General features: G+C 38.5%; 2 protein-coding genes across 2 annotated transcripts; one reads left to right on the top strand and one right to left on the bottom strand.

Annotated features, from left to right (window-relative positions):
* Positions 1-6,062: 6,062 nt before the first annotated feature.
* Positions 6,063-54,352, bottom strand: LOC140235466 (jouberin-like; the record flags this gene model as incomplete). Its single annotated transcript, XM_072315493.1, has 29 exons — positions 6,063-6,520; positions 7,166-7,254; positions 10,046-10,179; positions 11,282-11,516; positions 12,282-12,392; positions 13,484-13,633; positions 17,425-17,445; positions 19,716-19,906; positions 20,700-20,840; positions 23,541-23,674; positions 24,615-24,759; positions 26,280-26,282; positions 28,328-28,445; positions 29,514-29,682; positions 30,933-31,048; positions 31,170-31,224; positions 42,176-42,304; positions 43,099-43,169; positions 43,633-43,758; positions 44,435-44,533; positions 45,801-45,896; positions 46,597-46,699; positions 47,267-47,362; positions 48,054-48,213; positions 50,001-50,209; positions 50,911-51,224; positions 51,886-51,946; positions 53,045-53,126; positions 54,274-54,352. Coding segments are annotated over 29 exons (3,837 nt in total), but the record flags the coding sequence as incomplete, so codon positions are not given.
* Positions 54,353-66,071: 11,719 nt separating this feature from the next.
* LOC140235468 (uncharacterized) lies at positions 66,072-70,279 on the top strand. The gene is made up of 6 exons (XM_072315494.1): positions 66,072-66,311; positions 67,025-67,201; positions 67,637-67,816; positions 68,363-68,538; positions 69,129-69,213; positions 69,956-70,279. Exons 1-6 carry the CDS (start codon positions 66,072-66,074, stop codon positions 70,277-70,279), a joined length of 1,182 nt encoding a protein of 393 aa, XP_072171595.1.
* The last annotated feature ends 1,810 nt before the right edge of the window (positions 70,280-72,089 follow it).

A 72,089-nucleotide genomic window follows, 5' to 3' on the forward strand; every position in this document is an offset into this window, starting at 1 on the left:
TAGCATTTTGTAGCAAAATGTACAAAACAGGTCAAAAAATCAAGGTCAAAGGTCAAAGAAGTCAAAGGTCAAAATTCTGTGTAGAAGTTTTGAAGCCCTCAACTAGTGCCATCACATAAAGCAAATGGAATCAAAATGGGGTTAGAAATGGCGAAGGGGTAACATTTTGTAGCAAAATGTACTATACAGGTCAAAAAATCAAGGTCGAAGGTCAAAGAAGTCAAAGGTCAAAATTCTGTGTAGTAGTTTTGAAGCCCTCAACTAGTGCCATCACATAAAGCAAACGGAATCGAAATCGGGTTAGAAATGGCGAAGGAGTAGCATTTTGTAGCAAAATGTACAATATAGGTCAAAGGTCAAGGTCAAAGGTCACAACTGAAATTCTGTGTAGAAGTTTCAAAGCTCCCATGTAGTGCTATCATATAAAGCAAACAGAATCAAAATTGGCTCATAAATGACAGAGAAGTAGCAAATTGAAGATTTTGAACACACGGACGCACACATGGACAGACAGACACACGGACACACGGACACACACACGTATGGAGCCCGTTTCATAGTCCCCTACTCGAACTCGTTCGGCGGGGACAAAAATGGAGAAGAGAATAGCATAGAAAAAGAGAGAGATAGATGAAACGAAAAGATAGTGAAAGATAAGATATGAAGAGTTTGTTTGCAAAAACCGATAAGTCCATTTTTGAAGATTTTGAAGTACGGTCTCTGTCATAAAGTACAAAATAATACCTTTTAAATGATATATTGGTCACTACATATAAAGGTACATTGTTGAAGTTATGGTCAAAAGAAGCAAAAATTTTCTTATTATTCTCCTTATTTTTCTTGACCTTTGATCGCAAATATCTCCATTTGGCAAATATGGACTTATCGGTTTTTGCAAACAAACTCTTCATATGGAGAGAAGAGAGGGAATGAGAGATATTGACATGTTATAAGTAAGGAGAGAGGACAAAATGTGAACATGGCGGAAAACTTCCATTTAACGTCATGTCTGAGGGACAAAATCTTAGAGCAGGTCAATCAGCCCCGCCCTTAGTGGACAGGAAGATGTTGTAAATACACTCTTCTCATTCTTGACACATGGAGTGGCTATGGTGTCTTTAAATAGCCTTTGAGATATGTGTAATTAGCATAACAAATATATTTTTGTATAAATGCCTTCATGAAAAACCCTGCTCCATGCTTGTAACAGAAATTGCCGTCAGAGCCAGTGTGATCCATTTCCCTTTGAAATCCTGTAGATGAGTTTACTCTTGACACATACCAAAAACAGAATTTTATACATCACATGCAAGTTTAATACATAGAGAAGTGTTTGAAGTGTGTGTGTGTGCATGCGCACAATTGTGATTAACATTTTCCTCTTGTAACATAGATCTTTTATTTCATTTGGTTACCATACCTTTCTTTTTTTTTTCTTTTTAATAAAGCACTGCCTTTCTATTGGTACCCAACACTTTTTATGTAATGTGTGTTGTACACTATAAAAGTTGTACTTGTGTTTACATCATAGTGATGAATTTGATTGAAGCATATTTTTTGTACAATGCATTCAGGTTTTTGAAAGTGTTTAACCAAATTAAATGATATATGTAATAGGAACAAAATTTTCCCAGCAATACACAGATTCCATCATAACTCACTTGCACATGTCATGTTCATGTTCATTTTCATCTTTATTTTACATTTCTACAAATGTCATATAAATTAACTTTGTACAGTTATATATGTACAGATGGCAGGTAATGCATGTAGCAGAATATAAAATGAATACATCAAATTATGCAATGAAATAATTGCTCTTAAATGTCTGAAATAGAAAATGTAATTGAACACTAAATAGAATACCAAGGCTATAGTCTCAGTACAGTTGTATTCATGCACACAAGATTTCTTGACATGTAATCAAAGAAATCATATTCTTATAAAACCACTCTTCAGTGGGAGTTACACAGAAGACATGACATGAACTCACAAATAGGTTTTTATTAGCAGACTATGTGACCACATCTCAAACTAAAATTCCCAACCTGTGACTTTGTGTTGGACACTACTGTACACTAACCCAGGAATATGCAATCTCAAAAATCTCCAGTCCAAGAGAACTTGTACCTAGTTAAAAGATAAACATTTTCTCCTCATTTTTTTTTTCTTCATCTTTGTCAATCCCATATTTTAGAATGGGAAATACTAACTCCCAACTTATGTCATTTAATATGTTCTTGCATCTTTTATTTCATCAGCATAGATTTCAAAGCATTTACTCGCTGTTTGAGTCATTAACATCCCTCCTTTTGGGTAAATACATGCAGTGAATGCACAATACTATGACAATGATACTGTCCTAAAGAGAACGAAAGTGGACATGGCATATGAAATGCAGTTTACATTTATAATGAAATGACAACTGAAATGAAATGAAGTTCATTAATGACTACTTAAAATGCTTTATATTCCTCACAACAGGGAAGCAGAATACATTGAATTCTTAACAACAAATAGCGGTGTCTGCAATGTATGATTACATTTGGTCAGTGTATCGTGTGACTGTAATGGTTAAAACAAAGCAGTTCAACAGGAATGGAGGGAGATATAAACTCTATATAGTCTCCTGGCCTGCTCAGTGACTTACGAGATAAATATATTTGAATTCAGTTTTGTTTTATGTGAAAGGTAAGGAAGCATTAAACGTTTTATAAAGCAAACTAAGTTGGGACCAATGGTTTTCAGTCTCTTCCAAAGTACTTGGCATATAGGATAAAGTGCCCTGCCTACGGAGCTCAACCACTGCAACCAGGGTACTCAAACCAGGAACATCATTTTGTTTACTTGTTTTGTTGCTTTGTTGCATACAAGACAGAATATTAAGTACTGTTTACAAATATTATCAATATTTAATATTAAATATTAAGTACTGTATTTTTTTTAAACATTGGACAAAGTTATGGTAAGTATTTAATGACACATACAAAGTAAAAGTGAATTATGGGCACAAAATGTCAAAAGAGTAACATAATCAAGGACCCGAGTACTAGATATTGATAAGATCTGGGTAAAAAGTGAACATAAAAAAAAAACCAGGAAAATTTGAAACCATGTTTTCATGGATCCATTTATTACTCTTGAAAATGCCCTTTCCCACACACTGATACTGCTTAGAGTATGGTAATAATGGTCTTGTCGAGCAAATGGTGTTCTGCATTCTTCAAAAATATTGCAGTGGATTCATTTTATGGTATTTCACAATATGGCTGAAACTGCAATATAACAACACACCAAAACATTGCCTCCCACTACATAGATGCAGAATCTCTTGTCCCAATGGAGGTCGCCAACTTCATTTCCTGATTAACAAACAAACAAACAAACATACTTGTGTCTTATTCTGTCACTGTGGCTTGCAATCACAAATTTAACCACTCGCAAACTTGTCTAACAAGTTCCGATGTGAAAAATATTAGGTTCTCAAAATATACCAGAATACACCTGTTAAAATAAGAAACCTTTGCTCTCACTGCGTCTTTCTGATCACTGCTCAGTTACACTATGTGTGAAGAATATAAAAAAAAAGGTGGAAAAGTCCACCATGCAAAAACATAACTCCATGGAAAACATTGTGGAATAGTTGCTCAAGAATCATACACATACTCCCAGTGGGATTTTGTTGAGCCAAACATAAAGTGTATACTGGTTAATGCTGGGTGTGATAAGAAAATATAGTGAAACATTATACTAGATAAGTTATGACACACATTGTGCGCCAACGGGTTAAAATGCGGTTACATAAAACACATGTATGCCAAATCTCTGTTAGATAAAAACACATATTCATTCAACAAAAAAAAAAAAGATTAAGGGCTCTCCTGGGTAGGAAGAGCATTTCCTAGGTACCAGCACAATCTACCTGCCCCTTGTGCACTTTCTCTGATATTTTCAACAGCTGTTGTAGCTTTAACATGGATTACATGCTACATAATGCTACCCAGCCTCATAAAACATTGTTGATGTAACCCAGTAGACTTGAAAATGGGCATTTTTTGGTCAGCTCATCTGATTTCAGGTTATGGTTGTTTCGTGACAGAGCTTAACCACACCAGCGACCCCAACCTGTACAGCGCCCCGCGCCGGGGTTAGACAGAGCTATGCTTTGTCCATAAAAGTTTAAAGTATGGAAGCATAAAGAAAGGCAAAATCAGTGGGGTTTTTTTTCCTCTTTTTTTTTTTTAATAGCTGTTGTAGACTTTTTTGTTTGTCTTACATTGTTTTCTCACCTATTATTTCCATTTGATACTTCGACATGATCATCAATAGAAAATGATTAATGAACAAGCCCAGTTTTGGCTTAATACGTGTATGACAATCCTTTCACAATTAATGCCACGGAGTTTTAAATCCCGATCTTTGTCCCAAAAAGAAATAAAGAAAAGTGCGCTCGAAAAGTCCCTTCATGCTAAAGCCCCTTTTTCTGAAAAATCAGCATCAACCCATAATTCATTTTGATGGGTCCGATGTCACATTAAAGCTAAGAGTCTCCTACTACAGAAACAGACATACCTAAAATATCTGGCCTTGCACCTGTTTGTCAATTTCATAATACAATTTCATGCAAGTACTGCCGATACAACATGTTGCAGAGCTCTAAAGTGTTTTCACCCACTAAAACATTCACAAGAAATTTGTATGAGAACATTGACCAATCTTGAGTTAATACTGAGTGCTCTGAATGAATACATGCAAGTTTTCATGAATTGAAGTAGAAGGCAGCACCACTCATCAACGATGGATTCAAAATCGCCTTAAAATTAATGACAGGACACTCTACAAAACAGAGAAATTAGGTTTTCGATGTGAGCCAGAGAAATAACAGCAGAATTGTTTCTGACTAGCTCTCCATTATATGAACAGACGTCTTTTACAAATGTGAATTTTGGTGATATATCACCCCCCAACATATGAATGGACCATGATGTTGTAAAAACAAAAACAATTAGATACCAGGATACTATGTTGTGTAACACGACTCTGATAGTAACACACAAATGGTCACAACAATTTGACATGATTAATTGTTCAGTCTTGCTCATACCCTTCGGTGGTATTTTTTTTTTCTTTAATCAATCTACTCCTTTTACTCAATCGCACACACACACACATGCACACACTCATACATACAAACACCCACTTCTTTGGGGTCAAATTTCCTGAAACTTTTTTTTTTCCCCATGTGGTCACGCTATAGTGATAAATTACTCCCATTATTAATTTCTGATATTTTAATGCAAGATTGGTTCACTGCATTCTAAAGTTATAACTCTATTTCCATATCAATATATAAAAAAAAGAAGGTGTATCACATGCTGCGTTTTCATGGCTAGGGTGCATCCATTTTGCCCTTGCCTTCGGGATCTGTTTTCACTCCAAATCACTTTTGGGCAAGAAGAGAACAAAGTATTTGGTATATACAGATACAGTAATGTTGGTTCCTTCACCCCTGGCAAGACAAAGCAACCTACAAGCTGCAAAACATGTTTTCTGTTCTCCGTCACACTCGAGATGACTGAATTTGTGTGGTTCTTGTTTCTTTCACGTAGAGCATGTCTTTATCTTTATTCTTTATTTTAAGAACATTATTTTCAATCATGATCAGCTCTCTTAGATGTGTGGTGGCCAAGCCAGTCACGCGCACCTTCTCCAGTCAAGACGGAACACTTATTACTATCTGTCATTTTAAGGGACTCCTTTCACAAAGTGATATCCTAAATGGTCCCCATCTGCTGGTGCATGGACAGCAGGGAGCATTGTGAATTACTATCTGGCTAATCTGCCTAATAGATGGTGTCTCGTTTGGTTCAGGCTTATACTCCAGAGTAGGGCTTGAACCAATCGTCGGTTGAGAATGATAAGGGCATTAAGTTGCCTCTAAACCCATAGTGTTCAGGACAACTTAACGCCCTCCTCATTCTCAACAGACGTCATGATCACACCCTTTAAAAGCGTTTGACACTTAGTGATTAGTCTGTGTCCAATGGTAAGAGGTCAGACATCATACCAATGCCTTTAAGAAAAAAAAACAAAAACAAGAGTGAACTTTGCAAAGATTCCTTAAGCATTTGACTCATTCTCGTAATCATCATCCTCAAGATGTTTGGTCTTGGTTTTCCTCTTCCCACCCTTCTTGCCGGACTGACCGAGCTCGCTGGACAGGAGCAGCCTTTCCTGCGACCGCCTCCTCACGCGAGCACTCCGCGGCGTCTCGCCGTAATCCGTCGAGTCGTCCATGTTAGAGCCGTCCTCTGCAGTGAGCTTCTTCTTCCTGGGGGGTTTCTTTGTGGTGGCGCTCTGGGGGCTGTCCTTCTGTGCACCGCTGGAGAGACTAGGGGTGGTTCTTGACCTGGCATGACCTTTGGGTGGTTTACGGCGGGGCGAATCTGCATCGGTGGTGATGTCCCCGCTCTCCAAGTTGGCGGCCAGCGTGACAGTCTTCTTCTTCCTCCTTCGTGGTCTGCATTGCAAGAGAAAAGATGAGATGAATCATGGGCAATGCAGAGACGGATATTGTGCTGGTGGGTATGAAAGTATCTTTCCCATAAATTCCTGACTAAAAGTAAAGGAAATGAAAAGCAGCAGTTCAATGACATCTTACCCTCAAAAATAATTGGTAATATCATTGTTGGTGTACACAGAACAATCTGAGCCAAGGCACAGTTACAAAAACGGGTAAAAAAGCAGGTTTCTTATCTTTTTAGATATGAAGTGATCAAGCATGTTAAGACTTTTCAACATTCATTCCGTTTATCATATGAAATGTGCATTATTCCTTTTAAGTAGCTATTGTTTTGCAAACTGCCTGAATGAGAAAGGATAAACACAGCATAGCACTAGAGACATTGCATCCGAGAGATCTGGACATAAAGTGCATACTACAGCAACAACTTTAAACAAAACCTGCGTTTTGTATGCATGCATTTTATGTATGTACTGATGTAATGTGTATGTATGCAAACAAAACAAATTTCCAGAAATGGACAATCAAATTGAATTGAATTGAATCGAGAAAGAGCAGAACAAAAAAAAAAAAATTAGCATGTTACTATGCTACAACTCATACGAACAGGGAAGGGAGATAATATATTTGATGGTGACTCACGTGGTCGTTGTTGATGTCAGCTCCTGTTCACTCTCCTCTGCTCCTGATATAAACTTTAGCTCTCCAGATTTAGTCATCACTGCTGAGTACTGTTGATTTTAGACACAAAAGAAAATCATCTACCTCAAAATCTCTGATGTCAAAATGCAATTTCATTCTGCCTGATAAAAATGAATGCCTACAATATAATTGTTCCCACACACTAAAAGTCAGCTTTTGCTTTACCAGTGAACATTTTGAGAAGTCATAAACAAGTGGAATATCATTGGACATAAAGGTTTCAAAGAAAAACTCAGAAGATTGTGGTCTAGAATTTAATATGTAAGTATCATAATTCAAAAGCTGACAAAATATACATTGTCATACTATGATGTTAAACATCCATATTTATCACATGATGACTTCTCAAAAATCTCAAAACTTAATTACAAAAAGTTGCTCAGAAAAAAAATGTTGAAACAAAACATATGTGACCAGCCACGACAAAAGGATTCGAAAGTCACTGACGGCTGAGCCAAGAAAATCGAATTTGAAAGTCAGATCATCAAAATCAGTCAAAACCATCGAATTTCTGGTTTGGGCATAATTTTGAAGTATAATGTTTCGTCTGTCATCTGCCGAAATTTTGGAGCTAAATGATCAAAGTAAAGGCAAGAAATTAGCGTTTTTCTTGGCCATGATTTCCCGTCTTTCAACAGAACAAAAACGTGTCCGAAGATTTGGATTTTACGATGCAGAAAGACTCTGCCCCTAGCAACAAGGGAGTGATCTAATTGGTGAGTGAGTGGCATCCTGGTTACTGATTGGTCATGCGTGGACCGCTGGGGCTAAGCTTGAATGAACATCGCGGAGATAGCTAGGAGCATACCTTCTATTGTCAATAGGCGAAAACTGTGTCACCTCCTCTTGATCACGATTGCATTAAAAGGAAAACTTTCAAGGCAGTTTTCTAGAAACACTAATTTCCTAGACCACTCGACATGCTCTCATAAAATCATCGATATCTCCACAACCGAATACTTTTATAAGTTGTGTTATATACGAAATTAAAGTGGAAGAGTAAGGAAATAACTTCATGTCCTTTTTAGAAAATCAACCTCCCCCCGACATTTGGATTGTTTTGTTGTAGCGGGTCACATTTTATTTCAAATTACAATGCAAAGCCAAGGCCTTTACATATTAATATCGTATTAGGCAACCTTCCTCTATCAAATTACTTGATTGCAAAGTTGTTGATGTATGTGAGCTGTAGGATGACAACAAAACGATCAACCCAAAATTTACACTTCAAAGAATGAATTACGCTAGATTTTAGATAAAAAACTAGAAATGTCGCTTTGGCGACTGGTATGCCTCCGCCATAATGCATGATTTTCCCAATAGGTCTAGATAGTACATGTGGACAATGTGTGATTACATTTTCACAAAATTGGCAAAATATTGAAATGACAAGTTTGTCACAAATGTGTTGAATGTTCACATTCCTTGACCTAGGTTTAATTGGATGAATAGGAGAGCATGTATCTAGGGATTTAAGGACTTTAACTCGACTTTGACCCATTCATACATTTAGGCATTGAGTAATTTTCAAGGTACAGGTGTGGAGAAAAAGTGCAATTTCTGAATTGAATAGTAAATTGTTACCATTTTCATCTGGCCCTTGACCATAAAATTCATAAGATAATCACTTTCAGGTAGAACATGCATAATATGTACTAAGTTTCAAGATAACTTGAGCCACTTCCGAGATATGGAGGAAAAAGTTACTTCAGCACTTTCACTTGATCTTTGACCTTTTGACCTTTGAGGCAAAAAAAGAAAAGAAAAAAAAAAAAAACTTTCCAGAGAATTTCTATTAGGTTACACATGTATGCATACACCAAGTGTAAAAAAATAACCCTGCAGGCATTGCATGATAGGAGGGAAATAGTAAAATTTTGAAGTGTTGCACTTGACCTTTGACCCCTGACCTTTGACCCATGAACCCTACATTCTCTAGATAATCACTTCCAGTCAGTATATGTATATACTATGTTCCATGAAGATACCTTGAACAATTTTCCAAGGTATGGAGAAAAAAAAAAGAAGTTTTAATATTTTTACTTGACCTTTCGACCTTTGACCTTTGACCTCATGACCCAAACTTTCACCAGAGAATCTTAATTGGGTAATACATGTATACACTAAGTTTCAAGAAAATATCTTCAGGCATTCAATAGATACGGTGGAAATAGTGAAATTTTATGTATTTGACCCTGACCTTTTGACCTTTGACCTTTGACCTCATGACCCAAACTTTCACCAGAGAATCTTAATTGGGTAATACATGTATACACTAAGTTTCAAGAAAATATCTTCAGGCATTCAATAGATATGGTGGAAATAGTGAAATTTTATGTATTTGACCTTGACCTTTTGACCTTTGACCTTGAGCATGTGCACCCAAAAGTTGATAGGCACAACTTCACCCCCTAATACACATACATGCCAAGTTTCATTAGGATACCTCAACAGGTTTTGATAGTTACCTTGTCCACAAAATTCATTACGGAAGGACGGACGGACGGACGGAAGGACGGACGGACAACCCGAAAACATAATGCCTCCGGCACCACTTCGTGGCGGAGGCATAATGAAAATGAAACCACAAATTTAATTAATTTGCCTTGAATGAACAAAGATAAGCACTGCGAGGGAGAAAGATCAGGGGGGTGTTTCATCAACGTTTGTCAGCGCTGACAATTTCAGCAAAATCCTTGGTTTTTATTGGCTGAGATGCTCTGGTCACTGACTGTTACTATGGTGATTCAAGTTGTCAGCACTGACAAACGTTGATGAAACACCCCCCAGAAGAGAGTCATTTAAGCAGGATAGACTCACTGATTGCTTTGTCTTCTTTTTGGGCGTTGTCCCTCCTCCAGCCTTGCCCTTTCTCCTTGGTGTCCCTGTATCCGTTTCATCAGCCCCACTCTGGTAGTACTGGGATGCCATCATCAGCTGGTCCTCCTCCTCACCTTGACAGATGAAAACACATGCACACAAACAAACAAACAAAAACAAACAGACAGTTATATCAAACATCTTGGATTTGCTGTGACACAAGGCAACTAATAGCCACTATAGTGGAGCCAGCAGCATCAAATGTATCAGGCAAGCAGGGGTGAAAAAATAGTCAATTATTAGTTTAGCATTATTTGCTGAAGGTTAACTAGTTTATTGATAACCAATCTAAACTTATGAATCAAAATCAAATGAAATATATATTTCATCATCTTATTCACACCTTGTATCTTTTTTTTTTCCCCACAGGGTGTTGATTCTGTAATTCAAATTTTGTGACACATTATAATCAATACAAACTTTTATAATTTGGAATCCCACCTCTAAGGTTGGTAGCAAAGCTGTACATGAAAAATGAGATTGCCATGAATTTGTTTTTGCTTTGACTGCTTAACCATGCTAATACCAATGTGTTTTGGATTACCTGGATGAACAGACTCAACAAAATTGAAATGTCCTACTGTAGACACTGGACATTCATTATTACTTACATGGATATCAGTACACAGGTACATGATACTTAATTTTACAATGGTACACATCATCTCAGAATTTGAAAGTCCAAATTTGACCTATAAGCAAGGTCTGTGTCTTACAGATGTGTGTGTGTGTGTGTGTAAAATACTGTATTAGCTGTAATTTTCATGTACAGATATTTTCATGAATGAGGAGGTTAAGGACATTTTCGCGAGATGCTGTTTTTGTGATTATGACACCTTGGCTATCATAAGTGCACTAATGCCTGTCAATCTGAGATATTTTTGCATGTGGTTATTCAAAAATTCGCGAAAATTAAACCCTTGCAAAAAAACAACAACAACAACAACAAACAGCTTATACGGTAATGGCATACATATATACTCTGTTTTCAAAAATAAAAATCAGAGCTTAGTTTTATTGTTTCTTTTCCTTCATGTTTTCTTAAAACTAAAACAAAAATAATGCAGGAACTTTCAAAAAACTACATGAAGAATTCTCATCAGATTTACATCACTAGTTCAACACAGGGTTCAATTCAGTGATCTTTCTTGAACAAAAATGTTCAGTTTTCTCTACCTTCATAGCTGACATAATTGGCAGGGAAGTAGCCCTGCTGTCCATTGGCAAGTTGCCCCATCCACCAGTTCTCGTTGTCCCTGTGGAGCACAGTGATGGTGTCTCCCTGTGCGAGGTTGAGCTCGTCGGAGCGTTGCGCTGTGTAGGCGTAGAGCGCCACCACCTTGTTGAACTCTTTGTTCTTATCGGCCACGACAGGGGGCTTGAAAGTGAAGATCGCTTTCCCATCAGATTCCTTGGTTAATAAGAAAGGATATTTATGAGAACATTCAAAATGTACATACACATCTATGTACTTGACATGGAAGACTTCTAAATTCAAAGTATGTATGATGGCACTTACTTTGAACTTTATTAGAAATTGCCTAATAAGGTTTTCCCCAATGCCATGAATTTTGTTGTGAAAGGGTAATATTATATCTTATAATAAGGTGTTATCTAGCTAGTAACCATGCCTTAATGCATTACAACTCTATGGCCTATATATATGCATTGATACACCCAATGACTATCTAGGAATAGGATGACTATCTAGGTGTACATAAGAATAGAATGGTTTTGTAGGTATAAGGCAGACTGTTGTTTGAGGTTTATAGGATTAGGAGTAGGTCAAGTTAATAAGTAGGGTCATGCTTGTCCTGAAATCCCTCAAATCATCGCTCGCCTATCACATAAATTGTGGGACATGTGGGTATTGGTTTTCCCACACTTTTTTTTTTTTTAATCCATCCTGTGTGGTACTTTCCTGTGGTAATGTTGTTTGGAACACTGCCCTGTGGTACTGCCTTGTGGTAATGCCCTGTGGTACTGTCCTGAGGTAACGTCTTGTGGTAATGTCCAAAAATACCACAGGACAGTTCCTGTGGTACTGTCCTGTGGTACTGTCCTGTGGTAATTACATCAGGATTACCACAGGACTTTTTTGTACGGGTAAAAGAAGAAGGAAAAAAAAAGGTGGCATTAGCATCAAAAGGAGAAGTAAAAGGAAAAGCTAACTTACAGCCTGGAGATTGATGGTAGGCATCGGTCCCTTCTTGTAAGGAGTGCTGGTCCATCCTGGGCCTGAACCTGGGCCCCGCCCAGTGAAGCCGAGGGTGCCTGGTGTTTGGTGCTGGGGGGGGGGGGGGGGGAAGGAGTGTTGGATACACACAAATAACACCACAATGATTGCAATAAAAACAACAACAACACACCATGCATTACTCCTCTCATTATTGCGCTTTTTTCCCCCCTTGTTTAGGTTCACATTCACATGGAGAATGTTTAATCCAGAGATTACTCCCACCAGTACTGCCCTCTTCTTTTTTTTTTTTTTTTTTTTGGTTGTGCAAAAGCAGAGGATCGATGTAATACAGAGAATGTAAATGATAAAACAAGGTAGCTCATGGTAAAATGGTAATTATTGCAACAATGCATGTTGACTTAAGAACTGTTCAACTGCACAAGACAAATATGTATCCTTTCTCACATACAAGCAATACAAAACAAAAAACAAACGAATGTGTTTGTGACATCATCGTGTCCAGGTGACATAGTTATTGCTTTTGTGTGAAGACGCACTGATTTTGCTGGAACACATTTCCCATAGACACCTCTCTACAATATACACAGTACTCAGGACTAGTCTTCAAAGGGATAGGGTGTCAACAATACCCGCGGTCACACTGACATAAGATCGCAAATTTTCAGATCGCAATCTTTAAGATCTTGAAGTTTTGCCAGTGTGAATGAAGACTTCTCGCAAAACATCTCACAAAACTTCCCACTCAAAATAGGGATATTTCCAAAACCCCAGCAAAGTCTTCTTGATCTGTGGGCAGTGTATACACTAGCAACTGAAATGTCAAAGTTCATCATATGACCAGTCCACCATCTAATTGCAGGCGGTGCCTCCAAAGCGCATAATCATTTTGACAGACGTGTATGCGTTGTTACGTCACAATCACTAACTGTCAGATGGCACACTCTTCTATCTTGCAACAGTGCACCCAAAGTTTGAGAACTTAAAGATCGAGAAGTTTGGCTGCCAGGGTGGACAGAAATGCAAAATTTGTGATATTTTGCCAGTGTGACTGCAGCTATAGTCAACGATGACAGTGTGAAAAGTTTGAAAGCCTCTGAAAACACAAGATAGATAGGGATTCAACGGTACAGGCAGAAAAATGATTTGTGGAGAAGCAGATGATATATGTGACTACTTACCTGGGTATGCCATCCAGTATTTGTATAGTCAAAGGTTGAGCCCCAGGTATCATACATACTAGATGCACTGGGGTTAAAGGTCATACCAGGGGCAAAGGTGGAGTGCATGGAAGGTGTTTGATTGAGGTCTCGCGGCGTCTTCTGAATGGTCTATCAATGAGGGGTGGAGAGACAGGGGTGAAGACAATGGAACACACAGAGAACAAAGGTAACACAGAACCCAATGCACCAGACTGAAAGACAGTAACCTCTTTATAGTTACACAGACAAAATGACTTCAACACACTGGTATAAAGATAGCAGTGCATTGCTGTGCTAAGTTTCAAGCTCTTGAAGGCTTTGCCCCCGGGCCAAAACAATCAGATATTTCAAACCAGCATGGACAGTAAGGGCACAACATGCACTTCACTCAAAACTGAAGTAGCAAGCTGAGATAAACATTTTCAGATGATCTGCACACACATAAACCAGACACCAACTAAGCCATGTTCTAATGGACACATGAAAAGACCAATCAGTTGCTTAAAATGATTCACTACAATTTTCATTTGCCTAATGATTAAATCAAGTTTACTTATCAGTGAACTCCAATTAGGAATTACAGGATGAGCAAGGGTTCCCCTATGGTCTTTTAAACAGATTGATTTGTTAAAACAGATTCACACTGGAAACTTGAACTATAATAATAATAATAAAAACAAAGAACAGAGAGAGAAAAAAATATGGAATCGGTATCATAACATGGCTGAAAACCACGGTCTTGTATCTGCTTGATTGTGTTGTGCGATTACAGAGAAGTAACAACAAAAACTAAAATACAAAGGGGAATGTTTAGTCATCAATTGTCAAAAAAAGAAACTGAAAAAAAAAAGGTAACTTGATTAAATGATTAGTTAAACAAGGCCCTGTTTATTTATTTCACACTTTTTGGTTTTGCTTAAATCAAAGTGAGCAAAAAAAGAAAGAAAAAAACAACATGTTAATCTCTTTGTTGTTAAGATTTTAATTTTGCAAATGTTAAGCTTGTTAATATAAAGATGGCACAGGAAGGAAATTCTGCTAAATCTTCAGTTTAATTAAATGTTTATAAATATGCATATACTAGACTTGTTATTGAGATTGATCAATTGATTTTAATCTCATTCAAGAAACATTTCTTTCATGCATTATTTTGCCTGCGTACTGTAGGCCTGATCTTCTACACACATTTGCATTTAGTACCAAAAGTTATAACAGAGTAATATATCTGTCTGGGTGGAGCACTTTGGATAGCTGAACAAACAAGTGACATCTTTCAAAGAGGAAAAAAGATGTGTAATGACAAAATAGGCATAAGAATGAATATTATGCTATTCAGCAGCCTCACTTCATAGAATGACGCAAATCAATTTGAATTTATGTTAAGGCAAAATCCACTCCCTGTACAAAATGACTTGAATTGGTTGACAAAATCAAGCAGACAAAAGAGTGAAATTTTACCAAAAAAAAAAAAAAAAGAATGGAAAAGAGATGGGAAAGTTACAGAATTGCAGAGTTTTATTAATCTCATGAAACACTGGTGTTTTGATGACAGTCATTTATCAAAACTTCTTAAACAGTATATGGAGAGTATCAAAAAGAGCAAGAGGATTATTCGAGGAATTATGTCTATGACAATATGGGCAGGAGATGAAATGAAATATTGTCAGATCAGATGGAAAACAAGGAAAAGTAGAAATTACGCGGTGCGTAACATATGTCCCCGCCGGAAGTAGCATTTTGTAACAAAATGTGCAATATAGGTAAAAAATCAAGGTCAAAGGTCAAAGAAGTCAAAGGTCAAAATTCTGTGTAGAAGTTTTGAAGCCCTCACCTAGTGCCATCACATAAAGCAAATGGAATCGAAATTGGGTTAGAAATGGCGAAGGAGTAGCATTTTGTAGCCAATGTACAATATAGGTCAAAAATCAAGGTCAAAGGTCAAAGAAGACAAAGGTCAAAATTCTGTGTAGAAGTTTTGAAGCCCTCACCTAGTGCTATCACATAAAGCAAACGGAATCGAAATCGGGTTAGAAATGGCGAAGGAGTAGCATTCTGTAGCAAAATGCACAATATAGGTCAAAAATCAAGGTCAAAGGTCAAAGAAGTTAAAGGTCAAAATTCTGTGTAGAAGTTTTGAAGCCCTCAACTAGTGCCATCATATAAAGCAAACGGAATTGAAATCGGGTTAAAAATGGCGAAGGAGTAGCATTTCGTAGCAAAATGTACAATATAGGTCAAAAATCAAGGTCAAAGGTCAAAGAAGTCAAAGGTCAAAATTCTGTGTAGAAGTTTTAAAGCCCTCACCTAGTGCCATCACATAAAGCAAACGGAATCGAAATCGGGTTAGAAATGGCGAAGGAGTAGCATTTTGTAGCAAAATGTACAATATAGGTCAAAAAATCAAGGTCAAAGGTCAAAGAAGTCAAAGGTCAAAATTCTGTGTAGAAGTTTTGAAGCCCTCACCTAGTGCCATCACATAAAGCAAACGGAATCGAAATCGGGTTAGAAATGGCAAAGGAGTAGCATTTTGTAGCAAAATGTACAATATAGGTCAAAGGTCAAGGTCAAAGGTCACGACTGAAATTCTGTGTAGAAGTTTCAAAGCTCCCATGTAGTGCTATCATATAAAGCAAACAGAATCAAAATTGGCTCATAAATGACAGAGAAGTAGCAAATTGAAGATTTTGATCACACACGGACGCACACACGGACACACGGACGGACGGACGGACGGACGGACACACGGACACACACACGTACGGAGCCCGTTTCATAGTCCCCTGCTCGAACTCGTTCGGCGGGGACAATAAAATGATTGACACACTACACACATGAAACAAGTATGTGGTAACAAAAATGCACATAGACTCTCTTCCTTCAGATTTCTGCACTGTGCTAGATTCTGCACATGAACTGATCTGTTATACATATTTTGATAGCTTGAAGACTGCAGTGCAGTCACAATTGCTCTGCCATTAAAAAAACAAACAAACAAACCTAATCAAGCAAACAATCAAGTAAGAACTCGCACCTCCGTTTCTGTTCTAACTGTTTTTCACCTTGTCAAACCTCTTTTGCAGTTCAGATAAGAGGAAATCCCCAACATCTTTTACTTTTTTGTGTGTGGGGTGGGGGTGGGTTGCTGTTGTGTTGTTGTTCGGCTTGTCAGTGCAATCGAAATGTCTGCTTACATTCCTTGCATTCCTAACTTCAGAATCACTTATCTGATAACATACATCTGAAAATTATTATATTCTCCCCATCTCTCAGAATTCTTTTTTCCATTCAAAGGAAAATAATTTACCTTTCTTGATTGGTGACATGTACATGGCATAACTTTTACCCAAATGACCATTACACCTGGTTTATTACTCAAAGTGGACCACAAGTCTGGTTGTTATTAATGCTTCATTTACACCATGTTCCCGGCAACCACGGCAGCCATGTTTCAGGCCACTGTGGACAAAATGGGATGGACGTGAAACAACGCGATGAGATGAGATAGGCAAATGTGTCAGGCTGTGATTGCCATGGATGCTGTGTCAGATTTTCATACTGTCAAAAAGTTTGCTACGGCAGTCCTGGTGCTAATGAGGAATCTTGTATGCCATAATAAAATGGGGTGAACACAATGAAACATGATGGCATATAATAGGCCGTAATGAAGCGTGAAAGCTGTCTGTAGCGGGATGCGACAGAAAATATGGATAGTCTAGACTGACCAGATGCTGTAAGAACAGCATCTGGTAGCTATATGTTCACCGGGGCGAGGACTGGAATGAACAAGACTAGAATGCGAAGGGAGGAAAACAGGAGAATGTCTCATCTACCCAGGCGCACTACATTTCGGGCAAATGGGGCTGCTGTGGCTGCTGGGAACATGGCGTACATGCAGCTTAAAGGATTAGTATGTATTGTACCTGTAGCATTTCCTTCATAGCCTGGATGGGGTGAAGGGGAGGGTGGATGTAGGAGAAGCACGGCAGGATGGGATGTCAGGAGTCAGCACGGCACACCAGCAAGTGAGTTGGAGTTTGCATACCGCACACAGCAGAAGGGAAGCAGGAAGAAAATGTGTGCAAAGCCAACATTCCAAACATCTTTTCCATTACATGCAATGCTATGGAGCACATTGCTTGAGTAATGACTATTGGGGAAATACCAGCAACTCATTAACACTTGGGGACAGTCAAACCTGCTATAGTGACCACCTTGGTATAAAGAGCATTTGCCTCTAGGGACAACTAGTCTATGATGCTGAACTTTTCTTTGTGTCTGAGGCAAAGTCTTTGTGGTCAGGTTTGACTGTTGTTGACACTGCGACACACAAACAAGGCAAAAATGTTTGTTGACAGAAAACAATCAGGAAAGAAAGACAAAAAGAAAAAAAAAAGAGGAAAAAGACTTTGTATGAAAGATGCTCTCAACCTGATGAGTGTTAACAGACCAGGCACAGGTGTGAATCAATCAAACTTTAATTCAAGAGAATCAAAAGCATTTGAAAGAATCTGTGAAGTTTACAAAAGAGCAGAACTAAATTGAACAATTCTGAAAAAAGAGAGAAGAAACCCATTGAATGCAGGAAAATACCTTGTAGCACTTTAAAAGGAGTGGTACAAATAGGAAAACTATAAAAACTCCAAACTTTCATGCATGGCTGATGCATATTCCACGGCAGTCCACATCCGTCCATATTTGATAGCACAAGTTGCAAATTCTAAATTTCTAATAAAAAAATGTCAAGGGATATGCAATGTAAAAGGGACATTGCAAAAACATTTCTTCCTCCCATATAGTATTCAGTATTCACTGAGTCAGATACTACCCATATATATTAGCATATTCTGCTCTCAGAGAACAAGGTATTGGTTTTCTGTAGGTCAAGTGACAGTTGTTTTTTTGTTTTGTTTTGTTTTTTGGGGTCATGACACTAAGACAGGGTTGCCAACCTCTGCAGACCAAAAGATGTCTTTATATTGAATAAACAACATAGTTTGATGGCAAAAATAATATTTTGGTTAAAAAAAACAAACACACACACAACCCCCCCCCCCCCCAAAAAAAAAAAAAAAAAAAAAAAAAAAAAAACATACCAGGTGTGTCACATCAATATCAGAAACAACACAGTACTTAAGAATTGAAAAAACACAACAATACATTTTTGCCTTTTCACAGAGAAAAAAAAATCCCATACTAAATATTGTTAAAATATGCCAGTTTGTAACTCTACAGATAAGATTGATTTTCCTAAATCACCATCAGTGGCTAATATGATCAGATGTCCGTGAATAATGCACATGTATGGTGTTGCTGTGGAAAAACAAAACTTTCCAGAAGACAACTCCACTAAAAATAGAGAATAAGAACATTATTGGGAGAAAAACTGAGTGCTTTATCTGAAAACAAGCCATCAAAAAAAGAAAAAGAAAAAGGGTGAAGTCAAGAAAAAAAAAAAAGAATTTTCCCAGAAACAGCAGACAAAACTTACATCCTGGGACACCTGTGCACATTGAGCAATGAGAGCAAGCAGGCAATAATACTGTAGACAAGATTTCACTTCAGGCATGGTTTATAATGACCATCTACAGACACAGAAGCATGGCTAGCTAGTACAGAAAATAACAGCATGTTTTCATCATTTTTTGACACTTTGCTAAATATTACATTCAGCAAATGCCATGCCCTAGATGTCTTACTTACCCATATGGCTACAACTACTGCTTCTGTTTCTACAAGCACTATTGATGCTGGTATGACAAAATTAACATCAACACCTAACACAAGTACTACATCTTCTATTTCTGTTTCTACAATATTACTACCAAGTATTTTGTCTCTACCACTACTATCACCACTATTACAACTACTACTCTTGTTTTACTGCCAGTTTATGCAACTGCTTTATCCACACAACTACAGCCATCATTACCTCTACTGCAACAAGATGAATTACTGCTACAACACCTGTTTCTTCTGTAAATATGACTGCATTTGCATTATGAATGCCGCACAGGTTGGAGAGAATTGAGATTCAGTTCAGACAGTAGCTATTTGTTTGATAGCCACAATCAGCCAGAACAGCAGCACATCTGATTGTCATGGCAACGAGCCAATCAATTCTCCAGTCATACCTCAGCCACCAAACCATGTCTCTAGTTCTCCCTGGGGGGCTGCCCCGGCCCACCCTGCCCCTCACATAGTGTGCACATACCAGGACGGTGGAGAGTTTCCTCTTGACCCTGGCAAGCCGTTCCTGCTTCTTCTGGTCCAGTTCCTGGTCCAGGTCCTGCTTGGCCTTCAGCGTGCCCACCAGTCTCTCTTCATCCTCAGCTGCCGCTATAGCGCCCTCGCCTGCCTCCACGCTTAACTTGGTGGGAATCAGTCCCATAGAGAGCTGAGCGACTGAGGGGTTTGACGAGGAGAGACGTATAAATACTCTATTCCAATACTTTTGCTACACATTTTGTATCAATGTCACACTATTCAAAAATCTCCATGTTCACTGTTTTACAAATTCCTGTCCATGTATTGAACTAAATATGCTTCACATCTCATACAAATTCTTCATCAATGGTGTTTCAATCACCCTCATATGATTAAGTAATCTTCATGTATGCACTGTATGATTCTCGTCATTAACTGACATACAGGTCATTTGTGTTCTTGAAACTCTTGATTTCAACAACCTACACAAATTTCATACCATTCAGCAATTGTTATGCCTATTGGATCATACTTCTGTACCCTTGCTGCTTTTCATTAGCATACACATATACCAGCATTCATTTCACGAAGGTTTGAACTCCTTCTAAATAGGAAAAATAACAATCATTGGTTCAAGTCCTACTGGAGTATGTATGCCCATCAATTTTTATTATCTTTACTACTAAAATACTGAATACTTGGTCCTTATTGACGCTGAGGGGCAATTTGTCAATCAGTTGCAATAAAAGAAATGAGATGATGTGAAAAACGGCGACACGACATTTGCTTCTGCACCAGTTGCTCCGGTCTTATTTTCTCCAAGGACGATAGGGTTGTGATGGGGTTTTAGGTTTAGTTTGATGATTAGCATTAGGGTTAGGGTTATAATTGTGGGTAGAATCTATGTTTGGCATAGCATGCAGATATTTCAAGGGAGCAATTGTCCCAGGAGTAAATGTCATGGAATCACGAAAAAAAAATGTGGACCTACCCTTTGCATCATACACATAGACCTGGACTGGATGGCTCTCTCCCCGGGAGCATAGCGCCACCATGTGTTCATGGGGGTGATAGTCCACGTCACACACAGGCTGCCTGTAGCCAAGCTCTGTGTAGGCTGCAACTTGTTCACCTGAATCATGAATGACAAAATAGTATCTTGGTTCTCACAATCTGTAATTAACTAATAAAACATATATCAAAACTTGTTGTAATTCTGTGTATTAATTGAGAACACTGTTAAGTGTAAAGTCTCTATAGAATTTAAAATCAACTCCGGAACCTTAGCTGAAAAAATAAAAAGTTGCATTTATGGGAAAGTAGGCATATTATGTATAGTGAAGAAAACAAAAACATTACAGTGCTTGTACTTGACAGCGATGACTAAATTGGGATGATAAGTTGTTTTCAGTTTCCTGTTGAGTACTGTATAAGCTGTTATTTTTGTAGGGTTTAATTTTCCCTAATTTTGCTAATCACTGTTAGACCATGAATTTAACAACACATGAAAATATATTGACCTGACAGGCATTAGTTCAATTATTATGACAGCCTCAGTATAAAAAATCACAAAAACAACATCTCATGAAAATGTCTGTTACCTCCTCATTCGCAAAAGTATTTGTATGCGAAAATAACAGCTTATAAAGTAGTCTACACACTACAAGATCTTGCTTGCTGTGATGAATTCAAAATGGTATGACTTTGCAGTTTCAACAATAGATGGCATATAACTATCATTATATAACAACTGTTGTTATTTTTTTTTTTTTTCAGCAACAACGAGTAAAGATGTGACTCCATGCTTCACGCCCTGGCTTTTACATATGCAACTGCAGAAAATTTGACAAAGCATGTGACCAAAATTGCTATGAGATGCCATTAATGGGGGGCCTTGCATGTGTTATTTTTGATTTTCAGTTCAAGTTGATGTAAAAGTTTAATTTTTGGTACCATTGTAAAGGTAATTGTCTATAGATCAATTTTGGTTCGAGTGTCAAGCACACAAGTAAGAAATACTCAAAATGGCCGCCAAAATCCAAGATGGCCGCCAACTTCTAGACTTTTGTCAAAAAATTGGATAAAACTCTCCATTTGAAGTGATTTAAGTGCTGAACCTGATATTTTCAAGGGTAATGAGATTATTGGACACATTTAGAAATAAAAACAATTAATGCCTTTTGCTTGATTTGCATAAATTTACATAAATTCCATTTTTTAAGCTTTTTTCCTTAAAAAATTACAATTATTTAGAGACAAAATGTATATAAAAAATGAAATAATCACAAGGAAATGATAATAAGGAAAGAATTACAGCGAAATCTTCCAGAAATGTCCTAAAATACATTTTCAGCACATCCGATGAATAGGGGGTCAATAGCTCCATGTTTTACAGAGGCATTATACTCCAAAGAAAGGTCTTGGAACTGCTAGCGCACCCATTTAAAGTGATTTAAGTGCTGAACCTGGTATTTTCAAGGGTAATGAGATTATTGGACACATTTAGAAATAAAAACAATTAATGCCTTTTGCTTAATTTGCATAAATTTACATAAATTCCATTTTTTAAGCTTTTTTCCTTAAAAAATACAATTATTTAGAGACAAAATGTATATAAAAAATGAAATAATCACTTTCAAAGCAATGTATCAATACATTGCTTCGAAAGTGATTGCTATACAGAATCAGAGCGTATGTGAGTTTTGTCCTGGCAGCTCATATTACAGGATATAACAGCAGTTGTTGAATTCATGTTCATGGAATACAGCAGTGAACACAGAAATGTACACATGCACATTACATGATCTGGAGTTGATATTTTCACATGTTGCTAGATTTGCGAATAGTACCCAGATCGCAGAATTCCCACAAATAACCCAGGAAAACAGGTACGGTATGAAGTCTCATTAATAAAGATTGTCTTTGATGCGTTTGAGGTGACAAAAAATGATGTCAAGTATCAAAACTAAATGCAATCGTAGAATTTGCTTTGTGTTTGCTCTGTGTTGTGGGCTGCTCAGGTACAGCCCTGTCGTGATTTATACAGCGACTGGGCTGTGTATAGTTAGTGAACAGTGTATTTACATAATATGCACAGCCCTGTACAGTGTATTTACATAACATGTGTATGCACAGGCCTGTCACATCATTATCACAGCAAGTCATGACTGGTACTCTTAGTGGTCTCAGTCTGGTGGCCCCTGGTTGGGCCCCCTGCCTTGGGCCAGCACTTAGGCTCCTGGCCTCGGCCCGGCCTTGGGCCCTGTGAGCCCCTGGGCCCCTGGGCCACCGGGCCCCCGAGCCTGGGCCCACTTGGGCTCTGGGCCCCTGGTTCTGGGCTAAGATAGTAGATAACAAGATACGAAGGCGCGCGATAAAAATGGACACATTATGGCTACCCTACATGACGATACAAAAGAGAGCTAAGTACAAACTCAGTACACCTAGGAACATCATTCATTTCCAAAGGTAGTGGTATCTTTATTATCTTAAAAAGATTTAAAAATCATAGTCGTAGCTTTTTTTCGATTAAGGGGATTATTTTGAAGAACGAGATTTTAGAGTAATAAGGATTATTTCGTGGAGGTAAAAATTTGGCAACAACATGATTTCACAATCAAAACGCTTGATAAACAACAACAACATCTTGAAAGACAGCGCGTCTCAGGCAAAAGACACACATCACCTGAAACGCGCTGTCCCTGAAGCCGCTGCTGCTGTTTATCAAGCGTCAAGGCAGCGCGTCTCAGGTGATTGGCTCTCTGAGAGGCATGTAGGAATGTGTGTGATGAATAGGGATAGGACTAGAAGAGTGTAGAGGGAATCATGGTACCTGTGTCGGTGTTCCACACATATCCCCGCCTATCCTCACTACCAGAGAAGAGGAATGACCCACAGGGAGAGAGGGCACTCCGGATCTGCTCCCGAAAGTTCAGCACGCCCACGTAGTGCTGCATCACACAGTATCTGGGTGAATAATGATAAGTCACATGCAAATTAATCAGCGAAAAGAATACACAGGCCCATGCACAGTACATCCCTAGTGGCTGAAACTAATTTTCTCGACTGATTAATGCGAAATCACTGGATATAGATAGTGTATAGATAGTGTATACTTTTAATGATATTTCACAGCTGCAAGACAGGTACAAAGTAGCAGGAAACTAAGTAGTCGAGGTAAAAGAATCTCAAGTCATGTAGTAGAATGAATGGTTGAGGTAATGGTATTAACCCATTGAGGACGGACTGATTTTGCTATCAATTCCCATGGACACCTGCCCGAGTATTATCGGGACTCGTTTTCAATGGGTTAATTGTCCACATGTGTTATTGATCACACCAAAGGATGGGATGTAATGACAGTACGTCCCTGAGATCCACACACATCTGGTCTGTGTGCTGAAGTAAGGCAAGAGATGCACACAGCAGAGTGGAAATGAAGAAAAAATTAGTTGGTTTGTCTAAATTCATTTTGTTTATAACAAGTTAACCAATGCCTTTCAAATACTTAAGTTAATAACAGACTGAAATCCATATATCAATGAAAAAATTATGAAAACCATCTCTCCACACATACACATAAAATTAAATGCATTCATTGAGACAAAGGAGTAGATTTCTAGTTTATTTGCTCTCTGTATGAATACACAGCCTTATAATCAGATTTTAGCAATAAAAGCCTTCAGTTCATTATGGTCAGAGGGTCCAATTATTCCCTCTTAAAGATGAAATCTCAATGATCAACACAATACTCAGGTTCCTCATTAATTTTGTATCTGTAAAAGATTTCCCTGCTATATTACACATACATTACACCTGCTACATATCTTGTTGTACATGTGTTTATTTGTGGCAGGGTTTATACCAGCACCTTCCTAGATTGCAACAGAGAAAAGAAGGGACTTACAATCTGAGATCCATCATTCGGATGTTGTTGTCCCTGCAGTGGACCAGGAGGCGTCTCCCACTGGGGTGGATCTGGAGACTGTTGATGGGGATCCCCTGAAACTCCTTGTCTGTCGCATCCCGATGGATCATCCAGTTACCTCCACCTGGAGAAGGTGAAAGATATACCAGTACGCCTCTTGCTCTTTGCTGCACTTATTACGTATCTATGTACAATACACCCTGCAAGCATAGTACACTTCATCATACACCAAGCCACACTCCTGTAGGCCTACATATACAGAACGGCATGATCATCCCATTTCACTACTCCTCTCTACTAAACACGCACTTGGCTATGCGACACTACACTACACTACACTAAACTAAACTACACTACACTGCACTACATGTAACCCCACCAAAATTTGGGTTACTAAGATTTCTCCAGAATGTCGTCAGACTAGATTCCTACTTCCTTGGAAAACCCATGGTCACTGTTATCACCACCCCCTCCATTCATCCCTCCTCTGGCTGACGTCCGTACCCAACCTGTTTTCCAACAACCCCTCGACCAGTGTACTAGTAACCCCCAAGATTAGTCTTAAGATTCCCCCTCCAGCCTTTGACCCCAGTAGCCAATGTCCAATTGTAAGCTTGTGTGTATTGAGACTGGTCAAGCCCTGTGAAGCGCCCCTGCTGGTGTTAAACTATGTAGGTGTAATAAAACTCAAGGGTGGAGCAAGCTAGCAAGTCTAGGGATATTGTTTTAAGCACCCCTCCCTTTTGTTGGTGTGCAGGCATATCAAGAGAAACGAAAGGACCATGTCTCAGAAGAGGAAGGTCATTCTTGCTAGGACAAAGTAGTAGTTGCTTTGGGATTTAGAGACAGTGTCCTACCATGGGCAAAGCCTACACAGAGTGGACTGGTTCTAACTGTAGACCAACATTTTCTGTGACAATGACGTAGAGTGCACGTCTAGCCCAAATTCTGTTCTCTCTCATTCCTTTCCCTCCCCATTTCTCTGCCCCCCCCCCCCTAATTTCCAATGAACTGTTTAGGCTAGTTTCGCGTGTGCCTTAAAGCAGAGTAACTCCGTACATTACTAGATTTACTTTGCTCGTGTCACATTTTATATTACAGATACTGTTGTGCTATATATTATCAATGGCTGTAAGGGTATGACTGTTTGCAAGATTATTATTTGACATGTCATATGTTCTGAACATAGTGTGATCCACGCACTTCAGCATAAGAAATATGTATGTGCAGTGGTTATGTTTAATACATAATTTATGCAAACGAGGTATAATTATGTCTCTATACCCTAATTGAGTGCTTTTTATGACTTATGCTATATGATTTGTCTACTATGTTAAGTAGATCAGTGTTTGCATAAGTATAAACAATGTGTTATATAGCTATGCTGGTTAGGCAGCAGCTCTTGTGACCAAGGTCACAGGAGTGCAACTTTAAAGCCCTGTAGCCAGAAGGCTTGAGAGTGACTGGAAAGCCTGTCGTTACTGCCCTTGGTCAATGTTAAGACTTTGTCTGGCCAAGTGGATGGTCAGTACGTCAGTCATGTTCCTGGAAGTCAAGGGGAATGAGTGACCTCTAGCCAATGAGGCAGACTTTGAATGATGTCATAGGAACATGAACCAATGATATTTCTGCTGGTCAGTTAACTTCCTGGAAGTTTCTGATTTTCTAGAGAAAGTTTGTAATATTAACACTTTACATAAAGTTAGAAAAGTGTAAAAGCCCATAGCTTTGGAGCAAATAGGCATATCTGCTTCCTGCCAGCGCTTTGAGGCCTGCATCCATTTTGCTTATTACATCGACTGTGTGATCCAGAAAGTTTTCTCACACATATATTATCTGCCGAGAGGTTACCACAAAATACTGGTAAACCCTTACAAGCATCAGCTGTATTGTTATTTATGTGCCTGTGATACAACTGGTTGTGGCACGTACATCCATTGACTGCCGTGTGGAGCAGCTTGTAGTGAAAACGAGTGTTGGCTCTTTTGACTAGGTAAGTCATTGTATTTTTCATAATGTGTATTGCATTGGAGAGTGTTTGTTAATTAAGAACTCTAAACAATAGATTTGGAGATTGCGTATTGAGAGACTCTGATATCATGTATATAAATTCCGAAGGTAGTATATGTTGTGCTAAATGTACTGATGATCGATGATTGATGCTTGTATATTATTTGAAGATCATTGCAATGTACTTCAAGGTATTTGCGCTTTGAATGTTTTATGAATGGACATGATTATGCATACACTAAAGTTCATTAACAGGCAGACAAAATTGGGAAGCTGACTTGGAATTAGAAGTCAGATGTTTGCATACATGCATATTGAAATGCCTTGTAGACCTCACACTCAGAGAAAGTGAGGCTATGCTCGTAAACATTGAGGTCTACAATGAGTACCCCCCCCCCCTCGTCTGGATTGACAGATTTATGTCAACTGACCGTTCACTGTGAGTGATAGAGGTCACTGCACTATTGAAATGTGGAATGTGAAACTCTAGAGGGGAGGACTAGCCACTAGATGTGAAGAACCTTGCAAAGAACTAAATGTGAGGAATAGCTGTGCGCTTGTGAATATATGAATGGAGATATTCATGCTCTTTTTAATGTATACATGTTAACTGTACATGCATGCGTGGTGAAGTGTACAACTGCTCAGTGTAATTATTGTGTGCGTGGAGCGCTATTTCCACTCAAATTGTGAGATTTGAATAGGAGTCACAGATATTTGGAGACCCCAAATCAAGCAATTATACTGCCAAGTCGATCAGATAGATCAAAGCTTTATTTGTGGCAGCAGTGTTGCATATAATTCAGAACGTTGAAATGTTAAACTGAAGTTTGAGAAGCTACATTGACCGTATAAGCACTTGTTATATGTCAAAGTGAATTGACAAACATTTGAATGTATGCGACTGGAATTTATATCTATATTGTCTACTGCGCTCCTATAGGTTTATGAGGCAAGTATGTATAGATAATGTACCAGATCAGATTTTGGAGTGGACTTCCATACTCCTGAAGAAATATTATTGAATCAGATAGACACAATATTAGGAAAGTCCTGTGTCTTATAAACTCTTTTGACTAGATACATTTTGGATGAGAGCTTTGGCCAGCCTTTGCTTGGTTCAGCGTGACTGACGGCTACTGAGCATTGCATCAGCTACCGTGTACGACTGGTTTGCGACTACTCTGGGCTCGTCGACAGGATAGCCGGCGAGAAAGAGAGAGACAGCAACGAGTCAGATCATTGTCATACACTGGCAAATATTTAATCATGCTAATGTAACAAAGGTTACAATTGAGTCTGTGAACAAATTGAATTGAATGATGTACTTTGTTGAACGACAAACAAGCTAATAAAGTTTGTCATTGGATTATTTTGTCAAAACTTAATCCCAGGTGTGATATTCTTTATTTATGAACTCGGGAGTGTAACATTCGGGTTACATACATTACACAACACTTCACTACAATATATTAGACTACACTATGTTACACCACACCACACTACACGACACTACTCTACACTACACTACATGACACTACACCACATAATACTACTCTATGCTACACTAATATTTACTACACCTCACTGCACTAATACCATACAACAATTAATGGAACCTGCAACACTGTCAAACCAAAGTGCTTCCATTACACCGAGTATTGTACAGCTAGTGAACTCACCAGTGCTCTTCCAGACCAGGATGACACCTTCACTGTCCCCAGAGTACATCTTGGTTCCATCAAGGGAAAAGCACATGCAGTTGACATATCCCTTGTGGCCCTCCAGCTCATACAGCAGCTATCAATGATGAAGAAACAACAAAAAAACTACATAAAAACAAAAACAAAAGAACAGGACATTGTGATAAAATGTGTGACATAGTTTAAAGGGGCATTTTTAGAAAAATAAGAGAAACTGCCATCACTAAATCATGTAGTCAGATATTTACAGGATAAGATATTTCATACATTTAATATGATTTCTCTTGCAGCTTAGCATTCATTTTTTGCACTCATCAAATACTATGTACAATTCTGGTGCTTTTGAATGTTTCTACAGATAAATGGTACCATATAAATGCTGTTTCATCATCATCATTATCATCAATATGTAAAGTTGGAGCTCTATCAAATCATGAACCTAGTAGGCCCATGATCAAATGTACATGATTAGGCAAAATATACAGGAATTTTTAAGATACATCATAAAGATTTCCTAACCAAGTTACCTTTTTGAAAGTTAGTGTTATTGTGTTCCTTTAATTTACAGTGCAATGCAATGAACAGCTATGTTGACAGACACATGTCTGCAAGGTATAGATACTCTGAGCTTGCGGAATGCTTTAGTAAGAGACACACATAAAAGACCACAAAGCCGATGTTAAGTATGTGGTCACTATAAACTGCACCTAAGGAGAAATTACCTTGACCAATCATGGTTCTAAATACTGTAAAAGTGGATATTTTCGCGTGACTAATTTTTCGCGCTTGGCCAGGTAAGAAGAGTTTCGCGTGTTTTTAATTTCGCGAAATCAAGACATCAGCTACCGGAACATATGGCACGCAAAAATATTTGCATGCTTTTATTTTCCACTAGCTTCTAGTTGCGCGAAATCCGCGAAGATTTCAACACCGCGAAAATTTCCACTTTTACAGTAACTGATTCCATGGTGGTATATTTTCATATGTTTTGCAGTAGTAACATGCCAGCAAAATTATCACAAACTTGCATGTGTGTGTGAGTAGAAAGTATTGAAAATTATGAGCAAGCAAGCAATATGAGGGCAATTGAGGCAAGTAAGTCTTTTCCACACAAAGATTGTCATCAGATGATTCCTGAATCCATTCAAAAGTATGACTGATGTACCTCTCCTGTTTGTGAGTTACTATCCCTGCTCCACACCCTGACAAACTTATCATAACCTCCAGTGATGATGTACTTCTCCTCCGTTGGGTAGAAGCAGGCAGCATAGACGAAAGATGGGTGGGGGAAGACCTTCACAGCAGCAGAGTTTGGCATGTCAATGTGCCAAATCCTAGAGTATAAAGTATTTAAAAAAGTAAGCATTGTCTTCATAGGTGCTGAAGTTGTTCCATCTACAGAACTGCTGGTAATTCTGTTTTTTACTTCAACATCATCATCATCATTATCATCATCATCATCATCATCATCATCATCACCATCATCACCATCATCACCATCATCATCAATGTGGTTATCATCATTTTCATTAGAAAGCAGCTATGACCATTATCTCAACTCTCTCATCAGCTACCACCACCAGCGTTATGCCCCTATCACTATACATATCTTTTGACTTGACATATGTCAGGACTACAACTCCTTGCATCTTATTTCTATCTGTCATTCACAGCTTTCCATCTCCATGAACACTCTTACTTTATCATCATCATCATCATCACCGTCATTATCATCACCATCATCATCACCATCAACACCATTATCATCACCATCAACATCATCATCACTATTATCATCACCCCCATCATCATCATCATCATCAATATCATCATCATCATCATCATCAATACCATTATCATCACCACCAACATCATCATCATCAATACAATTATCATCATCATCACCATCAACATCACCATCATCATGTACAATGTATGGAAGTGTCCATAATGAAGTATCCTTCTGTCTCTGCACTCTTCTTCCCCCACTCTGCATGATGTGATCTTTGCTTTAATACACAACACTTTTACCTGTGCTATGAAGGACATCTACAACACCAGACAATGATGATTTCCAATCAAACCAAAACAAACCCCCAACAAAAGAAACAAACACACACAAAATAAACAAACATATTATGGTTCAGAATGGGTAAATTTCTATGAACAAATGGGAATTCAGATTTTATTATACAGGTGACTCCCATTTTAATGAAGTCATTGGGACCTGCAAACTTCTTTCGTTATATTGACATTCTTTTATAGTCAAATAATAAAGTATGCAATGATATAAAGAGTCAGTCCTGAATTTTTACTTTGTTGTCATGAAAGTATCATTAAAGCTGCGTTCACAATAACGGGAATGTGTTGTATTTTCATTTTAGAACTATACCTACCTATATTTGATCAGGAAGAAAATATCAAATAGGATAACACTGTACTAGTCAGCAGCTCAGCTTATATCATTGTCTACAGTAAGTACATGATGAAGTATGCTAAGGACCGCTCTTCCTCATAGATCTGAATGAATGTAAGATAGAAGCTGGGGATACAAAAGGGCCAAATTTACTACTTTCTGACTCACTTTGCTGTACCATCTGACGAAGCGGTCAGGATGGAACTCCCCGTTGGATTCCATGAGATGTCGTACATCAGCCCGTAGTGACCAGGAAACTGACCCTTCAGACGTCCAGAGGGTATCTAAGAACCATAACAGTCATTTACATTCATCAGACGAATGTATTGTTTTTATTTCACATGTATCATGAGTTTATGAGGATAGAACAAACAATAACAGACAAAAGAAAACAAAGAAACCTACCTCATACACAAGTACAGGGTACCCATCCTTGTCCTTACAGCCACACGCTAAGTGTCTGAAACAAACAAACAGAATGTAAAAATTCAATGGCAAAACACAAAAAGACAATCTCAGAGAAGTCATATTACTTTGATAGATTACCATCATATATAATTGAGCTGTGTCAACATGTACACTTGACTCCCGTTATAACAAAGTCCTCGGGACTGGCAGTTTTTGTTATATCGAAATTTCGTTATAACCAAACAAATAAACAATAAAAATACACAGAGCTGAAAATGTTGCCGTCTTAATTTTTACTTCGTTGTAACCGGAATTTTGTTATAACCGTGTTCGTTATAACGGGAGTGCACTGTACTTGGCAAAAATTAGGACACTTAATATCATGCCATTGTAGCCCCTGTTTGGTGCAACATTAAGTAATATAGATAAACTTATTTTGCAATTAAGATAATGTTTTGTATTGTATGTTAAAATAGTCTAAACTATAGCAGGATGATGATTAGGATGTTATAACAAAGTGAAAGTGGGCAAGCAGCTCACATTCCTAAGCACTATAGTCACTACTGGTCAGTAATGGACCGCTCTAAACACACACCTGTGTGCTGACAGGTTCTGAAGTCCAGTCAGTGTGGTTGCCATGGTAATGCACATGATATATACCAGCTTCTGGTAGGAGCTTGCGTCACTGCCCTCTTCTTTCTCTCTCTCTCTCCTCTCTCTTGCTTTATCCACTCCCACTCTTGGTTCCCAATCTCCCTCTCTCTCTGTCTCCCCTCACTCTCTTTACCTACCACTTCCTCTCCCTTCCCCTCTCTATTGCCTTTTCTCGAGAAAGTAGCGTTAGTCATTTCATGAGAAATGGACTCTTCCATCTCAACAGATGGAGGTGGATAAAAGTTATTCAAGTATTGAAATTATGATATTTGAGAGTAATTAGTTTAAGAAAATGTGTTTCATGTGTCATGTGTATAAGTGCTAATAACAATGTGGTAAAACAGCACACTATGTAGTACAAATATGCTTTACCTGAAGACTCCACAACCACCCCCCCCCCCTCAGATTACAGTATCCACCCTCTAATATAGCAAGATGGTACCGTCCACCTCATCTTGCATCATTTTGGCTCAAACTTCCTCCTCTTTTGCTCCCGCTCTTCAAAGAGCGAGGATGTGTTGAGCATCCCAGCTTTTGACAGTCTTCCAAACTTTTGGTATTTCAGGTAAGCTATTTGCACTCAATTCTAATTGTTGTTATTGTGAAATTGTGATTGCTTTGAAGTAATATCAGTAAGGATGAATAATTGCTGTAGTTCAAGTAGTTGAAAGAAGTCAATTGATAACATGTGTTTGTTTGTTTGTTTTTTCTTTAACATTTTATTGATTCCGAGAGTTAAGCTCATTTGCTTTTATGATAAATATTGACACTTTGGTAAATCGTACATTAGGTTATTTGTTCATCTGTTCAGTGTTGCTATGCCGCACATGATGCTTTGTTTGACGCTTCAATTGCATGACTTTGAAATGAAAGTCACATTTATTTTGGATTTAAATGAAGTGGTATTGTCAGGAAAAACAGATAGACTGCAGCTATCTGTGGCTGCCACATCACATATAGGCTCACAATGCATTTATGTAAAGCCTAACTGAACAGATCGTGCACTTGCCATATAATTACTTTGCGTGTATTTATGTATCGAATGTTATTCATGTTTTAACATTACGTTTTAAGATTAATTGATTCATGTTTGATCCATGAAGTTTTGCTTCATTCAATAGACGTTTTTGGAGTTAGATAGAAGAAATTATTTGATTATCCTCTTTTGCTCCCGCTCTTCAAAGAGCGAGGATGTGTTGAGCATCCCAGCTTTTGACAGTCTTCCAAACTTGTGGTATTTCAGGTCAACTCGACTACAGTGACCTGAAACAATGGCTTAAGTAAAATGTCTGCACTGAAAACTTGCTCAATCTTTGCAATGGCTCGTATTTGGTTAAATTGTTAGGAACAAGCTTATAATGACTTAAGAAATAAAACCGTTGAGAAACAGGACAATTAAATCCAGACATAGGGTCTGATTGGAATGCCCTTGGCATGACTAAATCATATTGTAAATAATGTATATGTGTTCTTTATATAACCATTAAAGGAAGCTATATATTTCCTTCAAAGACAGTTGTCTTAATAGTTATCGATCAGCAGTCATGGTAGTGAACTTATTTAATCACTCTTTGCTGGTGAGCATAGTATGCATGATGGTGAGTGTAAATGAAAGCGTTTCACCATGCTGTATGTGTGAATGTGTATAGTTGTGACTGAGTGATGTTGATGTGACTTGTTGCACACTGTACATATGTTTGAAACCTTCCCGTAGACCGAAAGGTGGGGATATATTTTGAGTGTTAGTGTATGTTAACATAATAGTACATATACACATAACAATAAGCCCAACAAAAATTCTTCCGCTGCGTATTAATATCTGTGTTTTATGAAAGGTCCTCCCCCACCCGAAAAGTCTCGGCGCTACAATTGGTAGCAGGTCCGAGGTTGATTAATAAGTTAAATGAAATGTATAACAAGTGTTGCTGATTCATTGTTGTGAGTCAACTTCTGCCAATTTTTTTATGAGTGTTGTCATTGTTTTGGACAGGGAATGTTATAGTTTTCAGTTTGAGCTGTGAATTAGGGCTACTTTTCACAGTTTCCCTAGTTTTACGATCGCTGGTGTTGACGTCATAACACTTGTCGGCCTTGGCTACTGTTAGCTGGCATTGCCCTGTGTGAACTTTGGACTCACTTTCTTTTTATAAGGAACCACCTCTTTTTGAATGAGAGGGCGATTTTGACTAGGCATTTTGGTTACTCTCTTGCTTTGTCTATGCTCAGGTATTTTTCGTAGGGAATTAATACCCAGGCTTTGTTTTGACTTTTGTGCCTCTGTCATACACAGTTTAATCCTGCGAGATTGAACTGAACTGATTGTATTGGGTTTGCCAATGTCAGGCTAGTTTTGTTATTGATTTTGTATTGTTTTGAGGTATCTTCTCGAGTGCATAGATATTTCATTGCAATGATTGAAGTTGATCAATGATAAAGAAACCCTGGGTGTGAGTATCGCACTCCCTGAGGACAAAGTATCGATAGACAAACCGTCGAAAGAGAGTGGCCAGACAACAGACCAATTTTATAGAAGGGCGATAAGAATAAGAAGTTCAGGATCAAAAGGGTAAGGTCCCTGTCCTGAGTGAGGGTAACAAGGTTTTCGTCAAAAATGTGCACTTTGCGTGGAAAGCACGACTTTGCAAATCAGTGTGGCGGCGACGCGTATGTAGAGTTATCTAAGGGCGATGACTCCTGAGAATATATCGTCTCCGAAAGGAAAGGAGTACTGATGCTCCTAGAGTCCTCCACCAGCATTTGTTACAATGTACTGCTATGACGGTCCCCTGGCATCTGAGCTCAAGGCAACCCCGCCTCTCCCCCAAAATCCTACCACTAGACAGAGTTTAAAATTATTTCAATGCCGATTTTACACTTGCTCTTGTCTTACAAGTGAGAACATTCATGGAGAATCTGTGATGATTCTGAATTTTTTTGTTTTGCTTTGTAGACGCATAAGTCTATGAAGGGTTTAATTGAATTTTATCCCTATATGATGGATGTGTGGTGTGTGTTTTTAGATGTTGGCTGAAGCATGGACCATTAGAGTGAATGGAATGAGTGTGAGCTACCAGCATACAAGTATTAATATTCAGGGTTATGACATAAAAGGAGTAGATGAAATTAAGAGAGAGAAATGTTTTTAGATATTTTTATGATAGCTTGAATTAAATTTGTAAAAGTAATAATTTGGGTGTAAGGTATAGGCTTAAAGAACATTAAGTTATTAATGTTTTTGTTTGAATCAATACGAAGTCAAGTATTGCAATATAGAAAGAGCAGTTATAGTCTGGGTGCCAGAGGCTGAACCTTGTTTTACCGTCCACCCAATGTTTTTTGATGGTTTTAACCTATTTTGGGGGTGCTGAATCTGAATCTGGATGATGCAACTCTTGCATCCTTGAGGGTTTTGAGATATTCAAGATGGCCGCCAATATGGCCGCCCAAACTGGAAATTCCCATGTATTTCCTTCTAAATGGTGAGAAATTTAAAACAAATGATGGTTTCACCCTATTTCGAGGGTGCTGAATCCGAATCTGGATGATGCAACTCTTGCATCCTTGAGGATTTTGAGATATTCAAGATGGCCCCCAAAATGGCCGCCAAAACCGAAAATTCCCACGTATTTCCTTCTAATGGTGTGAAATTGAAAATAATTGATGATTCTATCCTATTTCGAGGGTGCTGAATCCGAACATGGATGATGCAACTCTTGCATCCATGAAGTTTTTGAGATATTCAAGATGGCCGCCAAAATGGCCGCCAATTAAAACCAGAAATTCCCATGTATTTCCTTCTAAATGGTGAGAAATTGAAAACAATTGATGGTTCGACCCTAATTCCAGGGTGCTGAATCCGAATCTGGATGATGCAACTTCCTGCATTGTTGAAGATTTTGAGATATTAAAGATGGCCGTTAAAATGGTCGCCCAAAACGGAAGTTCCCATGTATTTCCTTCTAAACGTTGACAATTTGAAAGCAATTGGTGATTTTTATCTTATTTTGAGTGTACTGAATCCGAAGCTGCAGCATACAACTTTTGCATCCTTAACGGTTTAGAGATGGTAAAGATGGTCGCCAAAAATGACCGCCAAAAACGGAAATTCGTAGGTAGACCCCCTATTTCCTTCTAAATGGTGTAAAATATAGAACAGTTAATGGTTTTACCCTATTTTGAGTTTGAAGCTCCAGGATACAGCTCTTGCTTCCTTGAGGGTTTCGAGATAGTAAAGGTGGCCTCCAGAATGGCTCCCAAATGGCCGTCAAAAACGAAATTTTCCATGTAAGCCCTATATTACCTTCTAAATGGTGTAAAATTGAAAACAATTGGCGGTTTTGCTCTACTTTGAGGATGTTGAATCCGAACCTGGTTGATGCAAATTTCGTGTTCTTTTTTAGGGTTTTGAGATGACCAAGATGACCACCAAAATAACTGTCAAAAATTGGAAAATTTTAGACCCTATTCAGCACCATGACCCTCGAAACTTGGTTGTTTAAATTTGTCCATTCTTTATGGTTTTTAGACGTCCAAGATGACAGCCAAAATAAGTGGCAGAAATTCCAATGTTAATATATTTTTTCTTAATGGTGAAAATTCTAAAATAAATTGATGGTTTTACCCTATTTCGAGGGTGCTGAAGGTCTTTGAAGGTTTTGAGACATCTATAAATGTCCTGTATAAGCGGAAACTCCTTAACATTTTCTTACACTTAAATGGTGAAATAGTGTGCTCTAACGCGAAGCGGGGGATTAAACCCAGGATGAAAAGCAATAATTCGTATTCTTACATTCAACTCAGTTGAGCGGATTTGTCAAATCAGCCAAAAGTTTTTGGCATCCAAAATGACTGTCACAATGATATTGTAATATACTGAGATATTCCGATATGTCTCAAACGGAACTTTAACACGTACTGGAAAAAAAAAGTGATGTTCACATCATACTGACACGTACAAACACAAAGATACTACTGAAAATTCCTTTATGCATAATTGTTATAAAATAATGCTTGTGGTCGCCAACATGGCTTTACAGAAGTGAAGTTAATCCTTTTCGGCTATCAATAGAGTAAAATTGAATTATAGCATGCTGGTATTTGGTGTTGAAACTTGTCTTGTATTCTGACGAGTCTCGCCTTGTATTTTTATGAAACTTGTCTCATATTCTGATTACGTCATTGGAAATGGTTGCATCCATGACCACTATAGTAGATATCAATAAGGGTAATTTCAAAAGCACTCTGCGCGATTATGATATTCGTAAGTACTGGATTATCAACTATTACCTTACATGTTGTCGTTTGGTTTTTTATTCAGTTTTTTTTTTTTAACAGCGCGTTACGTGTGATTTGTCCATCCCCTCTGGTGTGTTTGTAATATTATATATATATTTATATATATTCATATATATATATATATACATATATATATATATATATATACAGTGATATACAGTATATATAAATATATATATATATATCATTTCAATTCAGTTGAATTGAATTGAAAAATTGAAATATATATATATATATATATATATATATAATGTTACATCATATTGCCCAAAAAGAAATGAAGCATAACTATAAAAATGCCCAACTCGTGTCTCCAACAATGTCATCAAGACCACCAATATAAACCAATTAACCAATTTGAGTGTTCATGGATGAAGAGATTTGAACTGCTTATGAATTAAGACAGGTAATGTTGGGTAATTTCAGTAAACTTCTCTACATCATTATCACAATACGATTTAGATGAACCGCTGGCACACTTGTATCGTACCAGCTCAAAGATATCCGGTAGAGCTGGTTTCACTGTATTATACAGCAAGTTCAAACTGTGCCATTGATGAAAACCTGAAATCTTTCAGTCAAAAATAAGATAGGGTAAAACCACCAATTGTTATCGATTTCTCACCATCTATAAGAAGGAAATACATAAGAATTTCCGTTTTGGCGGCCATTTTGGCAGCCCGGCATCTTGAACATCTCAAGGTGAATCATCCAGATTCGGATTCGGCATCCTCGAAATAGGGTAAAACCATCAATTGTTTTCTATTTCTCATCATTTAAAAGCTAAATCATAAGAATTTCCGGTTTTAATTGGCGGCCATTTTGGCTGCCATTTTGGCGGCCATCTTGAATATCTCAATACTCTCAAGGATTCAAGGGTTGCATCATCCAGATTCGGATTCAGCACCCTTGAAATAGGGTAGAATCATCAATTTTTTCAATTTTTCACCATTTAGAAGGAAATACATGGGAATTTCTGGTTGTGGCGGCCATTTTGGCGGCCATCTTGAATATCTCACAACCCTCAAGGATGCAGGAGTTGCATCATCCTGATTCGGATTCAGCACCACCGAGCTAGGATAAAACCATTAATTGTTGTCAATTTCTCACCATTTAGAAGGAAATATATAGGAATTTCCGGTTTTGGCAGCCATTTTGGCGGCCATCTTGAATATCTCAAAATCTTCAAGGATGCAACAGTTGCATCATCCAGATTCGGATTCGGCACTCTCGAAATAGGGTAAAACCATCAATTGTTTTCAATTTCTCACCATCAAGAAGGAAATACATGGGAATTTCCGGTTTGGGCGGCCATTTTGGCGGCCATCTTGAATATCTTAAAACCCTCAAGGATGCAAGAGTTGCATCATCCAGATTCGGATTCAGCACCCCCGAAATAGGGTAGAACCATCAAAAAACATTGGGTGGACGGTAAAACAAGGTTAGGCCCAAAAAGTGGCTTTGGCACCCAGACTATTAGAAGTGCATGATCCATATGAAGCCAAATTAGGGTGACAAGCAGATCAACCATGGCACACCGACTGACAGGAAGGCAGATTCACCGGCCAACCACTAAGCAGCCCGGAAGGTTTTTCTGTAGGTGCAGGGCCTTTTTCGCTACGCTGGACCAGATGAGGACAGCGTTTGGGCGTTGGTTGCTAGGGTGGACGCTTGGGTGATGATGTTTGGTCAGTCTGGATTGAGATTTCTACTCACCAGCCAACCACAGAGCAGACCACAAAGGTATCGCTGTTGTTGCAGGGCCTTTTTCGCACGCTGGACCAGAGGAGGACAGTGTTTTGAGCGAGGGTCGCTAGGGTGGACGCTTGGGTGATGTATGATCAGTCTCAATTGGGATCTCCAGTCCCATACTCCCTTATCCGACGTAGCAGTAATTGTTATAAATCCTGATGATGAAGCCCATTTATCACCAGAACACTACTGCTATGTGTGTGCCAACGGAAATGTGTTGCTACTGTTTCATTATGAAGGACTGAGTGAACGTCCAAGATGAACTAGTAACGCTTTCAACGAACTGCCTGTGAGATGTGTTATCCGGAGAAACATCTGCCCTACGCTGTACGATGTACGGAGAATTATGGTTATTTATAGGATGATAGTCATCCTTTGGTATATCCATCCAAATAAAGAAGAAGAAAAGAACATTTTATTTTTGGATTGGAAGTAAAATTGTTATGAAGTGTTTGCTTAGATTTCTTGCTTTCATATCATTGTCACATCAATAATGACAATCATGAAATGTTTTTGAAGGATATGAGCACAGCATATTTTGAGCTAGTGTTTTGTTTGCTGGTTTTTTTTGTTTGTTTTTTTTTAAGGAGGGAAGAGTATGTAGCCCCTGTTTGGTGCAACATTAAGTAATATAGATAAACTTATTTTGCAATTAAGATAATGTTTTGTATTGTATGTTAAAATAGTCTAAACTATAGCACGATGATGATTAGGATGTTATAACAAAGTGAAAGTGGGCAAGCAGCTCACATTCCTAAGCACTATAGTCACTACTGGTCAGTAATGGACCGCTCTAAACACACACCTGTGTGCTGACAGGTTCTGAAGTCCAGTCAGTGTGGTTGCCATGGTAATGCACATGATATATACCAGCTTCTGGTAGGAGCTTGCGTCACTGCCCTTTTCTTTCTCTCTCTCCTTTCTCTTGCTTTATCCACTCCCACTCTTGGTTCCCAAATCCTCTCTCTCTGTCTCTCCTTACTCTCTTTACCTACCACTTCCTCTCCCTTCCCCTCTCTATTGCCTTTTCTCGAGAAAGTAGCGTTAGTCATTTCATGAGAAATGGACTCTTCCATCTCAACAGATGGAGGTGGATAAAAGTTATTCAAGTATTGAAATTATGATATTTGAGAGTAATTAGTTTAAGAAAATGTGTTTCATGTGTCATGTGTATAAGTGCTAATAACAATGTGGTAAAACAGCACACTATGTAGTACAAATATGCTTTACCTGAAGACTCCACAACCACCCCCCCCCCCTCAGATTACAGTATCCACCCTCTAATATAGCAAGATGGTACCGTCCACCTCATCTTGCATCATTTTGGCTCAAACTTCCTCCTCTTTTGCTCCCGCTCTTCAAAGAGCGAGGATGTGTTGAGCATCCCAGCTTTTGACAGTCTATTTATTGATTCCGAGAGTTAAGCTCATTTGCTTTTATGATAAATATTGACACTTTGGTAAATCGTACATTAGGTTATTTGTTCATCTGTTCAGTGTTGCTATGCCGCACATGATGCTTTGTTTGACGCTTCAATTGCATGACTTTGAAATGAAAGTCACATTTATTTTGGATTTAAATGAAGTGGTATTGTCAGGAAAAAAAGGTAGACTGCAGCTATCTGTGGCTGCCACATCACATATAGGCTCACAATGCATTTATGTAAAGCCTAACTGAACAGATCGTGCACTTGCCATATAATTACTTTGCGTGTATTTATGTATCGAATGTTATTCATGTTTTAACATTACGTTTTAAGATTAATTGATTCATGTTTGATCCATGAAGTTTTGCTTCATTTAATAGACGTTTTTGGAGTTAGATAGAAGAAATTATTTGATTATCCTCTTTTGCTCCCGCTCTTCAAAGAGCGAGGATGTGTTGAGCATCCCAGCTTTTGACAGTCTTCCAAACTTTTGGTATTTCAGGTCAACTCGACTACAGTGACCTGAAACAATGGCTTAAGTAAAATGTCTGCACTGAAAACTTGCTCAATCTTTGCAATGGCTCGTATTTGGTTAAATTGTTAGGAACAAGCTTATAATGACTTAAGAAATAAAACCGTTGAGAAACAGGACAATTAAATCCAGACATAGGGTCTGATTGGAATGCCCTTGGCATGACTAAATCATATTGTAAATAATGTATATGTGTTCTTTATATAACCATTAAAGGAAGCTATATATTTCCTTCAAAGACAGTTGTCTTAATAGTTATCGATCAGCAGTCATGGTAGTGAACTTATTTAATCACTCTTTGCTGGTGAGCATAGTATGCATGATGGTGAGTGTTGATGAAAGTGTTTCACCATGCTGTATGTGTGAATGAATTGGTGTGAATGTGTATAGTTGTGACTGAGTGATGTTGATGTGACTTGTTGCACACTGTACATATGTTTGAAACCTTCCCGTAGACCGAAAGGTGGGGATATATTTTGAGTGTTAGTGTATGTTACCATAATAGTACATATACACATAACAATAAGCCCAACAAAAATTCTTCCGCTGCGTATTAATATCTGTGTTTTATGAAAGGTCCTCCCCCACCCGAAAAGTTTCGGCGCTACACCATGATTCAAGGTGACATAGTGGGAGTATTTCATAAATTCCTATAGTTTCCAAAATTCTATTCCACCATAAAATTTTTAACATGAGCAGCAATAATGTTTGAATTAAATTGAATTGAATTGAAGTATACTTTGGCCAAGCCTGATCAAAGATGCTAATAAGAAACACATTGAGTGAGTTCACCCTCAAAATAGCAGACCAGCTGATTTAATAGATACTGACATATGATGAATTTTGTTATCTATAATGACAATGATTAAATTGCATTGATACTGTATACTAGTATGAAGTATAAAACTCAGTCAAAAACATACACACCCTTTGAATGCTCATGAGAGTGCCTCCCTTTGGAGCCAGGGAATTTAGGTAAGGATTGTACAAGGAAATTTAGGGCAATTACCAACTGGGCAATCACCCCGGACCCTTCCCCTGGCCCTAACCCTAATCCTACTCCTGAACCTAATCCTATCCCTAAATCAAGCTCTAACCTTAAAACCAAACCCTAACCCTAATCTTTACTCTAATCTTATTACTAACCAGTATTTAGCCAGGGGGTAATTGCTCTGATACAGTACAAGGATATGTTGATTAGTCTACAGGTGTCTGCAGGTGTCAATCTCTGTGCCATGGACTTTGACAATGTGTACAACGCTATGGGTTTTTTTTTTTGTGTGTGTGTGTGTGTGTGTGTGTGTGTGTCAATCGGCACTCAAGGTACACAAAGGGTTAACTCACAGTCCGTCGGGCGAGAACTTGATCACATGACAACCCTTCTTGTCTCCGGCCAATGAGAGGGCGGCCCTGTTTGGGATGCGACACATCTGACCCGGCAGCTTACTCCAAATTGTTGGCATCTTGGTCTTACTGTGAGAGTACAAAAAGAATATAACAAACAATCTATTTTAACCCATTGAGGACGGGCTGATTTTCCTCCAACACACATTTCCCATAGACCCCTGCCTGAGTATACTCAGGACTCGTCTTCAACGGGTTAGAGGAGAACTCCAGATGATATTCAGACTTTTACATTTGAACAACTACATTGTATAAATATTGATAATACTGGGTACAGAGTCACAGAATTTACAGTAACTTGGATAAGGAATAAGAATGTTTTTAAAATTTACAACAAAACACAATGAACAAGGATGATGACATAGCAGCTTCAACATAAGAATGCATGAGTGGGGGCTCAAGGAAGAACAAAAGAAGAATGCATAAATTCTACAAAGGTGACCTTGTTATGCAAGTAGTATTGTAACGGAATTACATTGCTCCATTTCTGAAATGTGTAAGCCTACCCACTCATGTATACTTATGGTGAAACTGCTATGTCATCATCCCTGTTCAGTGTTTTTTTTTTTTTTTTTTTTTGAGGGGGTGGGGTTTCTTCTCACAGACCACAATTGATTCCACAAATATAAACATAGAGCTGTCAATGTATGTATTACATGATGTGAAATTATGAAAATTGTCCGGACTTCCCCTTTAAAGGGTAAGAACCCCCCCCCCCAAAAAAAAAAAAAAAAAAAAAAAAAAAACACTGCAGAGACAGTACTGCCAACTTTTGAAGAGTGTGCAGTTAATGACGTAAAGTACTGTCATATTTCTGAAATAAAATTCCTTTCAAAGAGCTATTTTTGAAATGCAACACTTACTTCAAAGTTTGATCCTTGTTCCTCAGAGACATTGTTTCTTTGAGTTCCTTGTAGGTCATGGTTCCTCGCTCCTGAAAAGCAAGGAAGTATACCAATCAGTAATATTGAGTTTTTGACAAACACCAGCACATTGTCAATTGAGATACAAAAGGCCATTAATATCTGTGACTTTATGCTGCTTAATTACCCTATTACTTCTCATATATAGAATTGATGCATCACTTTCATAGCCGACTGATCAGCGCTGCACACTATTTTGTGCAAACCTACAAAATGTGATTTGGTAGGTCATGTTTGAAGAAAGAGACCAGCATTGCTGAGATGTAGGTTTGTGGTGCTGCATGCTTACATCATGAGATAGGTACAATTCTAAGTTATTCTACAATCTCATTCGGTGTGTTATGCATGCTCTCATCATGTGGGGTGAGGGGTACTTTTTCTAAGTCTGTTAAAATGTGAAAATTGCACATCCACTTCTCAGACTTTTGGATTGGATACAATCTTCACAGAATTCTACAAACTTCATTTTCTCACCTCCTGAGTTGCAAACAGTGACCTTGTGCTGGGGTCCACTTCTTGGGGCGGTTTGACCGGCTTGACCGTGACATAGAGGGTGGCTGGGTAGGTTTGGCGAGGGAGATTCTCCCACCATTGGAACACCTGGTACAGAAAAATGGATGTATAGGATTCATGACATTTGCCTTTTTGGTTTTCAAAGATAAAGATGCAGACTTTGCCCAAGTGTCTTGATGAGGCAGATTCATCAGCCTACACAGCACTACAGTTGTCATTGTTATCCTCATCACAATCAAAATCATCATCATCATCATCATCATCATCATCATCATCACCATTGTCGTCATCATCATCATCATCTTCATTGATGTTACTATTTCCAGATACTACAAGAAAATAATGCCTCAATTTTTTTTTTTCATAACAAATCTGACATTGAAAGCCTCCCAGTTGGGATCTTAACAAATTTAATTTGTAGAGGGAGACAAAGTGAAGAAACTCGCACCTGAAATCAGACATTTCCAAAAAAAAAAAAATTGCATTCTGAAAAGTTGAACACTGTATTGAATGCAGAATATATTCTAGTGAGTATAGCTTATGTTTAAGATAGACACACAAATGTGCACTTGACATACAAAACCTGCAAGTGCAGAAGCATTGGGACAAGAAAACATTTTCCTCTGACACAGTACAACATCAAATAAATCGGAATCATATTTACTCTCACATTACAACTCCAATATGCTTAGCTACACAGCAGGAATATTGAACACTTTACAAGATAAGTGAATGAAGGCTTTGGTAAAAAAAGAAAACTCACATCAAGCTGCGTTGGTTTTGCCTTGTAGGCAAACGGTGGGTGAAAGAGTTGTAGGCGCACTTTCTTTTCTATGTTTGGTGCTCCGTTTGATCCAACGATCTGTGATAGCAAGCGGAAGGGCAGAAAACTGGAACAATTAACACTATTGTGACTGGCTACAGAGCTTCATTGGGGGATTCTGCTATTGTAGAAAACTTAGTCACTTTGTGTTGTTTACATAACAGACAACATACAAAGGATCTCTGTCTCAGCTTTGATTCCATTTGATATTTGGTTTTATTGGTACTGTTATAATGCAGATATTCTTGACATCTTGTGTAATATTACTCTGATAAGCACATTCTTCAACCTTTCTGTTCTGCCATACAGTTTTTAAAATCAACAGAATCACTGATATCAGATTCATGAGAAATTCGTGTCTGTTCTTGCAGTTTGATATGATGAGGGGTTACAGGCTTAAAGGACAAGTTCACCTTCATAAACATAAGGATTGAGAGAATGCAGCAATATTAGTAGAACACATCAGTGAAAATTTGAGGAAAATTGGACAATCGATGCAAAAGTTATGAATTTTCAAAATTTTTGTGTTGGAACTGCTGGATGAGGAGACTACTAAGGCTCGTGATGTCATATGAGTACAACAGTATAAAGAAAGTGTAAAGAAAAATCAACATATTTTCACTTTTTTTGCATAATAAAAGAGCACCTGACTTGACTCTTTCTAAAGGCAATGGGAATAATATTACCCATAACATTATGTCAGTAACAAGTCAAGGGAATGTGTACTTTTTTCAAAAGATGAAATTTTGTGAAATTCTCTTTATATTTTCCTTACATTGTTGTACGCATGTGACGTCATACACTGCAGTAGTCTTCTCATCCAGCAGTGACTGCACAAAAACTTCAAAAATTCATAAGTTTTGAACGGATTGTCCGATTTTCCTCGAACTTTCAATGATGTGTTCTACTTATATTGCTACATTCTCTCAATCCTAATGTTAATGAAGGTGAACTTGTCCTTTAAGGTCAAGTAATTTGTCAAGGCACTACTTCCCAGCATATTTAAGATCTTTCAACAGCTGTTGCCTATAAGCCCATGGTAGTCAATGAAAATCTCAGAGGGTATCTAGGGGAACCATCTACAAGGTTAAGGGAGGTTCCTGTGGGAGCGGAACTTGTTAGACGAATATGAACTTGAAACTTTGCAAGTTTGGTTTAAATGCACACCAGCAATTGCTAGGCATCCAACCCAAAGGAAAAGACATATGGTCATGGTTCAATACGACAACAGGAAACAAGGATATTATAAAGCAAGGCCTAGACATGTTTCTATTGGCCTCTGGGGAGACAAGGTTAGGCCACATACCTTGAGGAATGCCCATGCTATCCGGTGCCACGTGCCCTCACCCTTCAGTAACCTTGGTCTTGTGCTGGCAATGTTCATGCTGACAAAATCTAGTATCTGAAATGTGAAATCAATGGTAGCATGGTTGAGTGCAAAGTGAGTGGACATCATGAGTATCTATCACAGCTGTGCATGAAAAGTAGTAGCTATCATGAGCAAAACGCTGCAGTGTTTCTGTCCATTTTACTGTAATTAGAGTGATTAGTATTGGAGTGAAAATGAATGAAATGACGTTAAATAACATGAAATCAAATGAAGTGAAGTGGCTTCACACTTTTAAGCATTCACATAACAAGCCCTGTTGGGTCAACATGGTGTATATGCTTCAGGGTGAAATTCTTTCAGCAATCACACAATTGCTCTTTCAACTGAGAAATATAAATCTAATACCGTGGACTCCCATTATAACAAAGTCCTTGGGACTGGCAGTTTTCTTTCGTTATATCAAAATAAACAACAAACAATAAAAATATAGAGTGGATATTATTGCGGCCTGGATTTTTACTTCGTTGTAACCGGAATTTCGTTATAACCGTGTTCGTTATAACAGGAGTGCACTGTACTGAGAAAACTAGATCTAACCTGTCACTGGTCGGTTCTGTGCAGCTGTTTAAAATGTGAATAAACAAAAAAACCAATAACTTGATGCAGACGATCTTGAATACCATGATATCACTATCTGCATATTTTCATCTGTTTTCACTTGCTGCTGACAACCTCCTCTGCTCAATCTATTCCTTTGTGTGTCAAAACTTACTTCAAAGAAGAGAATGACCTTGGGGCAGTCCTCTCTGTCTTGGATCAGGTACTGGAAGCTCTCATTGAGAATGATCTGGTCCTCCCATGTAGGTATCATGGACCTTGAAACAATATGAAGGAATTAGTTGCATCAAGAAACTAGAATTAAACTCACTTGCTGCAACATTTCTCCAATTATCAATTGGCTTCTTCGGGCGACACTCCCATTTTCTTGATTCAATTAATTATTGATCTTGTAATTCAACTGAATGAATGAGAAGAATTTACATCAATATGAAGGAAGGATACAACATTTTTTTAAAGCATAATACTTGTGAAAAAGTACAATAATGACAACTTAGATTCTATTCTATTCTATTTGCCTCCATATGTATAATCTCTCACAAAGAAAAACCAAACAAAACAGAAACAAAACATATACACATCTATGACAATTTCACTCCACTTATAATTTTCAAATCAAAAAACAAATGAAACCTTATTTCCATTTTCAATTTGTTATTCATGCTTACTTAGACACTTTGACAAAACACTTCTACACAGGAGCAATGTAGTATGCAAAGATATATAAGCACTTTCAATCAAGTAGCATTTATCTATTAAATAAATTCATGCTAGCATGCTGAATCCTACAGACATAAATCAGGAACACAGTGACTCAAACTCACCTCCTCTTTTTGAAGTCAAAAGGCTGTGTGAGTACTGGCAAGATATAGTCAAGATTCTCATTCTTGGTCTCGTAGAATGAAGTTACTGCTCTTTCCCTGTGAGAAATATGAGAATTCCTTGTGAAGCAAGATGCCGCATGTCACACAAAGACTGACAGCAAAAAACATGATTACATCCCTTCCCTCAGCTATGGTAAACACAGAACAAGTTGGCATTCCAGCTTATTTTGGTATATGCATTTCCCTCTTGGACGACTACCACTGACGCCATGCTGTCAATGTGCCCAATTAGATTAGCTGACAGAAATATCGTAGCTGCCTGAAATATGTTATCATTTTGTCAGAGACTTCAAAATAATGTTTGAACAGAGAAGAAACATGTATGCTTCTTGCCGCATTGATTTTTGTATCACTTGATGCCGTACAAGAACAATACTCAAGAAATGACCTCTATAGGGCCTACAGCTTACAGGAATGCTGGAAATATTAACCCCTAATGGAGCTGTTGCTTATGTCTTCACATACTGATACAATATGGTCACACTTCAGGCAATGTGCATCCTCAAGGCTAGCCAGTCACAAAGAACTGTAACAGTTTCACATGCATGGAGATGCTCATTGTGTGCCCCAGAATGAAAATGCAAAGTGCTGAAATGATTTTGCGACAGTAATACTAAACATACCTATTAAACCATAACAACATTTTAGTCATCAGTTCATCTGGAGTTTTTTCAACCGGTGTTCTATTCAATTTCATTTGATTGTTTGTTTTGTGTCTTGTAGTTACCTGCTGGATTTCTTGGCATAGGTTCCTGTCTTCACATCCACAACATGAACTCTGACCAGTGGGTGAGCGATGTACAGGTCAGGTTTCAGGCGGTCACTCCTATGGACTGTCACCCCTAACACTTGACCGTCATCAGCTGGCATTGGTGTGTTTGCAGCTGCTCATAGGAAAGGCAAATATCAAATTCATATGAACCATACTGATGAAGATCTCATACCAGTATTACAGAGTCACTAGGTTTCTATGTAGTTTAAACAGGGGAAAATTGCAGTATACTCTATGATCAACTAAGATATTCTATTACAAGATCAAGGAGCTATGTTTCTGCTGGTAATACTGCAGTTGATGGACATTGTTATTTTCTTTGCATAGTAGGTACACAATTGTAGATTATTTAAGAAATGAGTAAGAGAATATTCAATATATTCCAGGCACAAATATACCCACAAGCAAAAAGGTTCTGTTCATATTGCAAACATCAAACAAGGAAAAGTAGAAATTACGCGGTGCGTAAATATGTCCCCGCCGGAAGTAGCATTTTGTAGCAAATGTACAATACAGGTCAAAAATCAAGGTCAAAGGTCAAAGAAGTCAAAGGTCACAATTCTGTGTAGAAGTTCTGAAGCCCTCACCTAGTGCCATCACATAAAGCAAACGGAATTGAAATCGGGTTAGAAATGGCGAAGGAGTAGCATTTTGTAGCAAAATGTACAATACAGGTCAAAAATCAAGGTCAAAGGTCAAAGAAGTCAAAGGTCAAAATTCTGTGTAGGAGTTTTAAAGCCCTCACCTAGTGCCATCACATAAAGCAAACTGAATCGAAATCGCGTTAGAAATGGCGAAGGAGTAGCATTTTGTAGCAAAATGTACAATACAGGTCAAAAATCAAGGTCAAAGGTCAAAGAAGTCAAAGGTCAAAATTCTGTGTAGAAGTTTTGAAGCCCTCACCTAGTGCCATCACATAAAGCAAACGGAATCAAAATCGGGTTAGAAATAGCGAAGGAGTAGCATTTTGTAGCAAAATGTACAATATAGGTCAAAAATCAAGGTCAAATGTCAAAGAAGTCAAAGGTCAAAATTCTGTGAAGAAGTTTTGAAGCCCTCACCTAGTGCCATCACATAAAGCAAACGGAATTGAAATCGGGTTAGAAATGGCGAAGGAGTAGCATTTTGTAGCAAAATGTACAATACAGGTCAAAAATCAAGGTCAAAGGTCAAAGAAGTCAAAGGTCAAAATTCTGTGTAGAAGTTTTGAAGCCCTCACCTAGTGCCATCACATAAAGCAAACGGAATCGAAAGCGGGTTAAAAATGGTGAAGGAGTAGCATTTTGTAGCCAATGTACAATATAGGTCAAAAATCAAGGTCAAAGGTCAAAGAAGTCAAAGGTCAAAATTCTGTGTACAAGTTTTGAAGCCCTCACCTAGTGCCATCACATAAGGCAAACGGAATCGAAATCGGGTTAGAAATGGCGAAGGAGTAGCATTTTGAAGCAAAATGTACAATATAGGTCAAAGGTCAAGGTCAAAGGTCACAACTGAAATTCTGTGTAAAGTTTCAAAGCTCCCATGTAGTGCTATCATATAAAGCAAACAGAATCAAAATCGGCTCATAAATGACAGAGAAGTAGCAAATTGAACATTTTGATCACACACGGACGCACACATGGACGGACAGACAGACGGACGGACGCACACACGGACACACACACACGTACGGAGCCCGTTTCATAGTCCCCTGCTCGAACTCGTTCAGCGGGGACAAATTACAAAGCACATTCAAAATACAATTGTATTTACAAAAGTTCACACAAACATCACTTTTGGGGAACATGATAATCACCTACATCGCAACATACGCCGCGTTACAAAAACTGATTAAACCTTTCCTGCAAATGAACAGACTGATTGCATAGATCATCTTGAAAAACTTAAATGATTCTAACTTACATTTCTTCTTCTTTTTCTTCTTCCCCTTTCCTTTTGGTGTTTGACCCTTTCCATCTGCATCACCATCCACTAGATCCTCATCTGTTTCCTTGGTTACCGCCTCCTCTGCCACCTCATCTTTGTCTTCCCCGTCTTCCTCTGTCTTCTTCTTCTTCCTCTTCTTGGGCTTTCTGGGAGTATCCTCCAGCTCAGCCATTGTCATGGTGGGACTAGGGATGGGAAGTCAGAATGCATCTCATCAGCCTACTGGCATTGTATTATTCAGAGAGAACAAATTGTCATACTGCTTTTCTCCATGAGCATCTCATCTCCACTAGCACTATTACTACCAAATATCACTATCTGACAGAGCACAAAGAACAATGATGGGTGTGCACACTCAAGGGCTGGGCACATCCTTTGTATTCGCATCAAATTCAAATCACTTGCAATACTAAATCAATCATTCATTCACTTTGGAGATAAATCTATTATCCTGAAGTGCTCTTGACCATTGATCATAAGTGCAATGCATTTGCAACCAGTGTCATCTACTCAGTCTTAAAATCTAAACATTGACTTGACTTACTTGACTTGGGATGATTTGTCTGCAAAATTGCAGAATGTGATTGATTCTTCGATGTTTTCTATACACTGGACTTGCTCTAAACATGTTTACAAAAGCCAGACAGAATAATAATTATGGAAACATTTAACTTTACTAGTAAACATACTGCCTGAATTCTACTCAGTCTCCAGTCACTGTGTATTATATTATTTGAAATGTCATTGGCTATCTGGCTGAGTGTTGATTTTAATTCCCCATCATAGCATTTGAGATACGAAGCACAGAGATGCTTTAACTATATGTCATTACAACAGCCATCAAAGAACAAATTAAAATATACTATACATCAATGCATCTGCTTACTCCATGGCAGTCTCATCTTCATCTAAGGGTGGTTTCTTCATCTTCTTCTTTGTTCCCTTCTTCTTCCCCTTCTTGGGCATCCCATCATCACCCTCCTCCTCTTCTCCCATCTCCTCCATTTCCATAGCTTCTTCATCGTCGTTGACAAAGCCCTTGTTGGTCTGCCCCTTCTTCGGAGGCAGCTTCTTGCGCCTGGCATTTGTGGTGTTCTTGGAGAAGCGGGGGCTGTCCTCCTGGTTGAACGTGTTTGCTAGAGCCGTTGTGTCGTCCTCAGCTGCTTTCTGGAGGTCTCCAGCCTTCCTCAAAGACTCCAGCTGCATTTCAAAGTGAAGAGTCACATCATTTCTATAAACTGACTACTTAAGAAGAGCACTATTTCAAAACACAGACGATGCAGAATCTCCCTTCTCCAAGTCACAAGTGAAGAGTGTCATGAATGAAGAAAACATCATAAAGAACAGTCTTTCATTCAACAGCTGTAAGATGCTAAGAACACACAAACAAAATATGATTTGAAATAGTTGTTAATGTAATAGTTGAGTAAAAAATGATTTTTATTCGGTGATTGATCACAAGAAATTTTAATATGTGAAAGCACATGAAGTTACATTATTAAGGATAAAAATTTTTGTAAGGCATCAATATCATAGTAACACAAGGAGCAGGGTTCAATAAACACAAACTATACATTCAGTCCATGGTGATTAAACAAACCTTTAAGACTTTCTATGGTCAATTTCAGATGAATTAACCCTGTCTTCATAATTACATTGTTAAAGGAAACCAAAACCCAAAGAGAAATGTTGATTGAGTGACAGCAGCAACATTAGTAGAACACATCAGTGAAAGTTTGAGAAAAATCGGACAATCAATGCAAAAGTTATGAATCCACATTTCTCTTTGGGTTTTGGTTTCCTTTAAACAGAGGGTGGAATCTTGCCAACCTTACCAGAGTCAGGCATACAAGTATCTTACCATGGCATCAGCTGTTTGGGATCGGGCCTTTTTCTTCTTCTTCTGACCTTTACTAACATCACTGTTGGGAGAAAGAGCAAACAATATTGATGTAAAGTCAGAGTGATATTATCTAATTTGTGTGTGTATACACTTTTACTTCAAAGGGGTGGGGGAGGAGAATGTGGGAGAACTAAACCGTTACACTTCAAAGAAGTTGTACATCAGTTAATTTTCATCAAGATCTTGTCTGTAGGTTTTTAAAATAAGCATAACAAAGCAAAACTTATGACATTGTGGAACAAGCTATATGGTAGCTACCTCCTTTTTTAAACTATTAGCCTTCATTTATTAACTGATTTTTGAAGAAAAAAATAATTTGCACCTGGAGAATAACATCAAATCAAATCATCAAATTTAATATCAAACAGCATTTTAGTTTGTCACAAGTGACAAAAATTGCTCTTTCAAATATCATTCAGAGGTGTCTTCTTTTATTTACACTCTCATGCAAATTACACATCATGCCAGAATAATCTCATGACATAACTAGGGAAGCACTCTGAGAGCGCAGACCTCCGCCAAGCAGCTAATTTCCACCAACGATCTTGTTCTTCCATAGAGATCAGTGATTTCCACCCACACATAATATGCATAATGAAAATGGCCTGGAATGCCCAATATAGAAGCCTTTTATTACGTCATCAACTTCCAGCTGCTTGGTGCACATTGCCAGAGAAGAAAGTACAGCACACACTTTAGTGCGCCTATGAAAACTTCAGAAATGTGCAGCTTGAACTCCCAAGTTCATTGACCCTACCCGCCAAAATATCGAAAATCCTCCATAAAACCATAACAATTTCCAGATAATTACCAAAATCAAATCATCTGTTCCTTGTGTCATTCTCAACCTTTCTTACAAGTTTCATTCAATTCTTTTCACAACTTTTTTTGAATTATTTTGCACACAGACAAACAAATGGTAATGAATAAAAAACCTCCTCCTTGGCGAAGGTAATTATATTGCAGATCTATGACAAGAACCATCAAGCTACAAAAGTGTACATTTCTCTAAAATCTCCTCTACTCCCCAATGTTTAATGAGCAAAGTTTGTAGTAAAAAGAAAAAAAAAGATATCACAGGCTCTCAAAGAGAGATGGTATGAAAGATTAAACTTACCTCTGCTCCATGGCTGACTTGAGGAGCTCATCAAACTTGGCCCTGGTTTCACTCTGCATCTCATGCTGCTCAGAGTGTGGGGCTTCAAAAGAAATAGGGAAAAAAGGAGCACTATCAAAATGTGTGTGTCTCTTTTGCAACCCTGAAAATTAGATTCCTTTTATAAGCTGGCATGTTGTGGAGGCAGGTAATTCAGACCTTTTCACAGAATAATGATAAAAGCAGAAACTTTTTTATGATGAAGGAGAAACAATACTATATAGATTTCCACTGATTTTATTTCGACTCCAAAAAAAAAGAGAAGAAATCTTATTCTCGGTACAAAAGGGAAGCAAGTTCTCGAGGGATATGGGGTTAATTGGGGTTAATTTTTCTTTTTTTTTCTTTTTCTAAAGTGTGAGGTACATTACTGCAAGATTCCAAACATGCTGTTCAGATACAATATTCTTCAACCATGCAGAATTTCATGACATAATTTGCAAAATGAATACACAGCCTTAAAACTGTGTGCATCGACACAATTTGGACATATACAATTAATATTGCTTTAAAACTGAAGAGTGATTAAGAAATAGACTTTTAACTCTGTGACCTTTAATGGATGATCTTCAGCAATCCAAGAGTCAAGAATTAGAAATCATATTAATGGCAGAATTTTCTTTACAGGGTATAATGTAGATAATACGACATAAATTTTTGCTACAATTTCATCTTCTCTGTTGACAAACTGCAAAATGCATATATGAGGTGGTTTTGTTTTGAAGCAAACAAAAAACATTTCTTGTAGAAGGCAAAATCTTTTCTGCACAGATTCTACCATACAGATTATTGTATGAGTTCTTGAAACCCCATGATGGGATATTCATTGGCAATTTAATAAAATAATTTCTTGAATTAATGTACATGTAGGCACATCCCAACATCTTAAAAAAAAAACTGTTTCACAATGAGAGAGTAAATATTGGGCTTCTTACGGAAAGTGATTGATCTTGCCCACTGCAAATTAACTTAATGACTATTCATTGTCTACCAACATCCTTTTATGGAATGCTTACAAAGAGATGAAGTATATTGTATTACAGAAGCAAATACTAGTAGGTCAATCATTTCATTAAACACATAATTGTCAGAATGATATTCATCTCTAAATTTTGTTGAGACGTTGGCTTGCCCCCCAAAAATATCTTTCCATAGAGTGTTTTCAAACATAAGATAGGCTTGTTACTTACATAGCGCCCTTTCATCATCCTGACCTCCAGCTGGAAGCTTCCGAGCCTTTTTCTTTACCTTCCCTGAGGAAACAAGACAAAATTAGTTACAAATATTTGAATTTGATCACAAAATCAGATTTTGAGTTTGCATGACTCTCGTGCCTTTCGTCAGATACCACCAGATACTGTGATTAATAGCATGTATTTTGAAGTTCAGCCCAACTATGACAAAGATTGTGCTACAGATGTATGTGATAAACAAAAATCAAAATACGCAAACATTTTTGTGTCCATAAAATGACAAAACACCTTTAATGCAAATCACTGTCAGACGCATGTATTTAATACTATCATTTGCCTATATGTATGTGACCTTGCATGTACTGCACTGTTAAAGTGTTACAAGAAGCGATGAACTTTTCCATTTTTGCATGAGAAACAACTGAGCATTACCAAAATAATGGCTTTGTTTGTCTTGGTTTTAGCATTGCTCTTTGCATGGTTACGACTCACCAGCCTAAATTTTGCTACTCAATCATGACATTAATCATGTCTAATGTTACATCACACACACACAAAAATTATCTGTGTAAATTGGTGTCAACGTTAGTGTGTGACAGCTGATTGATTCAACTTTCCAAAATGAAAGGATTAGCTATGTACGTTATTAGAACTAGCCAGTGGCTAGTTAGTATTAATTTAGTCTAGACCTAGGCCTTCCTACATAGGAAGCCTAGATCTATTTCTAGTTTCTGCAGAATTCTGCCTAACTTACCGTCTTAGAATCTGCTGCATGCTGTAATGTCTTTGAAATGCAAATGTCTTTGTATAAAACTTTCCAATCTAGCTCTGAGTACCGTCATGTAATCTGGCTAGCTAGTACTTTACTAACTATACACAGCCCAGTCGCTGTAAAAATGCAACACGGCATCTGGTCGGGCTAGTACTTTACTACACTAACTTGTTAGTCTGCTCTTGATTTTAATATATTACTCTAGACAGGCCCCAGATCAAGATTCAAGTAACTATATAGAATCTAGGTCTAGTAGATCTAGTCTAGACATAGACCCTATATAAGAGCTATTTTAGTATTTCATTAATTGATGATTTAACTTGTTAATGTTTTTGTTTTGTTTTGTTTTGTTTTCTAACGGCTAGACCCTAGCCTAGGCTAGGGACGTTGCGTTATTCTGTCTCAGTGGCAATCCCGGAGTTTAGGGGCAGAATGCAGTTATGCACGTTACTACTAGTACAACTGTACTACTATCATCACCAACAGCAAAACAGCTGCATCATATCAGCTGCACTCTATATATTAACCCATTGTGGATGGACTGAATATGCTACAGCACGCATTTCCCATAGACATTTGCCCGAGTATACTCATGACTCGTCCTCAATGGGTTAACTGCGCTCAGTGCATTGTTTAGCTGGTCGCGTGCCATGGCTATTACATTATATTAAATGGGTTAGTCAAATACCAGTTAGTGATTGGCTACACACAGTCACGTGATGGAGGTAAATTACATTCATTATGTTCGCCCATGGGCGAACATTCTTGTAATGTTCTCCCATGGGAAAACATTTTCACGTTACAAATGACAGAAGGCCTAACGTCAATTACCGTATGGTCGCCACTTGTGTGTAATTCTTGTGCACGTCCGGCTGGCGAACTAATATCGGCACTGAATTAGTTCGCCGCCCCTAGCCGGCCACATATTACTAGCGTGTGTGTTATACATACGCTTCAATGAAGGAGGCATTGTCGGTCACCGCGTTTGAAAATCTCCCTTAATCTGCCACCTGAAATCCATTCTAAATCAAAAACATCCTTGCATTAAAAATGGTTTTATCACCTGTTACATATGGTAAAATATATTTTGATTAAAATTATTTGTGTTTTTACGGAGGAAAAAGGTGAATTACGAATGTATTTTGAGAGTGATGAAAATCCGTCGCCCAACCTGATCTCCGATCGCGGCGCGCGTTACATACATGTGATGTGAATGTCTGGCGACCTTTCCGCAGTGGCGACCATACCGTAATTGACGTTAATCTTAATGTTAGGACCGTGCGCGCACAGCTGAATTTGGCTCTGCGCGAGCGAGCGATCGAGTGCGTTGTGCTGGTGGTTTGATTGACGTTGACGTACGTATTTGACTAATCCATACAATATAACAGATGATGACTTTTGTTGTCGGGAACATGAACCAAGTCCAAACCGCAAACGTTCCACCCTCACGGTTTGAAATGCTATTTCGGGAGGCTAGTAGATCTTCTATATATAGACTAGGCCTAAGTCCCTTGCCTTGACTTCGTCTCAGAACTTATAACCTCCCTCAATAGCATTTCAAACCCTTCGGGTGGAACATTCGGTATGTTCCCTCCCCCGCCAGTCATCATCTATATAACATGACATATCCTGAGTGATGTGGTCGGCATGGCAAGTCCGTGAACAGCACAGTGCAGTGTGCGGTGTTGTAATACCTGTACCACACATACACAATTATATATAAGTGGGACTGTCAAAATTGCCGGCACCATGACTACCGGTGACGCTACCGCTATACTATCGCCTAATGACAGTGGTTTCCAGGAGTTTAGATAATTGGTTGACGCATGACGTGTGTCTGAACATTTAAGTTTTACATTCATACGTCGATAACATGAGATATATAGATAATTTACCTTTTGCCTCCATGGTTAACTGTTACGGCAGCTTCTCGCAGCCATGGCATTGCTGAATGCTTGTTGATGTAGATCCACGGTTTTCAAATATGCGATTACAATTACAGCTATCGATATCGATACTCTTTCGTCCTTGTACGTATCGACAAAATGTTGTTATTGTTTTTTCCCCTTTATGGCTACTACATCTTCACGCGAGTGTTGTTGTTATTGTTGTTGATTATTGTAGTATCTATTCATGGCTGCTACATAATATCATGTACTCTACTCAATTGTCCTCCATCCTAATATATTTCGTAATCGTCAAATATGTTTTTAAAAATGTTGTGTTGAAATCTTCGGAAAGATCAATCAATCTGTAGGCCTTTATATTGTCGGGAATATGATCCGCGGATACTACGCGTCTAGCTTCACAGAATCCCTCTCTGGATGAGAACCGTAAAAGTAAAAAAAAAAAAGATAATATTATATATATATATATATATATATATATATATATATATATATAGATATATATATATATTATATATTATTATAAAACTCCTCCGGCAGACGGATTTTTCTGTCTAGTTGAAGGCATGTTCTTCTTCTCCTTGCGAGGATATGGACTGTCCAACACCAGGGGCCAACAGGACAGTTGATGAGGGTGGGGGTGGGGGCTCGACCGGGGTGGGCCTCATTATCAAACAACGTTAGTTTCTCATTCTATATCCCATCGAGCTTTTTTATTTCATTTTCCCCATATTCTTAGTCCATGCACTTCCGTTTACGACACTCTTTAAATTGTTTCTTTCACTCCATCGGTTTGCACGGATACTGGCATGTCCAGCACCACCATTTCAATATTTTATTTCATTTCATTTCATTTCATTTCATTTCATTTCATTTCATTTCATTTCATTTCATTTCATTTCATTTCATTTCATTTCATTTCATTTCATTTCATTTCATTTCATTTCATTTCATTTCAGCGCGGCACATGATTCAGCCAACAAGGTTGTTCTTCCTCATGTCCATGCATCACGATTTAATAAAATGACATGATTATTACAAAACATGTATTAATGATTATACCAAATTGTTCACATAAAAGTATAAAATATATAAACAACACTGAATTAAATGGAACAAAGCAAAACAAAAGTAAGAAAAAAAAAACGACACAAAAAACCCCACAAAGTGTATTCAGGCCTACAGAAAATAAGAGACAAAAACTTTAGAACCAGTTTGTTACTTAAAAATGACGGGGGGGGGGGGGAGCACAAAAATCAGTGTGGTAAAAATACAAATTTGAATTACTTAAATCTACTTAAAGTTACCTGTTGTTTTTATGCATATGGCAGGGCATTCCATAATTTCGAACCTTGATATTAGAACTCGATCCTTTGCTTGAAGCAGGTTTTAACGCAGGCCCTATAATGGTAATTTGGATATTAATGCAGGAGCTAACCGGACCGGGGGGGGGGGGGTGAGTCCCGTCGAGCTTGTTATTTTATTTTTTTCTTTTTGTTCCGTATTCTCATTCCATATACTTCCGTTTGTGTTTATTTCTTTTTCATTCCATATCTTGTCGTCGCGGGGATAATATATTTCGCGGAGCCGTTTAGAGAGTAAAAATGATTTTAAAAAAAAATCCTCTGATCCTCCGGCGCAGACTCTTATATTTTTTTATCTATGCATGATACATGACCAGGAAACTGTGGCTACCTCCTTTTATTAGTGTTATAATCTTACCACGGAGCTTCTGGTTGAAGCTCCTTGATCTGACACTGATTGTACAATGTGGAATCTATACAGACCGGTCTATCGGTCAATGTCGCGTGCACTGAGTGTATGCTTACAAGGACACTTCTCGCATTCATTGTGAACTGGCTTGGTGAGGCTAGCATATGGGTCGAGCATAACTGACAGGAAAATCCGTCTGTTAAGGAGTTTTAATTATCACAATTTTTACTATTATAGGGTCAGGATTCCGTCAAGCCAGACGCACTACTCCCAGGGAGGTCTCTACCTCCCCACCACTTATAGTGGGGCCTAAGAGGAATGTACTATACTCCTAGTGCAGAGTCCGCGGAATATATCCCCGACAGTAGACTGATCTCTCGGTCAAAACTAACCCCGGGGCGCTCCTATGCCGTAAACCAGCAGTTGCACGTTCTATAGTTGTACTCGTCAGAACCAAGTCAAAGACGCTCTCCGAAGTCCCTGATTGAATCACAGTATGTATACCACTGACTGATATGCTTGTGTATATACGTAAGTGATCATTATGGATGGGGCTATATAGAACCGATAATAAGAACACAGTGGTTATATGTACAGGGAGGTGAGTTCTCGCCTCCATACTTCTCACTAAACTCCAGCACTACACAGAACCCCATGTTAATTGATTTAAGGAAGTAAGATCGTGCATTGCTTTTCATTGTGTTAATAGCTGCATGAACGATTTGAAGACGTTATCTAGATGTAAGAGACGTGCATTGTTGATCCGGATTGTTGGCTTATTCATACATGTACTCTGTGTGTATAGGCTTATACTGTATATCGAGCCTAGCCTACAAGTGAATTTCGATCCATTCAGGAAATTCTTGGGAATAGATATCGAGGAAGTGCATTCTGTATGTCCCCGACCCTTGTCGTTGTTTGAGAAATAAGTAGCAGATATCCTGAAGGTTCAAGCATGCAGGCCTCATCAAGAAGGCCTACATGCTGAGATCCATGCAGCATTCAACTGACTTGATGTGTAATACATGCATCTTAATGTCCTCTTTGACATGTATAAATATGTCTGTATGAAAAATGCCTAATTTTGTAATGATAATTGACAAATGTTATTCTTTGCTATCTATGTATATCATTCCTTCAAACGCATGTCGAATCTATATTTTTTGTACATTCTGTTGAAAGAAGTGAAAATAAAACCTTTGAATTGAATTGAATTGAATGCTATACAGATAAGTGAAATACACATCGAAAGTGTGAAAGAAAAAGAAGCGTCGTTGTTATTTTTGTCGACATGCAGCGCTTGACCGAGCTCATGCACAGAAACCATGGAGAAAAATATTTATCTGAAGTTAATAACATAACAGTACCTAAGTAGAGGGGATTTGTACTGTAAAACATAAAACGAAATAAGGTTCGATATTATATAACACACTTTCTTTCATTTTCAGATTAACCCGTTCCGTATATCAATACAGTTGAACCTCTCGTATCCGGACAAGTCGGGACCTGGGCTCATCCGGATAAGGGATTTGGCCGGATACGGGAGACTCAATGCTTTATACATGTACATTATACATACACATGTACTGATGTAGCCCATTGTAGTACCACATGTAGTAATATGTATACTGCAACCTTTTCATTGTTACATTTGGGGATGTTTCGGGATGTTGAAATGTCTGAAGGTAAGCAATTTGGAAGGAAATTTGATGCAATGTATGTTAATCATATTGGAAGTAATATGTAATTCATGTGTGTTTGGGTAGGAGTTCTCAAGGAGTTGGGAATCCCCCTTTCTTTCCGTAATTATTAAAAAAAAAAATCACGGCGAGATTGCGTCCGGATAATAGAGAGATCCGGATAAAGGGAGGCCGGATAATAGAGGTTCAGCTGTACATGAATTCTGAAATTCCTATAGACTTTAAATACACAGGCCACCAGGTTCCCGTATGAACGGGTTGACGAACCTTAATATTTCATTTTCGCCATTAAAATTATAAACTAACCATCGGTAAAACGAACTCATGTTTTCGAATTAACGAACCTTCTGATTTACCTTGATTTACCTTGAAGGCCACACCTCGTTGTTATGGTCAGTCATGGTGGTACATTTCTGCAGATAATGTGGTGTGGCGGGGTTAAGGGGGTCCCATAGGACCCATTTAAAAACCCAGTTGCGTTAATTGTCTTTTGAAGCTTAGGAGTGTGGGGGCGTCAATGGCGGTTTGTGGTAGCTTATTCCAGCCGTTGACAACTCTCTGGCTATAGAAGTACTTCCTGATATCCAGGCGATTTATTGTTTTGATTAGTTTCTTGGAGTGACCCCTTGTTTTACTCGTTCTGGCAAGCTCAAAATAGTTGTCTGGTTTGGATTTGTCAATTTGTTTCATTATCCTGTAAGTTTGAAGTAGATCCCCTCTCTCTCTTCTTTTCTCCAGAGTAGTTAGTTTCAGTTTTACTAGTCGTTCTTCATATGGTAGATGCTGAATGTTTGTAATGAGTTTTGTGGCTCTTGCTTGGACTTTTTCCAACACCTTTTTGTCTTTTTCAAGGTATGGGCTCCACGTCTGCATGGCATAGTCTAGGTGGGGTCTGACAAGTGATTTATACAGTCTGAGGATCACCCCTCTATTCCTGAAGGTGAAGTTACGTTTAATCATTCCCAGTGTCCGATTTCCTTTGTTTGCTGCAGCAGCACACTGGGTGCCCACTTTCAGGGACTTGTTGACTAATACACCAAGGTCCTTTTCTTCTGTGCTTTCCATTAGCTGGGAGTTGTCCATTGACGTGTACATGTGTAGTGTGGGTTATTATTTCCAAAATGCATGACTCGACATTTGTCTGCATTGTATCTCATTTGCCATGTGTTTGCCCATTTGTGGAGGTGGTCGATACTGGATTGCATGTCTGATCTGTCACTATCTGATTGCTCTGGATGGATAAGTTTAGTGTCGTCGGCGAACTTGCTTACTATTGATTTGTCAGTTATTCCAATTTCTAGGTCATTCATGTATATCAGGAAGCACAGTGGTCCTAAGACTGATCCTTGCACCACAGAGCTGGTAACTGGTCTCCAACTAGACTGGGCTCCTTGGGTGACAACTTTCTGCTTGCGATTGTTAAGCCATGCTGTTATCCACTGTAATATGTCACCTTTTATTCCGTGTGCCTCCATCTTTTTTACTAGTCTCTTGTGTGGGACAGTATCAAAGGCCTTTGCTAGGTCAAGGTATACCACATCGACTGCTGTACCATTGTCTACGGATTTGGTGATGATTTCCAGGTATTCTAACAGGTTGGTAGTTGTAGACTTTCCTTTCCTAAAACCATGCTGTGTTTCGTTTATCAGGTTGTGGTTTTCCAGTTGATCAGATATTGCATCTCTGATAATGCTCTCTAGTACTTTACAGCTGACTGATGTTAGGCTGATTGGTCGATAGTTCTCGGGTTTAGATCTTGACCCTTTCTTAAATATTGGAGTTATATAGGCTGATCTCCACTCTTCTGGTATGCATCCTTCCTTGAGTGATTTTCTGAACATAATGGTGAAAGGCACACTCAGTTCTTCAGCCAGAGGTTTAAGGAATGCCGGCGGTATGTCGTCTGGACCCGGTGCTTTGGATGGGTCAAGATTTTCAAGTTTCTCTCTCACACAATCTTCAGTGATTTCTATCTCAGTAAGGAGGTCTTCATCAGTTCCTTGAAAGACTTTTTGGGGGTTGGGTACATTTGGGTCCTCCTTTGTGTAGACAGATGCAAAGTATTCATTTAAGATGTTTGCTGTCTGTTGACCCGATGGGACTGTCTCTCCATTTTCTTTCTTTAAAGGTCCTACAGTGTCTCTCACCTTTTGTTTCGATCGAACATATGCATAGAAACTCTTGGTGTCTTCTTTAATGTTCTGGGCAATTTTCTTCTCAAAATCTCGTTTTGCTGTTTTTACTTCGTGTTTCGCTTCTCTCTGGCGTTTCCTGTAGAATTCTAAGCTCTTCAATGTCTTATTTGATCTGTACCTTTTCCATGCTCTTTGTTTTTGACGTATGCTTTTTTGTGCTTCCTTTGTGAGCCACAGAGCTTTCTTCTTTCTCGGTTGTCGTTTTAGTGGTACATGGTCTTCTATTAGCTGCTTCAGCTTTCTTTCAATTATGTTCCACGATTGGTCAGTTGTCTGATTTGCAAGTTCCTCTGTCCAATCTATTTCTTTCAGTTCTGTTCTGATCTGGCTAAAGTCTGCATTTTTGTAGTCTCTCTTAGGTTGATGCACACTTGGTTGGACATAGTAGTTAATTTCCCATCTCAGTATATTATGATCGCTGGATCCTAGGTGTGCGAGGATTTCCACTTCATCGATCATGTCAGGATTGGATGTGATGACAAGGTCCAAGATAGAATCGTGCCTTGTAGGTTCAGTCACATGTTGGCACCATAGATTGTCCTGTATAACTTCTACAAATGCACTTGATTTACCTGAGGCAGCTTGCATATTCTCCCAATCAATGTCTCTGTAGCTGAAGTCTCCGACGATCATTATGTCTTTGTGTTCATCGCTTAGAGACATTAAAACTCGATTCAGACAGTCATTTTGATCATTCGAGTTGTTCGGGCTCCTATAAACAATGCCTAAAAGTATGTCAAGAGTCTCATCCTCACTTGAGATATCGCACCACAGTGCTTCATCATATTCAGTCAGCTTTGGACACTCTCTAGGTTGCACTTCAATGCCATCTCTTGTATATAAGATGATTCCTCCATGTGCTCCTCTTTGGCGATCAAGTCTAGTAATATGATACCCTGGCATTTGAATTTCTGCATTAGAAGTCTTATCATTCAGCCAGGTTTCTACTATACTGACCAGATCAGGCTTTTCTACTCCAATGACTGCAGACAGTTCATCTACTTTATTTGTAATGCTTTGTGCGTTGGTGAAAATGCATGTCAGTTTTTTCCTGGTATTTTTGAATTTTGTGTCGTTATCCTGTGTAGATTTACTTGTCTTCCCACAATCTTTGAATTCTTTGTAGGTACGGGTTGTGCCTCCATCATTTCCTTCTGTCAGAGGTCCTTGTTTCTCTACACAGTCTTTCACTTTTCCTCCTTTTTGAGTTGAGTCATGCATATAATTCTTTCGGGTTTTACTTTGTCCAGGTTGTTCTCTTTGCTCCCCATCAACAATACTTAGTGAAATCTCTTCACGATGTTTTTTCTCCAAAGTGCTTGATTTCTCCAAGTTGCTTAATACTGGTCTTTCAATACTCAGTTTGTGTACATTTACACCTGCTTCGTTACTACAATCTTTTGCTCGTGCTGTGTTCTCGGGACAACTTGGATGAGCCTCTTCGTGGTGACTTTCCTGCGAGGTTCTTGGCTCTTCCAAAGGTGCGTAGTGCTTTGAGTGTTCTCTATGTACATCGGTGCATGTGCTGGTTTGCTTTACTAGAGTTCGTAATCTGAAGGGGGTTCCACTCTTGTGATGATCCCCCTCACTATTTTCAAGTTTTTTTCGCCTTTGTCTCTGCGTTGTTTCAGCTCTTTTCTGAGTTCCGCTTCCTTTTGCCTTTGTTGGTAAGTTAAGTCAGGCTTCAGATATGTGTTGTTGTAGTCTACATCATTCTGGAGGTGCTTTGCATTGGACAAGGCAGTTCCCTTGGAGCGTCTGTTTTTCATTTGAACTTTGACTAGAGTGCCTCGCTCAGTTGGAATAATGTCAGTTTTTTCGATATCACTGGTGCTCACTTGCAGTTTGTTTGCAAAGAGGGTTTTGGTTGCTTCCATCACTGCGTTTGGTGGACTCCTACTAGTAATTTCAGGTAGATTGCTTACGACTATGTTCAGTTTTCTTTTTTCTTGTTCGAGTACTTCTTTGACAGCTTTGTGCAAGTGTGTGTCGTTGGGTTCTTTGGTTTCTTGCACTCCTTTCAGTTGTTCTTTAACTGCTTTCACTTCTTTCTCGAGTTTGTCTTGTCTTCTTTTCAGGTTGATCATATCATCTATCATTCCTTTGGCGTATTTCTTGCAAATATTGCAATGCCATGGGATTTCTTGGCTACCTTGTGCTCCAAATCTAGTCACGATGTAAAATAGTTCGTCAGAGAGACCCCCACATTTCTGATGATAAAAAGTTTTGCATACATCACAGATGACAGCATGCATGCAACCTGCCTCTGTCTCCTCTATATCTTGGTCACATTTTCCACAGATGGTTTGACACTGTTCTTCATCATGTTCGTCAGTGGATTCTGTCAGTGGGGTAAGACCATGCTGGGAGCTCAGCATAAATTTCAGAGGCAATTGTTTACCACTTCCAGTTCCCTTGCTGCGTGTGTTGTAATTAGCCATTTTGATTTTCCTCCTCTTTCATACAGATAGACAAATTGAGTATTCTATGCCTTCACTTAGTGCTGACCAGACTGGCTAGCTCTTGGTTTATTTATTCAGCATGTCTTGATGTATTACTTGTCTATCGATAATATCCTTAGGTTGAAAAATAATTTCCTTCATGTATCACATCCAAACAACAAGCATGCCCTCTTGCGGTAGTTTCATCAGAAGCAGGTTCAAGATTTATCCTCCATGCAGTTGGACTTAGTCTATCTTTTTCCAATTTCACATGAATAATTCCCAATTGATGGAGGATTCAGTTTTATAATACTTGTGTATGCTTATCAAAGATGTCCTCCTCTTCGTCAAGTTGCTTCATGTAGTCAAGCGTGGCGTGGGGTATACTGAATGGATCTAGTTCTTGCTAAGTCACTGATGGTAGTCCAGTATATAATATAAACACCAGACTGGGTGCTGGGGTCTAAAATATCATCCATAAAATGTTGGTAATCCTTCATAATATCCGTCAGTTGTTGTCAATTGTTATCAATCCTTTGCAACTTCCATCAAATGTTGTTAATCCATCTCAGAAAATTTACACCGTTTCATAGAACCTGCATATCATACTTCTGCATTCCTTGCTCAATCATTGTTGCTTGTATACAAAATTTAAGCAGGTTCACAATTTGATGGAATAACTTCTGAATAACGAACCTTATTCCATTTTCGGAATTATAAACCTTCAGAATAACGGACCTTTGGAAAACTTACGCCACACATCTTCGGCTTAACGTACCCTTTTTAAATTTCGGATTAACGAACATTTGGGTCTATACTTTGTGTGTGTGTGCGTGTGTATGTGTGTATTTCGGAAGAATGAACCTTGTTTCATTTTTGGATGAGCGAACCTTCACAATAACGGACATCATCCAAATTTCCCGACGTCCCCTCACCCGCTGCGTACGGCCGTTAAAAATATGTCTGGTATGTCAATGCATGTCAAAAGAATCATTTAGCAAACTTGTGCACAATGCTCTTCTTTCCTCTTTCCGTTCATTATACCCTGCAACGTTACAGAGAAGACAATGGAGCGGTTACCCGCCAATCTGCGGAGGCGTTGGGTGTGGGAGCAAAGCTGTGGAGGGGACAACAGCAACGCCAGTTCAACGGACTTCACGCTCATGACATACAACATTCTCGCCGACTGTCATGTGAAGGGATGGTATCCATATTGCCCGCGAGATGCCTACAAGATGGCTGACAGACACCGCCAACTGATTGTAGAAATCAGCCACCACGACCCAGATATCGTCTGCTTACAAGAGGTAAGCGGCAACCTCAGCCTGTGTAAAGTGCAAGAGATATCCTCTATTGGCATCAATCACTATACTCTGTAGATACGATGTGCATGATAAATGATTCACTATAGCAGAGTTGTCTCACTCTAAAGTCGACGAACGCTTACCTCGCGTTCAGAATTAAATCATATCTGATGAACATTATGAACGATGATTGAGTTTCCAGGCTTCATTTTAAAATATTATATGACAATAAAGACCTATAATTATAACTACGTTTGTTTTCCCTATAATTACGTGTCTACATTACCCATTCTTATGTATAGTTATCATAATCTTTGTCATGATAGACGCAGTGAAAGATCGAGATGCAAACAAACGCAGACGCTTATAGGAAGGGATTATTAGGGGAAGCAAACGAAGACAGGTCTTTCCTTCAATCAATCACACAAGTTTGTAAAACGTGCTCACTAAATAACAGTAGGGATATCTCATTAAATGCAGGGGGGGGGGGGGATCCAGGGATTCCGTATTAAAGGGGAGGCGCATTAACAAAATTATAGGGGGCGCACGCGCTCCCCTAGTTTTTTCTTTTAATTTCTTTTGTTTTTAACCAAAAAAGAAAAAAATAAGTAAATGGGGGCGCGCGCCAGGTGCGCCCCGCCTGGATCCGCCACTGCAATGAGTGAGCAACCTGCCGTGGAACTGTGAAAAACCGGAACGCCTTGTAATCTTTACAGGTAGGACCAGTCTACTTCGCCGAACAGCTGTATCCAGCCATGATATCCTTGGGCTACGCTGGATCCCACTTTAACAAAGTCAGAGGCGTCCAAGAAGGAGGAGCCACGTTCTACAAGAGGGAGCGATTTCAAAAGGTGGAAGAGCGGGGAGTAGTCTTCAACGAACTCGTCACCAAGGTATCTAAAATCCTGGATTCGCCTTCTCTATAGGAGATTGTTACTGTATAGAAAAGTTGCTTTGAAAGACTCACACACACACACACACACACACACACACATACACACATGTATATTATGCTGTCAAAGTGTTTGTGGTCAAATTGCAATCGTCGACAAACGAAAACACGACATTATTCATGTTATTTCTGCAGATGAAGAGCTGTAAGTGTCATAATCACTACAATTTATTACGTCTGTGTTGAATGTATAGAGATGGATTTGAAATCGTATACTCTGATTGCACAAATTAATTTTACAAAGGTAAATCAACACCCACACGACATGTATTGTTGCCTGTGAGTATTGTGAGTAAAATATTGTCAGCAATTTCTGTTCTTTACAAACGTTTTGTTCAGCAATGTTGATGTCACGTTAATTGCCGCTATACTACAGGCGTGTCGAACTGCTAACTTACCACCAGCAGTCCAAGAAGGTATTCAAGCTTACACAAGCCAGGATCACCTTGTCTTACTGACCAAACTCCAGGATAACGTCACAAAACGCACCATATCCGTCGGCAACACGCACCTGCTATTTGATGAGTACAGAAACATCGACATCATCACTTTGCAGGTGCGCATGCGCTGTAATAGCGTGATGTTAGTCTCAGATTTACCATTAACTCGTACGAAATGAATAAACTAACTCTGTCTGGTGTGAAATACGCAATGATGATGTGCAAGGTAAACTGATCATCGTTGCAGAGAGAAAATAAAAGAGTATAAAAGAAGAAGAAAAAGAGTGGTGCGCGCAGAGGAAGGTGTCGGAAAGCAGAGATGATTTCTGTTAATGATGATATCAAAGGAATGACAAGGAGGAAAAGAAAATATGAGATGATTTTAAAACATAGAAACTATGAGGAAAAATAAGAGGCGTCACAAGAGAAGAACGAAGAAGAAAATATTTAAGAAAAAAATAAGCAGTCTCCACAGGAGTTAAGTGAATACGGCAGCAAGAACAGGTAACGTCCAATCAAACGAGAGTTGTTGCAAACCTTTTTATGGAGGCTGGTCCTGCACGTATAGTGGTAGGGCCTATACTTTGTATTCGGTATTTAGATAGTAGCAGCTCACTATAGCCCATATACTATAGCCACTTTCCACACTTTGTTATGTTCAGGCCGGACTTGCTATAAATTCTCTCATTGAATTTGCTGGTGGCGTCGACTGTCCTCACGTCCTTTGCGGAGACTTCAACCAGGAGCCGACTATGACCGGATATCAGCTGATGCATGATGGGAAGCTGGATACGGACGGAGAAGGGATCATCAGAGAGTACTCTGTTGGGAAAGGAGAGCTGAACAAGATTTCTTGAAATCTGAAATTCACGCAGAATTAAACTATATGAACGGAATTGTGGAGATAGTCGTGTCTGCAACGTACCCTAATTGCGCTATGGAGACCAGATTAGGTCCGTCAAGCGCCGCTTGCGCAAGACACTTCAAATCTTCGATATTTCTTTGTAGGCCTATATCCATTTTGAATGGTTCAGGAAGCTGCTCTGTAGTTCCATGAAATTCAGTATGTTGGAGCCAGAGATTTAGAAGTCAGCAACATCCATGGCTGGAAAGCTCACAGGGTAGGGACTTCGGTGCGTCTGACACACTGATTATATAAGTGAACACAAAGGGCGCTATGAAATGACACTTACGTTATTGCATCTTTGCAAATCGATGCAATTTCTCGTAGAGTTTTACTTGTGTGACAAAATGAACGTGAGGGATATTACCCTCACGCTATACTTCGAATGTCTGCATGTATCCGACAAAGTATTAATCATATCTATGCTGCTTCTGTGTTTACTATCATAGTTGTGTTTTGCTTTGTAGGTTTCTTTTTCTCATTAGCGTTTCCATTTCTCAAATAATGAATTTGCTACGTTTGTGTCCGTTCCAGAGCCTGATTGATTTCTTGCCGGAATGTTTTAGGCATTCTTCGTCCTCGGTGAAGAGTGCATACAAGACGGTCATGGTGAGCTGATTAATGATTGATCGAACTTATTATGACGACAACTTCAAGTAAGCAAGTGCATTAAAAAATAATTATTGTGCAATCCATGCGGGAACTTTGAAAGATGACTGTTAGTGTAGAAACGGATGAAGAATCACAATACCAAACACTGGTTTTCGAGATAATTTATGAGTGGCTTTCTTCCCAGGTAAATGTCAATTCACGAACAAAATAATCTATTAAGACCACAGTGACATCCAGTGACATGACTGCAACATGTCTATTTTTAGGCTCGAAATCTAATACATTGTACACAGCTGTTGTTACTTGTTTTTCACATTTTTTTTTCTGTAGAAGATACTGTTTAATGCGAAATTTAATCCTTATGAGCAAAGTATAGATATTCTTTTAGCAAACTAAAAAGTAACTATTTTGCGCATATACCCGAAAAGAGGAGATCCGTGTAACCAAATTATTGTCTTTGATTGCAGATAAAGGCAGTGCAAGAAATGTCCCATACGTCAGCTAGTGTTATGCGAAGCTTTTTGGATTACTAAATGTTCAAGCTTTTAGTTATCGATAATATTCTCTGCATGGTCATCGCTGAAGATTTGGATATAATCATTGGAATGAGTGTATAGCGTGCTCTGACATCGCAAGTATTATGGCGGTAATATCTGCTTTGTTCTATAATTGTTTAATAGTTTATTTTAATTCATTTCTTGATTCATCACCTAGTGTGTGCGTTTTCTTTTTCCCCCAGGGCGAAGAAGTACCATTCTCAAATTATGAGGGCTGGCCAGCGCACGTGCGGCTACCACCCAACAAGGTGAACCAAGGCCCGCCGACAAAGAAGCGGCGAGAAGAAAAGTATGTCATTAATGATGAGACGTACGACGCGGACCAACTCTTCATCGCTGCACTGGACTACCAGTGGTTTAGCTCGAACACTCTGAAATGCAAAGCGACGCTGGAAATGGTCAGAGAAGACGAGATTCATCAATTCTACGCCTGTCCGAATAAGGACTTTCCGTCCGATCACCTCTCGATACTCAGCAGATATGGATTCACGAGAATTCAAGAGTAGAATATACAGCACACACACACACACACACACACACACACACACACAATTTTTGTTTTTGTCAATCTTTAATTTTTCTCTCTTTTTCGTATAAACAAATTCCATATATACAAATTAATTCATGACAAGATAACACAAATTTCATTTTACATGTACATGACTGTAACGACATAAATTCCACATTGTTAATATTACGAATGAAAAAGAAAGATTTTTTTTTCTTTTTCATTTTTTCTCACACTCTCTCTCTCACACACACACACACACACAGTGCCCTGCGATAATTAAACTTACGGTGTGCAGTTAATTATAATGTATGCCAGATGGGAAGGCATATAATAGAAGAAAGAAAGTTACGAAAAAAAAAAATTTTGATGTGAATTTAGCTGCCATAAAAATTTTATAAATTATGTCAAGTACGTCCGCTAGTTGACGGGTATAACAAATTTCTGTATTAATATGACGCATAATAATTATTATATCTAAAATGGTGATTACATTATAATAATGTTCATGTTCATGTTAATTCATGTTGTTTCATAGCAAACAGAAAGCTTACCCAATAGGACAAGTACAAATGCGTGAATACGGAATTCTACAATATAATAATAAAAAATGGAAACAAGTCAACAGGGTAACCCCCCCCCCCCCCGAAACATAGACTAAAATGAGTAGGGCCTTCCCCCTCCTGCGTGGGTTGAAAAAGCAAGAGCTTACTTTAGAAGATGAAGTCATTACATAATATCTATGTAAAGATTCTTTACCTAACACTTTTGTCTTAAAGACCCTTTTGCATTATATCCTTCACTTCTCTTTTTGCGTTTCGTACAATTGGACTGGACTATGGAATACATTGTACTGCACTTTGAGATAGAATAAAGACATACTATGGATCAGTTTAAAACTGACTGTAGATATTGTACACTGCTTCATGTTGAATTATTGAATTTTTTTTTGTTGACGATCACATTGTTCTCTTTCTTCCGTGCTTTTCCTTCCGACAGCGCATAATCTAGGGTTGATATGTAATATAATATACACGTATATGATTGTGATAATATGCGCTTTATGAAGATTGTTGCATGGTTTCACGTATAAGTAGGCCTACATGTGAAACGCTTATGTAATTCGTATGCCTGGGACCTTTTAACCAGGGAGGTGGGAAGAGATGTTTTAACAATGTCAACTGTACATGCGCATTCAGCATTTTGACGATGCAACTCGAGAAAACCGTTAGTGGGCAATGTACAGGATGAAAGAGCCTGTAAACAAAGAAAAGTCATATTTTCTGATCTTCTATATCATGGCTGATTGTGGTATCTTTGCATTATCACGTTAATACAATGTACGTGTATACGCACTCATTGTTGTTTACTCAATCTTCGGGTGTACTGATCATCGGTATTGTGTCACATCAAAGGGCTTTGCAAACAGCAACAAGCATGTCTTTTTTCCCCTTTTAATTTATGCAGAACAGGTTGCTTGCAATGTTATCATGCTAGTTATTATACAATAATATGTTACAAGGAGTTCCACATGAATTCATACACAACTGCCACACGTTGTTTTAAATATTATCGTTTTTATTTTCAAACGCAGGTCATACTACTCAGTTGTATACCTGTTAGATGCTGTCATCTACACACTTCTACTTCTTCAACTGTCCGTAACATCGGATGAAGTCAAACTGCATGTGTATTTTTTAAGCGTGTATTGTATCATACTCATTTGAGCTTTTTTTTAATGTCAATATGACAGTAAGTATGACTACTCGCTTTGTCAGTTGAATAAAACATTCCAAGCAAAGCAAGAA

The sequence above is a fragment of the Diadema setosum genome, chromosome 11, assembly GCF_964275005.1.
Source record: "Diadema setosum chromosome 11, eeDiaSeto1, whole genome shotgun sequence".
NCBI classification, from domain to species: Eukaryota; Metazoa; Echinodermata; class Echinoidea; order Diadematoida; family Diadematidae; genus Diadema; species Diadema setosum.

Coding starts and splice junctions, on each gene's coding strand:
- LOC140235468 (XM_072315494.1), top strand. CDS start 66,072: ATGGAGCGGTTACCCGCCAATCTGCGGAGGCGTTGGGTGTGGGAGCAA. Junction 67,202..67,636: donor TCAACGAACTCGTCACCAAG/GTATCTAAAATC, acceptor GCTATACTACAG/GCGTGTCGAACTGCTAACTT. Junction 68,539..69,128: donor TACTCTGTTGGGAAAGGAGA/GCTGAACAAGAT, acceptor GCTACGTTTGTG/TCCGTTCCAGAGCCTGATTG.